At 45.5% G+C, this 72,089-nt stretch overlaps 1 protein-coding gene across 1 annotated transcript; it reads right to left on the reverse strand.

Moving 5' to 3' along the window:
* Positions 1–21,048: 21,048 nt before the first annotated feature.
* LOC126427936 (uncharacterized protein DDB_G0285291-like) lies at positions 21,049–54,774 on the reverse strand. The gene is made up of 2 exons (XM_050089828.1): positions 54,675–54,774; positions 21,049–21,284 (listed from the first exon to the last, which is right to left on the reverse strand). The coding sequence occupies exons 1-2, from the start codon at positions 54,772–54,774 to the stop codon at positions 21,049–21,051; spliced, it is 336 nt and encodes a 111-aa protein (XP_049945785.1).
* Positions 54,775–72,089: the final 17,315 nt, after the last annotated feature.

Genomic DNA, 72,089 nt, shown 5'->3' on the forward strand with positions numbered 1-72,089 from the left:
ATATATAAATCGGAGGTGTTACACCCTTGGCTTACCGTGAAAGGACAGGTGCAATTTTCGGACAAATGATAAAGAACAATAGGTAATTTTACCTTGCTTAACGGGAGAAAATATTTTTCCAATGTTGGATCGAGACAGAGTATAAACTTTAAAATCGCGACAAGAATCAGTGCATTTTTGAACAATATGAAGTAATAACATCTTACAATAGTGACTAAACTTTCTTTTCTTGCCATATTAGATAAGAATAATAGTGTCGATAAACTGTGGTATAATGTGCAAATGCGTAAATCCGCGCGAAAAACTGTGAAAAGAGAACACTAAAGAAAGACACGTGTGAACTTTAAAATACCAAAACGAGCCAAGAATTCGTCACGGAAGCTTTAAAGAAGTGTTTAGTGGTAATATTTTGACTGAAATTGCTTTTTGAATAGTGAAAATCGGACAGCTTCATATGGACCCATAAACTGTTATGCAAGCGACAATTTATGTGGCGACGCAATTGTTGAGTGACGTCACGCAGACCCGTATAGCGGCTGCCCCAAAGAGCTTCGATCTGCGAGGTGATTTCACACGTCATCCCAACTACCTGTGCAAGGAGTAGTTCAAGCACAGACGCACTACACCGACGGTTTGCAGCGCGACTTCGAGACACCGAGCGCCGACCCGGCATCTAGCGGCCGAACTACAAACTACGCCCGCCTGCAGCGCCATGGACCGGCCGACGGAGAACTACGACGACTCGCCACAGATCTTCAGCGCGACTTCACGCAGCTCCAGCGGCAGTACAGCGCCACGCCCACTTCAAACGTCAAAACATCGCGACTCGTGGTAACGTCAGTTGGTGAGTGAAGACGATTGGTTGACATAACGTTAAATTGTAGTGTGCAGTCTTCGCGGTAAATAAACATTTGTAAACTGAGTTCGCGTTAGGAAAAGTGCCCAATTACAGTGATTTCCGGAAAGTTTGCGAAACATACTCTGAAATATAGCATACCTATTTATGCATACTGCGCAGTGTAAATGGTGATTATACAAATATGCTTATTGTTTTTGGGGATTTTACATTTATAGATTTTATGAGTGGTGTGATTTATATTATTTAAAACATTTTACATAAACTGTGTATGTGAAAATTGTTATTTGAAATTATTAGGTTTTGAGGGTTGTTATGTTCGGTACTCATGTATATTGTATCAATTTGGGATTAACTGAAGATACTGCAGGTACTGTCTGATTAGTTTCACGGTAATTAGGAGTGTTTTGGGTTACTAGAGGTTATTTTGTATTACTTGCCTGTACATTAAAAATAAACCAAACATGTCTACTGAAGATAAGCAGATTTGTGAGGCAGTAGTTGAAAGGAAAGGGATAGGACAGGAAGACAGACATGATTCGGGTATCAGTGATTATGGAGTGTCATTAGATAGCCCAGTAGCACATTCAACTAGTTATCCCGAGACACCGGGACAAACGACGAGAAATAAGTCAGTTTCAGAGGATGCAAATAAGTGGTCGATGTTGGTAGACTTGATAAAGGAGACCAAGGCATCATTAGAGAAAGGTTTCAGAGAAATTAACGCATCAATACAGGAAAATTTACGAGAATTCAGAGAATCATTAAAGGAAAATTTCCAAGAAGCTAGAGAAAGGAGAGCAATATTCTACAAATCACTAAAGGAAGATTTACAAAAAAACTATAGTACAAGAGATCAAAACATCGCAAATGAAGATGGAATGTAATCTGAAGAAGGAAATGCAGGAGTTACCAGAACGACTGAGGATGAACATCGACGAGAGAGAGAGAAATGCTATAGCCATGCAATGAGAAGAGGATAACCAGAGGGTTGCAATGGAAGGTGAGGCCTTCACTTGGGGAGTCAAGAAGAAGGAAGGGACTACTAGTTATGATCAGTTAGAAGGAGAATTCTTGAAGAAACACTGGTCCAAAAGTCATCAGTGTGCAGCACTTGAGGACCTATTACATCGCAAGTCGCTTAGTACATGGAGAGGAATGTTGAGAGAGTTTGCCGAACATTTGTGGGAATTGAACGAGACCTTGGAACAACCCCTGAGTGATGACGTAATGATATCAGCGATAAAAAGAAGAATGAGCCGGAGAATGCAAGAAACTGTATCCGGGAGCCTAATTAAAGATAGGGAGGCCTTGATGGAAATACTGGAACAGTTGGAATCTGTTCGATCACAGGAACACAATCAAGCTAATGATCAAAACCGAGAGGGAAGTAATGACCCAAGGAATCATTTTAATCATTCATCTGATTATAGAGGAAGAGGTGGAGGGACCGGAAAACTGAATGACACTCCAGGTGAGGTCCGGTCAAGAGTGAGAGCTACAAGGACCCGAACAAACCTACTAAGATATATTTAGGACATTTAGTTGTTGAACGGACATTTGAAAAGGAAAATGTTTATTTGCATTGCGTTTTCTGATGTATTATAATTAGAATTGCATATTTCATATCGACGATTACCTGAGAATGGGTATAAAACCTGTAACAACTAATTTGTAGTGTAATAATTCATATGTCATGTGTTCAAATAGTAATTTTTGATTGTATGTTGTGTGTTTCATTCAATATTGGACTATAGAGGACTATTGCTGTTTGATATAAAAAATTGTAATTTGGACAATGCCATGTTTATGAGATGTAATAACCTTTTGTAGAATATTATTGTGGAGGCAGCCCACTAGCGGAGTCGAGGGATTATTTGGTGAATTGTAATTTCATTAATTATTTACACTGTGTGTTTTGTTCAGATGTAGCAATGTCTAATTCCCTTGCCGATTCTTTTACGCCAGTGGCTCCAAAGAAGTTTTCGAGGGCGGGGATGTAAGGGGTCCGTAGGCCCTTACTATAAGTTTGCACTCGGCACAAGTCGACAGGGAAAACAATCGATAGTGTCGGGTTGCGAGAGCGAGTGAGAGTTGAGTCAGTAGTTCCCAGGTTGCGGGCCGAGCCGTGTGGAGGCCTGTTGCTATATTCCAAGGGTTTGCCGACAAAGGGAGTGGCCATCGCCGCGGTTTGACCCCTTTGTGTTAGAATAATACGGGAAAGTGAAGAAGTACAAATACTAGAGTGATCACTGATATTTCAGTGCCGATATTTTTGGTTTCGCGCCTACCGCGCCGGCATCGTTTGGACTGCAGTGTTGGATTGCAGTGATTGTATTTAGCGTGTGACGATTATGAATAATGAAGAAGCCTGTGCTGAGATTAGCCGTGATTAACTATGTATGACGAAGGCAGTGGCTGTCTCCTTTTTCTTGTGTTTTTGAAACGAATATAGGTCTCGATTAGTAAAGCTGTGTTGGCGTTCTTCTTGTCACCAGACATTTCATTATTACAGCATTTGAGAAGGAAAAAATGGAATGTAACAACTCCATAGCAGTCAAATCCGATTGCCAGCCCCATTAGGTACACGGTCACATTAATTAATTTTTATTCGAGCTGCTATTCAGATCCCGATCGAGCGGGATACATAAATCGGAGGTGTTACAGTCTCACACGATCGCTGTTTCCGGAACCCATGTTGATTCCTACAGAGTAGATGCTGGGTTTCCATCACTGTCTCATGAGTTCTGTCACTGCAGTGTATGTTGTGTTTAGCAGTTTCAGGCCTGTGTGTACCATCTTTAGACGACATCTATTTGTGATGTGGCACTTTGGTACCGAATTGGCAAAGCCAACGAGTGTGAAAGCAGAAAACGTCTCCAGGGTTGTTTTTAGATCCGCAGAAGTGATTTCACATTTAACCCGCCAGGTTTGCCGAGAGCGCTAATGAGCTGCATCCTGGAATCTGGTAGGCACGCTGGCCCCGGATCGAATCCGCCCGGCGGATTAACGACGAGGGCCGGTGTGCCAGCCAGCCTGGATGAGGTTTTTAGGCGGTTTTCCACATTCCGATAGGTGAATACCGGACTGGTCCCCACGTCCCGCCTCAGTACACCACTCGCAGACATTTGAAATACGTTCGCACTATTTCATGATTTGCACCAGATGCAGACAGCTAGAGTACACTGATTCCGTCCCAGGGTTTCTGGGGTGGCAGCAGGAAGGACTTCAAATTAACCTTGGCATACCTGCTGTAACCACGCCAACCCTGCGAAAACTGCAGGACAAAGGCACGAGCAAAAGAAGAAGAAGAAGAAGAAACTACGCGTTTCATGTCCACGGATATTTAACTCCGTACAACTATCAAAAGCTCCTAGAGATAGACTGCTTATAAAGACAGCAAAGTAGCTGTTCGGCCAACGAGAAAATGTTCTGCTCATGCAAAATTCGTAATGTAATGTAATCGAGAAAATACAGTCGTTCAAGGCTGTCAGCTGTCTTGCATATTACACGATTTTTTTACGCATGACAAGTGTAACGTGATATTGGGGCTACAGTAGGGGCGGTAGCGACGTTTTCACGGTTCCGACTGAGGACGCCTCTGGGCATCCTGCCTGACCGAGATGCAACGAATCGATAAGAGGATCGAGTTAGGCGGTTTTCCACATCCCACTAGGTGAATATCAGGCTGGTCCCCACGTACCCCCTGTTACACGACTCACAGACATTTGAAATAGATTCGCACTAATTCATGATTTACACTAGACAGCTTAAGTACACTGATTCCGTCCCAGGGGGGTCTGGGGTGGCAGCAGGAAGGGTATCCGGCCATCCCTTCAAATTAACCTTGCCAAACCCGCTGTAACCACGCCGACCATGTGAAATCTGCAGGAGAAAGACGTAAGCAATAAAAAGAAGAAGAAGAAGAAGTGACTATATATTTCATGTCTATGGAAATTTAAGTCTGTGCTACTGTCAAAAGCTTCTTAAGACAGAGGCAACTTACAAAGACAGCAAAGTAGCTGTTTGGCCAGGGACCAAATGTTTTCCTCCCGCAAGAATCGGAATGTAATGTAATCGAGAAAATACAGTCATTCAAGGCTGTTAGCTGTCTTGCATATTACGTGATTTTTTACGCATGACAAGTGGAACGTTATACTGTGCCTACGGTACGGGCGGTAGCGACGTTTTCACGGTTCCGTCTCAGGACGCCTCTCGGCGTCCTGCCTGACCGAGATGCAACGAGTCGATAAGAGGATCGAGACGGTGGTCGAGATTATTCGGACGGCGCCGTGGCCGCCAATGGGAAGAGCGGCGCGCGTATTTCACGAGCGGCGGCGCCGGGGTAGCAATTAGGCGCGCCTCGACCGCCGCCAAGTGCAGGGGGGCGGTTCCTCCCCCGGGCAGTGCCCGCGCAGGTTGTTACCCTCTGCCCCGCGATGCCTTGTTTGATCTCCCCGGGAACCGATGCACTCGGCGCTGGACCCGGATGGTGCTTACAAGATTTCGCCGCAGATAAGGACGGCGTTTATCTGCAGCGGCCGCGGCGTGACTGTTCATTGTGGGAGATGCACAATGATCCGTTTGTCCCTCAATGGAAGTGGGTAAACATATTTTGTACTGTGCAAGAAAGTGAGACCGAAACGACTTCATGGGTCTCACACAGCACTGGGATGGTAGTTTGACTCACGAGACATGAAACGGTCCACCTGTGATATTTTCGTCACATAAAATAGAGTTTACTTTCACCTCCCCTAAAAACTCAAAAAAATCCTTGTTCGTAGTATTATATACTCATTAGGAGAACACAGCAAGTGCCGCCTTATCCGTAGTTACTCAACCGTTTCCGAGAAAACAGCGGACGGAGATTTCGACGTAATCTGGATCCCTTTTAGCGCGCATTGGTCTCAGCCGGAATGGTGGCAAAGCAGCTAGCTTCCCAGATTATTATTCTTCTTTTGGTTTTTCATTTATTCACCAATGTCCGTAGAAGATTAGTACTTCAATGTTTTCCTGTATATCATGAATGATGTCATCTTCACAAGTGTACTAATTGCATGTCTCGTGAATGAATTAAGAAATAGAGAAAGGAAAATTTGACGAAACTATTTGAAATTATTTTTCGTTAAATTTCTGTAGTGTATCTTGATTGATCATCAATTCCGAGCACCAGATTTTGCTGAAGTGAATGCATGGTTTGCCGCGAAATTACTTCAGCAATATTAACGGCGTTGTTTCCCGCGTGAGGTTCATAGGAAGAAATGTCACTGAGGCAAAACTGTCTTCGCTCGTGGTATTTGGAGTTTCTATGTTTCGAATGTTTCTACGGTCCGTATCATCCAAGGGAAGGCATCAAATCTTCCTGAAGAATAAGCATAAGAATAAAAAACAAGGATTGATGTAAGAATGAAATACAAGCTTACGAGACTTTAAGAAGATTGGAAATACGCAAACACATACCTTATACAAATAAATGTATGACACTTATTGCGAAACCCAATTATAGTTTTACAGTTAATACAGCGTCCTTGTATGCCTTAACTTGATAATAAATATTCATGTAACTACTTTCTGCGAATATGTGCAAATGAAAAAATAAACAATAAGAAGCCGCGCGGGATTAGCCGAGAGGTCTCAGGCGCTGCAGTCATGGACTGCGCGGCTGGTCCCGGCGGAGGTTCGAGTCCTCCCTCGGGCATGGGTGTGTGTGTTTGTCCTCAGGATAATTTAGGTTAGTCCGCAGCTCGTGGTCGTGCGGTAGCGTTCTCGCTTCTCACGCCCGGGTTCCCGGGTTGGATTGCCGGCGGGGTCAGGGATTTTCTCTGCCTCGTGATGACTGGGTGTTGCGTGATGTCCTTAGGTTAGTTAGGCTTCAGTACTTCTAAGTTCTAGGGGACTGATGACCATAGATGTTAAGTCCCATAGTGCTCAGAGCCATTTGAACCATTTTTTTTATATATATTATTTAGGTTAAGTAGTGTGTAAGCTTAGGGACTGATGACCTTAGCAGTTAAGTCCCATAAAATTTCACACACAGTTTTTTTGAAACATTAGAAATAAAAGTAACCATCGGTTTTCGAGCACGGGGCGCAAAACTGAGAGACGTCGATACGTACCTCTGTGCCACGATTTCGATTCAAATTGTTGTGCTCTGAAAGGTATCTAAGTTACTAAATGTAAACTCCTCCCAGACAGGCCATGAAGGCCCAACGGTACTGACCGACCGCCGTGTCATCCTCACGTCATAGGCGTCACTGGATACGGATACGGAAGGGCATGTGGTCAGCACACCGCTATCCCGGCAGTATATTAGTTTACGAGACCGGAGCCGCTACTTCTCAACCAAGTAGCTCCTCAGTTTGCCTCACAAGGGCTGAGTGCACCCCGCTTGCCAACAGCGCTCGGCGGACCGGATGGTCACCCATCCAAGTGCTGAACTTCGGTGATCTGACGGAAACCGGTGTTACCACTGCAGCAAGGCCATTGGCGGTATCTAAGTTACGGTACGCTGGCAACTTTGACCGTCGTTTACTGAGAAACGATTGAGTACCTACGGATAAGTCGAGCCACGTTGCTCGCTTGTTTTGACTCGTCTGCCGCTTAGGGAAGTTTCTGGGAAATCAGGTTATGATACTTGCCCTGTTCTCCTCATCAGTATAGAAATCACCGAGTGGATAACGTCGAAGATTCCTCGATGAACTTTGCGGATGATGCTGTTGTAGATAGAGATGTTGCGACGCCAAAAAATTGTAGCGAACTACAAGAAGACCTGAAGAAGACTGACACTTTTTGTAGGTATTGGCAATTCGGTCTCATCATAAACAGCTGTACCGCACTACCGTAAATTGACTCGTTATCGTTTTATTATACGAATGCAGAACAATTGCTGGAAGCAGTCGTAGCCATTAAATACGGGGCCATGCCGAAATGTAATGACTCCGAATTTTTTGCGCGAAATTGTTAAAGCTTTTCAAACGATACGCAAACACATCTAACAGCGGTGAACGTGTTCTGTTTGATGCATTTGGCACCTCTTTGCCTTGCTAATACAGTTATGGGTTTATTTTAATGTAGCAAGTGCTGTATGGGTCCGTCTTTGCTGTAACGTAAACATTATTTACTTTTTGACGGTGGAGTCGCCATCTCTTTTTTTATTTCACAATTTACCTCTATGTTTTCAATAGCCAGATGGCAATATGCCACCCGTGGGGCCTTTATAATTCCCGTATCCTGCGGTATCTAAAGCTGAATTAACTTTTTTTGTTTGCCTTTTTTTTTAAATTACGTACAATGATTATAGACCTTGCGACATATTTCTAACATTTACAGCTCCGATGATGGCAGTATAACTATGAGGGATCTAATAATCAGGATAAACATCATTAACATTTTTTTTTTTTATCGTTTCGGCCTGCTATGGACCACGAAGATTTTTCTCTCTTCCCTGATTGTGTTTTCCTCTTTTGCCAGTAGATCTTCATTTTGGCTGCTTCTTTTCTGTATTTTGACCATTTGCAGGCAGCACGTGGAAGTGGCGTAGTAAGCGAAATAAGGTATTTAGTAATTTTGACTTTTTCTCTGAAAAATTCTCGATCCTGAATGTCATCAAATGAAATTTCAGTTTCCTGTAAATCCTTTTTAACTTGGCTTGCCCATTTTGAATACGAGTTTGTTTTTGAAATTGATGAATGTGTGTGATAAGTCTTTGCGGGTTCATTCTTTCAAGATGACCAAAAAACATCATTCTCCGCTTCCTAATGCTGGTAACAGTGTCTTCTCTATGTTCGTGTAATTGACGGTTGTGTCTTCGGCGGAATTCTCCGTTTTCTTTGAGAGGACCAAGGATTTCCCTCAAAATTTCCCGGTCTCTTATTTCAAGTTTTCGTAGTGGTCCTTTCTTCGTCATGTTTAAACATTCCGATGCATACAAAGCTGACGGTTCAATTACGGCGTTATAATGACAAAGTAGGTTTACAGACAGGGTTTTACTTTTGTATAAGTCTTTGCACAAATGAAAAGCACGTTCTAGTTAAGAACACCTACTTTCGAGAGCTGCGTTTTCTGAATCGTCAGGTGTAATTATTTCTTCAAGATACTTAAATTTCTTCGACTGCTTGATTTTGTGTTGTTGTATTTCTATATCAGAAAGAGCGTGTTTGATGTTTCTGATGAATTAAGTTTTGTTAAATGCTTTTGTTAGGCCAGTCTTAGTATCAATTGATTGTAGGCTGAACACTTGAACCTTAGCTTCGTCAATATTATTTGCAATGAGTGCCAGATCATCAGCAAAAGCCAAACAGTTTCCACAGAGGCCATTTCTTTTGTGTCCAATTTGAATCCCGTAACCTGGCGGTACGGTTGTTTGCCACTCAACATTCCACTTAATATTATACATATTTATTCTTCATGTCTACAAACTGACTTCTGAACGTGCCGTGGTGACGAATATAATCTCAATGAGAGACGAGTTAGTTGATAACCGTGGCTGTTGAATGTCTATGCTGATGGAGTCACAACCTCACCTCTGCTTTCACCGCTTCAGCACTATCAAAGTGAAGTCCTCGCAGGTGTTCTTAAAGTTTCGGAAACAGATGAAAATCAGGTGGGGCCGAGTCGGGCTGTGTGGAGGACGACCGAAGACGTTTAACCAGAGGCGTCGGACTGCTGCAGATGCTGCAACGTTCGTGTATAGCGTGGCACTGTCAGGTTCAAATGACTCTGATCACTATGGGACTTAACTGCTGAGGTCATCAGTCCCCTAAACTCAGAACTACTTAAACCTAACTAACCTAAGGACATCACACACATCCATGCCCGAGGCAGAATTCGAGCCTGCGACCGTAGCGGTCGCGCGGTTCCATACTGTAGCGCCTAGAACCGCTCGGCCACTCCGGTCGGCGCACTGTCAGGCTGAAGGAGAGAGTACCCCATGTGTGGATCCCCTCTTCGAATTCGAAATTCGATTACAGCACGCTGTTTCTCAAGTACCGCCATAGATAGCTACAATTCCGAGCCCTCTGGTGGTAGAAGGCTGAAATATGTAGATACGAAAGTTGAGAATGTTAATAACCTTTGTTTTATTTAAAAAAAAAACGGCTGTAAAGTTTTCACGCAAGAAACTGGGAGACACAACTTTTTAGCGCGCCCTCGTGTATGGGACTAGGCGTACATAGTGAGAACGGTCACGTGAAACGAGTCGTGCGTAACGTCGATTCCAGGAAGAAATTCACTGAAAAAATGCTGAGGAAACGTGCTGTCCAACCACGAAGGACGTACCTGGATTACAAAAACCAAGATTCGAGCGATGACTGAATATGCCTACCAGACAGGACAGATAGAAGAACTAGAGGGTATCTTGTCAATGTGGACGGTACTCTTGGTGCTTCGACATCTTCTGCGAAGGGTAAAAAGAACGAAGTAAGGGCAGTAGGTAAAACTACTCAATTTGTTCTTATTCATGGACCTACTTTATTTTGTGGTGCGAAGTTAAATTTTTCTTTAATGAAAGTTTCTTCTTCTTCCAGTTTGGGTGACGGATGGATAACAGTTGCTTTCGTTGGTTGTAACAATGCAGGGAGAGCCGATTTGGAATCCATTGAAACTCGTGAAATCTTGGCTTACCGTACTATACCTGTTACTGAGATTATTATTGTTAGTGAGGGTTCGTACCTTCTTCCGCACGGGAGTTTGTCTTTGTCTTGTCGTAGACGTTGTAAGATAAATTCGGATTGTAGTATTCACTTATGGGTGAAGGTTAGTGGTCCTCCTTCTTTGGAAGATTGTCCCATTGTGGGTGATTGTACTTTATATAATCATTGAAAGCAGTTCTCAAAATCGGCCCTTTTAAGGGCCACAAATACTACACATTGATCTTGCCAAAAGCCGATAAGCGATTCTTCTTGGTGTTTTAGTTCTCTGGGGCACTCTGGGATGCTCTCTGGGGCACTCTGGGATGCTCTCTGGGCTGCTCAATAGATGTCGAGCACAGTCTCTGATTGGTTGTCTTCTTTTTGGCGCGCAATTCAAACTACTGCTGTGTTAGTCGCAGATTTGTTCAGCAAGGTCGAAAACGTCGTGCAGATGCTCATCCAGCTCCAGTGGCGTCTGTCTCGGTTGCTGCACGGTTAGCGCGGCGGATTCTTAACCGAAGGCGCCTGCGTTCGATTCCCGGCCATGTTGTTATGCTCTTCAATCCAGAGACTGGTTTGATGCAGCTCTCCATGCTGCTCTATCCTGTGCAAGCTTCATCATCTCCCAGTACCTACTGCAACCTACATCCTTCTTAATCTGTTTAGTGTATTCATCTCTAGATCTCTCTCTACGATTTTTGCCGTCCACGCTGCCCTCCAATACAAAACTGGTGATCCCTTGATGGCTCAGAATATGTCCTACCAACCGGTCCCTTCTTCTAGTCACGTTGTGCCATAAATTTCTCTTTTCTCCAATTATATTCAATACCTCCTCATTAGCTATGTGATCTACCCATCTAATCTTCAGCATTCTTCTGTAGCACCAAATTGCGAAAGCTTCTATTCTCTTCTTGTCTAAACTATTTATCGTCCACATTTCACTTTCATACGTGGCTACACTGCATACAAATACTTTCAGAAACGACCTCCTGACACTTAAGTCCATACTCGATCTTAACAAATTTCTCTTCTTCAGAAACGCTTTCCTTGCCATTGCCAGCCTACATTTTATATCCTCTCTACTTCGACCATCATCAGTTATTTTGCTTCCCAAATAGCAAAACTCATTTACTACTTTAAGCGTCTCATTTCCTAATCTAATACCCTCAGCACCTCCCGATTTAATTCGACTACATTCCATTATCCTCGTTTTCCTTTTGTTGATGTTCATCTTATATCCTCCTTTCAAGACACTGTCCGTTCCGTTCAACTGCTCTTCCAAGTCCTTTCCTGTCTCTGACAGAATTACAATGTTATCGGCGAACCTCAAAAGTTTTTATTTCTTCTCCATGGATTTTAATTCCTACTCCGAATTTTTCTTTTTGTTTCCTGTACTGCTTGCTCAATATACAGATTGAATAACATCGGGGAGAGACTACAACCCTGTCTCACTCCGTTCCCAACCACTGCTTTCCTTTCATGCCACTCGAGTCTTATAACTATATCGTAGATTTTATTCGGACGGGGCCTGGGTACTGTGTTAACCTCACGTTCATATCGTCACACTTGGCATCCCACTCTTGAGATACCTGTATAAGCGTGCATCGTAAAAAAAAAAAAGATACCTCGTGGAGGAACCGAGAAGGTAAAACAATACCATTCGATTTCACACGGACTTTCCAACAGTCTCCTCCGCAGACCATTCGCATATGAAACACGAAACGAGAAAACTGACAGTCACACACAGCACCCTCCACCACACTCCATATCGTGGATGTCGATACAGCACGCAGTTCTCCTACCCGAAGACCACAGCACGGGTGTCGTCAAGCCAGTAGTGTGATAGTCGTCTGCTGTGGAGGACTTTCGTGTCATGTATTCATACGCGAGTCGATAAACATTTACGTGTCTCACACAACTTACCGTTACTTCGTGTCTACTAGAGTTGCTTTATCTCTGGTAGGGAACTGTAAGACATGTCTTTAGCAGTAGCTTCAACTCTTGGCCCTAGCCAGCCAATTGTGCGGCTTGGCACGGAGAGTTCGGTTAGATAGGCTGGAGTGACTTGGTAAATAATGTCACACGCTCGTCTTCTACCTGACACCGTGAACAACATTCTGCACTAGCTGACGTGGATGTGCTGACTTGTAAAGCAATGACGCTTTTGTCTTGCCATATTGAGATGGGCACGCTCAAGTCACACCGTCCACGAGTTTTTTTGATTAGGTTGATTCCATACATTGCATTTCTGTAGTTACACTACTGGCCATTAAAATTGCTACACCAGGAATATGACGTGCTACAGACGCGAAATTTAACCGACAGGAAGAAGACGCTGTGATATGCGAATGATTAGCTTTTCAGGGCGTTCACACAAGGTTGGCGCCGGCGGCGACACCTACAACGTGCTGACATGAGAAAAGTTTCCAACCGATTTCTCATACACAAGCAGCAGTTGACCTGCGTTGCCTGGTGAAACGTTGTTGTGATGCCTCGTGTATGGAGGAGAAATGCCTACCATCACGTTTCCGACTTTGATAAAGATCGGATTGTAGCCTATCGCCACTGCGGTTTACCGTATCGCGACATTGCTGCGTGCGTTGGTCAAGATCCGATGACTGTTAGCAGAATATGGAATCGGTGGGTTCAGCAGGGTAATACGGAACGCCGTGCTGGATCCCAACGACCTCGTGTCGCTAGCAGTCGAGATGACAGGCATCTTATCCGCATGGCTATAACGGATCGTGCAGCCACGTCTCGATCCATGAGTCAACAGATGGGGACGTTTGCAAGACAAGCATCCTCTGCACGAGCAGTTCCACGACGTTTGCAGCAGCACGGACTATCAGCTCGGAGGCCATGGCTGCGGTTACCCTTGACGCTGCATCACAGACAGGAGCGCCTGCGATGGTGTACTCAACGACGAACCTGGGGGCACGAATGCCAAAACGTCATTTTTTCGAATGAATCCATGTTCTGTTTACAGCATCATGATGGGCGCATGCGTGTTTGGCCACATCGCGCTGAACGCACTTTAGAAGCGTGTTTTCGCCATCGCCATACTGGCGTATCACCCGGCGTGAAGGTATGGGGTGCCACTGGTTACACGTCTCGGTCACCTCTTGTTCGCATTGACGACACTTTGAACAGTGTACGTTACATTTCAGTTGTGTTACGACCCGTGGCTCTACCCTTCAATCGATCCCTGCAAAACCCTACATTTCAGGAGGATAATGCACGACCGCATGTTGCAGGTCCTGTACGGGCCTTTCTGGATACAGAAAATGTTCGACTGCTGCCCAGGCCAAAACATTCTCCAGATCTCTCATCAATTGAAAGCTTCTGGTGAATGGTGGCCGAGCAACTGGCTCGTCACAGTACGCCAGTCACTACTCTTGATGAACTGTGGTATCGTGTTGAAGCTGCATGGGCAGCTGTACCTCTACACGCCATCCAAGCTCTGTTTGACTCAATGCCTAGGCGTATCAAGGCCGTTATTACGTCCAGAGGTGGTTGTTCTGGGTACTGATTTCCCGGGATCTATGCACCCAAATTGCGTGAAAGTGCAATCACATGTCAGTTCTAGAATAATATATTTGTCCAATCAATACCCGTTTATCATCTGCATTTCTTCTTGGTGTAGCAATTTTAATGGCCAGTAGTGTATATGATAGGTCATGTGATTTTCCTAGCCACAATGGTAACACCTGTTTACATCAGACCACCTAAGTTACGCACTTTCGGGATTGGGTAGCACTCCTATGAGTGACCGTCCGGATCTGCCGAGTGTTGTCGGCCAGAGGGGTGGACTCACACCTTGTGAGGCCAGTTGAGGAGCTACCTGATTGAGAAGTAGCGGTTGCGGTCACCAAAACTGACAACAACCGGGAGAGTGGTGTATTGACCACATGCCCCTCCTTGTCTGCGTCCATCGACACCTATCGGCTGAGGATGATGACACGGCGGTGAGTCGGTAACGTTGGTACTTCCGAAGCTTGTCCGGATGGAATAGTAGTTTATTGCGAGGTGTTTTCCGGTTATACAGGGTTTTCGGAAATGCCCATTAAAAACTTCCAGGACTTGTAGGAACATGATATTTTGAATGGGAACCTATGTGCGGAAAGGTACTGTTTCCGTTCTAAGACGGTTTCAATTCAAATGCTTAGCCACTTGTGCTTGACAAATTGAATTAGACGTAGCACAGTATAATTATTAGGTAACATTTCGAAAGGAAACATAACGAAACATCCACGTATTACTTAAGTACATTTGTTGGCATTAACACTTAAACATTACGAACCAAGCATAGTGTACATACGGAACAGTACTGATGCATTAAAACACCGGGTAGATGCGGCGACCACCACCGTTGTTACAGCCATTGGTACCTAAGAAACGCGTTGTGGTACACTCTCTGCATCCCACTTGCTGTGTCCTTAATTTCTAGTGCAGCGGCCAGAACTCGTGCCAGTAGATCTTCATCTGACTCTACAGGAATATCGCGGCAAGGCAGACGTTTTAAGTGACATCAGGTGACCAACTGGCGTAATACATGTCATCCCGTCAATCAAAAATGGTTCAAATGGCTCTGAGCACTATGGGACTCAACTGCTGAGGTCATTAGTCCCCTAGAACTTAGAACTAGTTAAACCTAACGAACCTAAGGACATCACAAACATCCATGCCCGAGGCAGGATTCGAACCTGCGACCGTAGCGGTCTTGCGGTTCCAGACTGCAGCGCCTTTAACCGCACGGCCACTTCGGCCGGCATCCCGTCAATCCTATTCCATACCTGAACAGGCGTGCCGGCCGCGGTGGTCTCGCGGTTCTAGGCGCGCAGTCCGGAACCGCGCGACTGCTACGGTCGCTGGTTCGAATCCTGCCTCGGGCATGGATGTGTGTGATGTCCTTAGGTTAGTTAGGTTTAAGTAGTTCTAAGTTCTAGGGGACTGATGACCTCAGATGTTAAGTCCCATAATGCTCAGAGCCATTAGAACCATTTTTTTGAACAGGCAACTCTGAGACTTTCTCTTTGTCTCAGCAGACGTGGGTGCGTTACATATCTGAATTGAAAGGAACGGAAGCGGTTGTCTGACGTGACTTCCTGTTTAAAATATTACGTACACACTCGCCTCTGTAAGTCCTTCTCCTCTTGGTTACAAGACGCGGCTATTAAACTCTTCGGCCAGCCGAGCGTAGAACTCGCTTAACTCATTATCTTCCCACTCATTAAACAATTTTACAGGAATTCGTATGAATATGCAGTTGTTTTTCTGTCCTTCGTAAATGTGTGGTTGTGTGGTCCGTCAAAAGACATTTGTATGTATTATTCATAAGGTTTTGTATCCATCTGTTTTCAGAAAATTTGTGTTTCTTACGGAATTATTTTTGCCAGTCTGTTCGTTATTCAAAAATCCTCAGATGTGTTCACTTCAACCTCGTTCATGAAAACCGCTTTCGAATGAAATATATTCAAACGTGGGAAATCAAACAGCCTCCAGCAGAGAGTATTTCCTGTTTTAAGCAAGATTTCCAGCTAACAAGGTGATTTTGGACGCAATATGTGTCTTTCGTGGCGACTAGGTTGTGTAGACTTTGCCGGTTGAAGAGTTCTTTTCGGTTTTGTTAGTTTTGTAGAATACAGTGTGCGTGTCTATCAGCATTGCACGAATCACTTGTTATAAGAGGTGGTACAATACATCAGTTGTTCCATTACAACAGTTGTGAAGATTATGGGTTTAGTTTATCTTGGTGCAACTTTTGTTAAATGCCCCTTCAGTACGTCCTTTGAGCTGCGAGAAAGTGCGGTTCACTACAGCATATTCACTAAAATCACTGAGGTTGCGTTCTTATCCGTTTACGGGTCAAACTCCGTACAAAGGGAATGTTTCAGGACATTAAAACTGGATTCATATTGTGTTAGCCGGCCGTTGTTGCCGAGCAGTTCTAGGCGCTTCAGTCCGGAACCGCGCTGCTGCAACGGTCGCAGGTTCGAGTCCTGCCTCGGGCATGGATGTGTGTGATGCCCTTATGTTAGGTTTAAGTAGTTCTAAGTCTAGGGGACTGATGACCTCAGATGTTAAGTACCATGTGCTTAGAGCCATTTGAACATATTGTGTTATGAACTCACAGGATGAAGTTTAGAGGTGGCGACGCTTTCTAGTTTAATTACGGTTCTCACTAAGGCCTTATGACGCTTTGCAGTAAAGATCCCGCTACGCGATTATTATACAATCGAGTTGTCACAGGAGCCTTACGACACGCAGAAACATACAGCAGGCGGCAGTAACCTCGCGTGTGGCGCTTCGCTGCCAACATCCAAATATGTAACTTTTTCAACCGATACTAGAAAGAGGTAAGGCTGTCTGTCCAGAGTTAAAAATAATTTCGGTAACCAGCTTGAAGGAAGACAACATTTCAGCCTAATTCGCACTCGCAAAAAATTTATTTACGCCGACCGATTTCGGTAAAACAGAGTGGTTGCGCTCCTGTATCAGTCATTTACAGTACTCTGCGACTTGTAATATGGGACGGTTGCACTTGGTGAAACATACTGTAAATACTGGTTTTAGCGTTCGATGACAATGCATCTTATATCAACTGTCTGGGTAATTAAGGTATGAACTACGTGCGTTGTTCTAATTGGCCACTTGCATCAGTATTTTCCTAGATCAGATGATGATTAGCCTACTTCGCCGAAACCGGTCATCATAGAGGTTTTACAAATGCAATCGTGAGTGAATTTTCGTCTTCCTTCAAGTTGAACATTCGCATTTCGGCCCTTGTTGCTCAGTACGAGGAAGTTAACCAGTTTTGATACGTTAGCTTCATGTTTTTTGCACTACTGTATGGCCCAAAATAAGCCAAACTTAAACAGATCAGAAAATGCAGCTATGCTTCAAACTTTTCAAAATGTGCACTGTTTTACTTGATTTGGAAGAATAACAGCAATTATGGACAACTGCGAAAAACAATCAGTTTCTTTATCGTGCTGTGATAACAGACTATAAGAAGAAAAAAAGAATTTTTTATGGAATAGTTTCCTCAAAATAGGATTAAAGAGTGCATAGCGGAGAATGTGACCGAATCTCAGAACATTAATATTTATTTTTTTATGCGAAAAGTAAAAGTGTCCCTAAGTAACTCACTACAAAAGCGAATTTTGCATTGCTTCATCTGCGTAAAGCCAGCGGTCTTGCCGCAGTGGTAACACCGGTTTCCGTCAGATCACCGAAGTTAAGCGCTGACGGGCTTGACTAACCCTTGAATGGGTCACTATTATGGGCGCCGAGTGCTGTTGGCAAGCGGGGTGCACTCAGCCCTTGCGAGGCCAGTCGACGAACTACTCGATTGAGAAGTAGTGGCTCCGGTCACGAAAACTGACAACGACTGGGAGAGTGGTGTACTGATCACATGCCCGTCTGTGACCGCGTCCGGTGACGCCTGAGGACGACCCGGCCTCTGGTCGGTACCGTTGGGCCTTCATGGCCCGTTGGGACGGTCTTTGTTCTTTCGTCTCCATAAAAAATTTTTTTTGTGCACGTCAGATGGCCTGAAATTTCCCTCCTGTGTATCATAAAATACAGTTGCATGGGGCAACCAGCTGCCTGCGTTGCACCGGGCGAAGCGACGGAGTTTCGTATCGATGTTGTATCGCTGTCGTCCCAGTGTGAATCGCCAAAGTCAATTCATGTACGAAGGGGAGGGGGGGGGGGGGGGGGTTCAATAAGTAATGCAACACCTTTTTTTTCTGAAATCGGGTGAGTTTTATTAACAGTTCCACTACACAATATTATTCCCCACTCTTTTGACTACGACACTCTATTTTTCAATATTATCTCCGTTCAAGTCCGCCCCATTAGCTGGATGGTCAGCGCGTTGGATTGCCACGCACGGGGGCCCGGGCTCGATTCCCGGTTGGGGCAGGAGATTTTCTGCCCTCAGGGACTGTGTGTTGTGCTGTCCTCGTCATCATTCCATCCCCATTGTCGACGCGCAGGTCGCCCAATGTGGCGTCGCACTCAATAAGACCTGCACTCGGCGGCCGAACTTACCGACTGGGAACTCCCGGCCGCTGACGCTCATTTCCAAATGGATCAAGTGGCTCTGAGCACTATAGGACTTAACATCTGAGGTCATCAGTCCCCTAGAACTTAGAACTACTTAAACCTAACTAACGTAAGGACATCACACACATCCATGCCCGAGGCAGGATTCGAACCTGCGACCGGAGCGGTCTCGCGGTTCCAGACTGAAGCGCCTAGAACCGCTCGGCCCATTCATTTCCATTTCTGTCTCCGTTCAACGAGACGGCGTTACGCCACGTTACTGTGGGGGGCTGTATGGCGTCTTGCTGCGTCAATAACCCCCGAACAGTTCATCTACTGCTTCACGCAGAGTGCATCCTTTATTGGACCAAACATGGTCCCGATCGGGGCACACGTTTTCAGCTGTCCCCATCGAGGCATATCAACACCACCTGTCGGCAGCTGACAGATTCGATTAATTATCATTTATTCTAGAGAAGCTGCACGGTCATCAATGGTATCTGTTCTTTGGAGAACAATTACTATCTTGTAATAAGCGCCTTCTTATCCTGTTTACCTCCGAAGGGAAACAGGCAGGCAAAACTGAACAGCGGTTCCCTCAGGAGTCAGCTTTAGGCCCCGTAGTACTGTGTCAGTGCGTGCTTCTCGTTACTAAAGTTTATCCAGTCGTATTGTGACCGCTGTTTCCATGCTTCAATAAATTTACACTTCGTGACAAAAGAAGTGAAACAGCCGAAATACATTGTCGGATGTCAATGTGACTTTGTATACCAGTTACGTGAATGATTGGAGCTGCAATATATAGGCTACCCGGCCATTGGCCTTCGTCTGTGGGAATGCGCACAGGTTGCCCGATCTCTTACGGGAATCGTCACCTTAGTTGGCGCTAGTAATGGGTGGATGGGCAAACATCTGTTAGAAACATTACATATGTAGATTGTGGACGTTTAGGAATGTGGGTCTCACGGGAAGCGTGCAAGGGATAAGTCCCTGCTGTCGCGCTATTCATGTGTGTCCTCGGTGGCTCAGGTGGACAGAGCGTCTGCCATGTAAGCAGGAGATCCCGCGTTCGAGTCCCGGTCGGTGCACACATTTTCAGCTGTCCCCATCGAGGTATATCAGCAACACATGTAGGCATCTGAGGGTTTCAATTAATTATCATTTAAACAGATTGAAGTCGGAATGTGCAAGAACTGGGACGTACTGTAGACTGGATGAGGAAGAAGAGCCCAATGAAGTTTTCTGAGCTTCCCTCGGCTGCGCAGACTTCTGCGAGGCCTTGGTTTGTCATGGAGAAGGATAAATTCCTTCGCATTTTTTGAGGCGACTAGCACGCTGAATCCGTTTCTTCACTTTCCTTAGGGTAGCACAATATACTTCAGAGCTGGTCGTTGCACGACGGAGGAGGACATCAAACTGAATAACCCCTTCGCAGTCCCAGAGGAGCCCCATACCCCCTGATTTTCTGATTTTACCGGTTGAGGGTGCGTCTTTCAATTTTTCATTCGGAGGACAGGTAGTATGGCTGCACTCCAAGGATCATCGTTTTGTTCCCGGTTCGCAGCGATGAACCCATGTTACATCGCCTGTGATTGTTTTCGACAAAAAAAGGTCACGATCAGCCTGGTAAAGCGCATATAGTCCTTTGTTGCCCTCTGTGGTCTTCTAGTAGGCGGCGAGGAACGCAACGGGAACACACATTTGAGTACCCAACTGGCGAACGAATGTGTCAGCACCACCAACACACGACCTGTTGCGTAGCGAGGTGTTTGTTTGTGATCCGTCGATCACCTCGAATGAGTGTGTTCCAACATTGCAGGAGTCATAGCTGTGCGCGACCGGCCAACACGTGGGAGATCAGACATGTCTGCTCGACCTCGTGCGATGACCATCCGCACCTCGCCCAACGACTCACCGTGCTTTTGTTCGCCAACAGGTCCCCGCAGACACTCCGCAAGCGCCTATGACCATGAATATTGGCAGTGCTCTGGCACCTCTATGCTTCCGACGCACCTCTGTTACAGGCTAAGTATAGAACTGACACCTATCGGAAATTCATACAGGGGCCGAAACGGGAATATTACACGATATCCCACATCAGATTCCTCTGTATTTCAACCGGAATTGGCCGAGGACATACAAACATGTGATTCATTGCTTACTGAACGCCTCTGGTACTTTCCTACGCAATCCACCAATGGGTGGGTGGGTGGGGGGTTGCTTGTGTTCAGTATTGTGAGACGCATCGCGTATCGTGTCGCATATCGAATCGCATCAGTGAGAACCACGCCTAATAGGGCGGAGCGGTGTGGGAGTGTTTCGGACACGTGGTGGACGGCGCGCCTCGCCCCTGGAGTAGTACCGGCCAGCCGGCCAGTCAGCCTTGCAGTCCCTTTCCGCCTCTCCCCGCTGCCGCTGTTCCGCGTCGCCCACGCTGCCGTGCGTGGGCCGCTTGTTTAATTTTCCGCGTCGCAGGCGAGCCATAAAGCAGCGCGGGGCAGCGCGCGCCGTACATTAATCAAAGCGGCCAGTGCTGCGCCGCGCTGTGTACTGTGTGGCCTGCTGTTGCTGCCGTGGTGTGGGTGGGCTCGGTGGTCGCACCCGGGGGACGCGCAGGCCGCGCGCAGCCGTAAACAACAGCTGCTCCAAAAAACTCACCCGCCGCCGCCGCGTCCGCCGTTGGCAGATGCGATGGGCGACGAGTAAATGGCCAAACTTTGTAATAAGCGCCTTCTTGTCCTGTTTATCTCCTAACGGAAACAGACAGGCAAAACTGAAACATGGGTTCCCTCAGGGGTCAGCTTTAGGCCCCATACAACTGTTACTAAAGTTCATCCAGTTGTATTGTGTCCGCTATTTCCATGCTTCGGTAAATTTACAGTTCCTGACAAGAAAAGTGAAACAGCCGAAATACGTGGTCGGATGTCAATGTAACGTTGAATTGTATTGTATTAAATTCAAACGGTTCAAATGGCTCTGAGCACTATGGGAGTTAACTTCTAAGGTCATCAGCCCCCTAGAACTTAGAACTACTTAAACCTAACTAACCTAAGGACATCACACACGTCCATGCCCGAGGCAGGATTCGAACCTGCGACCGTAGCGGTAGTGCGTTTCCAGACTGTAGCGCCTAGAACCGCTCGGCCACCCCGGCCGGCTTATATTGAATTTTATTGTATTGATTTGTATTTTACTGTTCTGTATTGTATTGTATTGTATGTTAACTGTGGACCTAGAAACGACGGAGAGGCTCCGTCCTCGCCTCAGTCACAGTGGTCCAGAACCCTACAACGACTACCGCAGTCCACTGCACCCCTCCGCCGCCCCCACACCGAACCCAGTGCAGTTCGACTCCCCGTGGAACCTCCAGGGAACGTTTCACACCAGACGAGTGTAACCCCTATGTTTGCGTGGTAGAGTAATGGTGGTGTACGCGTACGTGGAAAACTTGTTTGCGCAGCAATCGCCGACTTAATGTAACTGAGGCGGAATAAGAGGAACCAGGCTGAATTCGCCGAGGCAGATGGAAAACCGCCTAAAAACCATCCAAAGACTGGCCGGTTCATCAGACCTCGACAGAAATCCGGCGGTCGGATTCGTGCCGAGGACCAGCCGCTCCTTCCCGCCCGGAAAGCCGTTGACTTTGAATACGTACCCACCTTCAGCAGTTACGTGAATCATCGGAGTTGAAATTCTTTTTGACAGATCGAATGGCCACCGGAGGGGATTTGCATTGTTCGTGTTTAGTGTTGTTACCAAGCCTAGCGCGGTATATAAAGGTCGTGCACAGCATCGGATGTTGAGAGATCGTTGAGAAGGGCACGAGGATGCTGCGTATCCAGAACAGGAACGGGCCTCACTGTGGGACTCCATTTGGCCAGTTGGTCGAATCGTCCAGCATCCAGATCTCAGAGGCATTCTGATGTGACAGTGCCGAGAGTTCTTCCGGGTTGTATGGCCGCTGTCCATGGCACTCTTCTACCCCTGACGTTTTGTCGAAAGCTACGTTGCACATCTTCCGAGGTGCTCCTGGATGTGGCGAGTCTTGTCGGCGAGACTCAGCACAACTAGGAGCACCTCCGAAGATGTCCAACGTAGCTTTGGACGAAACGTCGGGAATAGAAGAGTTCCATGGACCATGGCCATACGACCCGGAAGAGTTCTCGGCAGCTTAAACATCGGGTCGTGAAAGTCTTCACTGTATGATTCTGATGTGACACTGGGCTGATGTTGGGCCGCTCGAGAAGGTGAGGCACAGTCATCGACAAGGTTCCAGTCGAGCACGTCTGATGACCACAACGCATCGCGGTGCTGTGAACCGAGCACATCGTCACCGCTTCAAACCTGGTCCTACCATCCGAGAAGAAATAATGGACTCCCTGCAACATTCTACGTCTGCCTGCTTCATTGGTTGAAGACTATCAACAGTTGGGCTACGGGATTGCCGTCCTACTCATTGGCTGCCGTTAACATCACGAGGCAAATGGCTACCTTAGGAATGGTGGTGTAATTGGGAAGCATGGACAGCTGATGAATGACGTCGTGGGCCTCCACTATTGCGGATGACCATCGGTGGCAAGGATGGTGGAGAGGATCCACTCTTCACGTTATTTTGCAGAGGAACAGCAGTGTTTCTCCTGACCATATGATCCGGGTAGACATGGCATTTGACTTCAGAACATGGTCGGTTGTTTTAATGAAACATTCTCGGGTTTCAAGCCGCGTCAAGTGGTTTACTGCCCACGAGCTTTCGGTGTCAAAATTTCAAAGCGACAAGTCAAAATCTTTCGGAGATTTGCGATTAGTAACATCTACATTTTCTATGTAACTACAAACATCTGAAATCACTGGAAGTTCTCCATGAATTGCTTTGAAATTTTGCATTCGAATACTCGAATGTTTTTATATACCTACTGGAAAGCCATCTGGTGTGTGTGTGTGTGCGCGGAAACTTTAAAAAAAAAGTTGATTTGTTTAAATCTATAACCTCTGAAACTAGTGAAAGTTTTTCGCCGATTGTTTTGAAATTTTAACACAACCTTACACTGGCACACGCGCGAGTATTTATTTACCTATTTTTTTTAAAATATATGTTATACGTTATATATAAATTTAATGAAAGGGAATGTTATAAAGTAGACAATACTGAAACGTTGATTGAAAACAAAAATGTTGTATTTATGGTTTATTGATCTATGATTGGGCAATTACAACAGAATTTGAATTTGCAATAACAATACACATGACTGAAGGTCAGAGAAAGGGGAGAAGGAGAGATTGACAGAGAGAGGGGACAGGAGGAGGTGGAGGGTGGGAGGGGGAGGAGAAATCGAGAGTATATGAGAGAGAGAGAGAGAGAGAGAGAGAGAGAGAGAGAGAGAGAGAGAGTGAGAGAGGAGGGGGGGGGGGAATTGTTCTGACGTAACGCAAAGCGCCGCCTCGAAGATGAAGAACGCCAGAGCAGGCAGGCTGTGAGACGACGTAAGCCGATAGCACGCTGATTAGGAAGTCACCACTTCAGGATTCAGGAGCGGCCTCTACCAGAACAGAGTATAAGCGCCGCTCCTGCCAGTCACGGACGGACAGTGGAAGACGAACACTAGCAGAGAGGTCTAAAAGAGCAGTGATATTAACGATAGCAGTGACTTATGAGCGAGTGTGAATGACTTGCATGACATTGTATATAGCTAGAAACATTAATTATTTGCAAGTCGCCCATTGCTTGCTACAGCTGGTTGTAACCAAAGTAAAGTATTGTCAATCTACTTTATTGTAATAAAAACCATTTCATATGATTTGCTTGAATTGTCGTATAGCTATCAGAGAAAGCAGCATCTTTTAGGTGCATTGTAAGAAATGTTCAAATGTGTGTGAATTGCTAAGGGACCAAACTGCTGAGGTCATCGGTCTCTAGACTTACAAACTAGTTAAAGTAACTTATGCTAAGAACAGCGCACACACACACACACACACACACACACACACACACACACACACACACACACACACACACACGACGGACGATTCGAACCTTCGGCGGTAGGAGCAGCGCAAACCGTGACACGGCACCTCAAACCGCGCGGACATCCGTGCGGCACACGCTATAAGAGACGAGTGGGCAGGACACGACATAGATGAGAAACAGATAAAGGGAGATGATGGACTGAGAGAGGAAGCAGGAAGTTGTAGAGAGAGAGGGGAGAGGAGAAGATGGACAGACGGAGGAGGAGGAGGAGGAGTATGAAGACATCACGATCAGAGAGAGGAGAAAAGGAGAAGCAAGGGACAGAGAAAAGGGGATGGGGAGATGGACAGACTCAGGGGAGAAAAGGAGATAAGGACGTGTATCCAATTCTGATACATCTTTCTTTTCCATTTAAGCAGACTAAGCCGCAACAGAGCTTGGCAGGGTACAGCTAATACTAATAAATTTTTGCGCTCATTAAAAAGAGAGTAATACACAGGGAGCCCCTCCTAAAAGTCGCTTTTTCTCTCATGTTTCGGCAGAGATCTGCAATTTTGTTATATCCCCTGATCTGCCCCTCACACGATATGTGTGAGGACCAGAATTAGTGCGGGCTTCGAGATGAGATGGGATGCTCCGTTATACTGTTAAATGGGCTTACACTGCCGACTTCTTTGTAAATTTGAATCTATTTTATAATCACCAAAATATCAACACATACCATGCCAACCTGTGAAGTTACATTTCGCTTTATGCTTCCATTCTGCGTCCATAACTTTTTGTCAGGCTATGTAAAAAGTAATTTTCCCCCTACGCCAATACGTGAATGGAACAGGAAAGAAGTTCACAATATTGGTACGAACTACCATCTGCCGTGGACAATACCCGCGTTTCTCAACCTTTTTTCCGTTTGGGTCAAAACAAAGTACTTTTCAGACTTACACAACACCTGTCCACACGATTTTTTCCGAAAACACAAAAAAGCAAACACGAAAAATACACAGGTGAGAAACCTGATGCAATAGTCGTATGAGCACGTACAGCTGGCGGCAGTATCGAGTATACAAGGTGTAAAAGGCAGTCATTGGCGGAACTGTCATTTGTGACCAAATGATTCAGATGAACTGGTTTCTCACCTGATTATGGGCGCAGGACGGGAAGTAACAGACTTCGAACGCGGAATGGTAGTTGGAGTTAGGCGCATGGGACATTCCATTTGGGAAATCATTAGGAAATACAATATTCCGAGAACCACAGTGTCAAGAGTTTGCCGAGAATTCCAAGTTTCAGACATTACCGCTAACCACGGACGAGAGAAGTTGCCGACGACCTTCACTTGACGACCGAGAGCAGCGGTGTTTCTGTAGAGTTGTCAGTGCTAACAGACAAGCAATACTGCGTGAAATGACAGCAGAAATCAGTGTTGGATGTACAACGACCGTACCCGTCGGGACAGTGTGGCGAAATCTGCCGTTAATGGGCTACAGCAGGAAGCGACCAACGCGAATGCCTTTGCTAACAGCACGACATCGCCTGCGGCGCCTGTCTTGGGTTTGTAACCATGTCGGTTAGACCCTAGACGACTGGAAAACCATGGTCAGGTCAGATGGTACCCGATTTCAGTTGGTAAGAGCTGACGGTATGGTTCGAATATGGTGCAGACACCACGAAGCCTTGGATCCAAGCTGTCAACAAGACTCTGTGCAAGCTGATGGTGGCTCCATAATGATGTCGGCAGTGTTCACACGGTATGGATTGGGTCCTCTGCTCCCATTGAACCGATCATTGACTATAAAGGTTTATATTCGGCTACTTTTCGACCATTTCCAGCTAGTCATGGACTTCACGTTCCCAAACAAAGATGAAATATTTATGCGCCATTTCACCAGGGCGCTGTTCACTATTGTTTTGAAGAACATTGTAGGCAATTCGAGAGAATGATTTGGGCACCAAGACATCCTGACACGAATAGCATCGATCATTTATGAGACATAATCGCGAGGTCATTTCGTCCACAAAATCCTCCACAGGTAACAGTTTCGCAATTATGGACGGCATCGCTCAATATTTCCGCAGGGGATTTTCAACTACTTGTTGACTCCATGCCAGTGCGTTACGACGGGGAGAACAACTCTGACACTAGAGTGTCTCCCATGACGTCTGTCGCCTCAGTGTACAAACGAAACATTTTTTATTATAGAGCAACTGTGAGATACAAATTTTACAAATATGTTAATTGTTGTTGTTGTTGTTCTTGTTGTGGTCTTCAGTCCAGAGACTGGTTTGATGCAGCTCTCCATGCTACTCCATCTTGTGCAAGCTTCTTCATCTCCCAGTACCTACTGCAACCTACATCCTTCCGAATCTGTTTAGTGTACTCATCCCTTAGTCTCCCTCTACGATTTTTACCCTCCACGCAGCCCTCCAATACTTAATTTGTGATCCCTTGATGCCTCAGAACATGTCCTACCAACCGATCCGTCCTTCTAGTCCAGTTGTGCCACAAATTTCTCTTCTCCCCAATCCTATTCAGTACCTCCTGGTTATTTATGTGATCTACCCATCTAATCTTCAGCATTCTTCTGTAGCACCACATTCCGAAAGCTTCTATTCTCTTCTTATCCAAACTATTTATCGTCCACGTTTCACTTCCATACATGGCTACACTCCATACAAATACTTTCAGAAACGACTTCCTGACACTTAAATCTATACTCGATGTCAACAAATTTCTCTTCTTCAGAAACGCTTTCCTTGCCATTGTCAGTCTACAATTTATAACCTCTACTTCGACCATTATCAGTTATTTTGCTCCCAAACAGCAAAACTCCTTTACTACTTTAAGTGTCTCATTTCTTAATCCAATTCCGGCAGCATCACCCGATTGAATTCGACTACATTCCATTATCCTCGTTTTGCTTTTGTTGATGTTCATCTTATATCCTCCTTTCAAGGAGGACTTAAGTGTCATGAATATAAACATATGAGCATAAACGGAAGTGATGCAACAAAGAAACTTACAAATCTCACGACACACCTGTAAGATGCAGATGTGGTACACGAATGACTTGTATTTACAATTCATCATTTATTTTTTTATATCGTTACGTTCTTCGTTGTTCCTGAGAGAATGGCAAGAATGTAACTGGTAAAAGTGAGAGCAAATTTACTGATATTTACTAATCGTTTATTTTTTATTCTTGAGACCCCTGTTCAACTGTTGTTGAATGAGGGAACCGCTAGTTTTATTGTGTTACTGTATCGCATGGCCTTCTTTTTCTACGGACACCATGGGAGTCCATCACGAGTTCACAACGGGCGAAACATAAACCGATTGATGGTGCTTTCAGTCGCAGCCCCCAGGCCGCAGTAGAGTGATGCTAATGGTTGGGGAAGTCCAGTGGAGTCATAAAGTTAAAACGGCTGGAAATATTAGTGGCACGGGGAAAAAGTGGCGCCTCTCGACTGCCGCGGCGGGAATACGGGTTCTCCACATGCAACTGTGATGCTGCTCTACTTGCATGAAGGGTCTTAAGCGCATTATTATCTACATAATGTACAACTCTGAACATGGCTGACGTTTGCGGCAACTGTATACAGAAATTTGAAAAATATGTATAAATCAGCCAGCCGGTTGCATAGGTTTTCTATATACCTTGACGAGGTTTCGTCACCTCTAAGGGTGACTTTATCAGAAGGTAAGGTAATTTCATGAAGAACATATCGTCAGAGATCACTGTACATCTTTGGCGATGTGTTATTCATGTAATTACCTTACCTTCTGATGAAGTCACCCTTATAGGTGACGAAACCTGGTCAAGGTATCTAGAAAACCTTTGCAACCAGTTGGCTGATTTTTACATATTTTTCAAAAACCTACATAATGGTCAATGCAGAGTAGAGATAAACACCACAACGAGATTCTCACATGTAGTAGAACTAAACATCATAATTTCGAAGGCTGCAAACTTCCGAGGCTGCTGTTACTGAAGAGAAAGTCTTTTACGCTGCTACTTCGCGTCATGTTGCTGTTCAGTTTCTTCTTACACGGTCGAAGTTTCGACCCCTCTACCGGGATCTTCTTCAGGATCTTCTGGTGTTCCCGGGCAGCTAAAAGATCAGTGGGATTTAACATACTTGGTATGCCGCGATCGCATTTAGACACTTTTACTGTTCGAAGATGACTGGTTGCAACAGTCTTACGCTGCCATCATCTGATCTTGTGGAACTTGCTACAAAATTGGCATGTTCTGCATCTACCTCTAGACAGATACTCCACAATTCACTGTACCAGTACTAGTCGTTTACTTTCCTTTCCACTAGCAAATACTGGGTGATCAAAAAGTCAGTATAAATTTGAAAACTGAATAAATCACGGAATAATGTAGCCAGAGAGGTACAAATTGACACACATGCTTGGAATGACATGGGGTTTTATTAGAACCAAAAAATACAAACGTTCAAAAATGTTCGACAGATGGCGCTTCATCTGATCAGAATAGCAATAATTAGCATAACAAAGTAAGACAAAGCAAAGATGAAGATCTTTACAGGAAATGCTCAATATGTGCACCATCATTCCTCAACAATAGCTGTAGTCGAGGAATAATGTTGTGAACACCACTATAAAGCATGTCCGGAGTTACGGTGAGGCATTGGCGCCGGATGTTGTCTTTCAGCATCCCTAGAGATGTCGATCGATCACTCTACACTTGCGACTTCAGGTAACCCCAAAACCAATAATCGCACGGACTGAGGTCTGGAGACCTGGGAGGCCAAGCATGACGAAAGTGGAGGCTGAGCACACGATCATCACCAAACGAAGCGCATCTGTCGGACGTTTTGAGAACTTTTTTTTTTGTTCTAATAAAACCCCATGTCATTCCAAGCATGTGTGTCAATTTTTACCTCTCTATCTACATTATTCCGTGGTTTGCTAAGTTTTCAAATTTATACTGACCTTTTGATCACCCGGTAGATCGAGAGAAAAACGACTGTCTGTATGTTTCCGTGTGAGCCGTAATTTCTCGTATGTTACCTTACGTGCGATCTATGTTGGCGGCATTAGAATCACTCGACAGTTAGCTTCAATTGCCGGTTCTCTAAATTTTCTGAATAGTTGTTTCCCGAAAAGGATATCGCCTTCCTTCCTGGGATCCCCATTTGGATTCCCGAAGCATGTCCGTAACACTTGCGTAAAATTCGAAGTTACCGGTAACATATCTACCAGCGCGCCTCTGAATTGTTTCGACGTCCTAAACGAGCTCTCCTTTACAGCTAAACCACTCTTTCCTAAATTCTCCCATTAAACCGATTTACTTTTCCACATTTAGAGTTAGCTGCCATTGATCGTACCAACTACAAATTTTGCTCATTTATGAACATAAACTTCTCTGTCTCAAGAAAGTTTAGTATATTACGTGAAGTCGAAGCATAAAGGCACTCCCCACGTATACATGTCTTGATAGAATTCCAGCTGATAAACTGCACAAAGTTGATAAAATCCTCCTCTCGCCCACGCATGTTGGCAGCGAACGTGACTGCACAGCACTTCACTGCCGACGGAGTGAAACCGGTCAATTTGAAACAATAAAAGTATCTACACTGTGATCGCGGCTTTCGAAATGTTTTGATTTCCAGTCATACCGATCACGTCACAGCACAGCATGTGTACCTTAAATGAAAAGTCATAGTCTCATTCGTTTATAAAATGGAGATTTCCTGCGCTTTTTCTGCAGATGGGACGTTGCTGGGTGACATTTTTCTGTCTACTATTGTGGGGCTGTCGGCTGTCGTCACTGCGTAGTTAGACAAGCAGGCAGAGAAAGAGAGGGGAAATACAGGGTGGCTCACGAAATGTGTTACCATTTTGTTTTTGAATATAAACTTTATTGTCAATACATTCTGAAAGGAACATATACTATAATGAATAGCCGTCCATGGAGATTTGTTCTAACTCAGCACATGCTCAATATGTCCACCATTTCGTTTCCTAACTTCCTTCAAACGAACACTGAAGTTAGTGATTACCCTACGGCACATGTCTTCAGTAATTTCACTGCAAGCTTGAAGAATGTCTTCTGAGCTCCATTAAATCACATGGACGTTTTGGGAACTTTTTTTTTTCCTTTAGGTACCCCAAAAGAAAAACGTCACGTGGATTGAGGTCTCGACTATTGGGGCGCCAATTTTGACCGTCCTTTAAGCGGCCTGGAAACCTGACTGAAATGATCCGCATGTCGAAATGCTCGTGTAAAATCTCCAACACAGTGTTTGCAGTATGTGGCCTTGCTCCATCTTGCATGAACCACTGCGTGTAGAAGGGCAAGGCAGTAACAAGACGCTGTGGAATGAAGCTATTGCGAAGCACGCTCAAATAACGCTCGCTGTTCACAGTTTCTTCAAATAAAAAGGGTCCAGTAAGTCCGTGACTGGAAATTGCTGCCCACGCTGTAATCCTCGGAGCATAATGTTGTCTTTCATGAAGTACTTGTCGGTTTTCAGTGGCCCAAAAGCGTACATTTTGTTTGTTAACCACACCATCTAAATGAAGATGCGTCTCGTCTGAAAACCAAACGTAGTTGAGAGTTTCTTCCCTATGCTCCGCCGACTGAGCAGTCTCTGCTGCTTGTGTTGTTCAGTGAGCTTCTGTGCACAGGTCATCTTGTATGTGTACATATGGAGGTCACGTTTAAGAATGCGTTGAACGGAGCGTCTGGATATTCCCAGTTGCACTGCTGCCTTTCTTCACGATTTCCCGGGACTTCTTTGTACAGCAACTCGTACCGCTTCAATATTCTCCGGCGAACAAACAGGCTTAGGACGAGGTCGCTTCGCTTCCAATACTGTTCCTTCCTGTACAAATTTATCGTACAACCTGTGGATGGTCTTCTTGCAAGGGACTCATCGTGTTTTAAACTGTTGTCGAAAACGCCTCTGAGTCACAACAAGGCGTTTCGTTTCATGAAAAAGGAACACAATTGCCGATCGTTGCTGTGTCGTCAGTCTTCCATTGTCAGCCATTGCTGCTTACTAGTCTCCTAGCGGCAGTATAGTGAATTACACGTCATTTCGTAACTCATTTGTTTTTCCAAGCTCTGCTGGTACTGCTGTAGAGATCCCAGCGGGATATCTAATGTGCTTCGTAAATTGTGAAAGAAACACTTGATAACACATTTCGTGCGCTATCCTGTATTTCTCAAAATATTAATTACGTGCTGCAGAGATGCCTTTCCGCTAGTTGTTCGTGTTTCTCGCGCACCGTGGCTGGGTGTTTACTTCCTAGACGGCGGGAAGCGAAGAAGCTGGAAGCCCATGTATGTAAAATGTGTGCCGCAAGCCGGTGACTGGGCTATTGGCCTCATAGCACCAAGAGTGCTGCCTTTCGTTCACCGAGCGGCACTAGGAGAGGGAGGGTGGCGGGACCATCGTCCCAGCTGCCTTTGACTTCCCTCCCCTCTTCCCCCTCCCTCCCCCGCTCAGGAAAGATCCCTACTACTCATCTGATAGCAGGCTGAGTGGAAAAGAGGCCGTCGTGGCAGGAATGGAACGAGGAAAACTAACTGCTAAAAATAAAATAAAAACGGTCTCGATCACGTTTCCAGATTTTTCATTTGTTAGCAACCAGTTTCGGCTCATTCCTCAAGACAATCATCAGGCTTTTCACCGCTGTTATGGCCGCCGGTAGCAGCATTTTATAGCGATCGCTGTGCTCCACTCACAGAATGCTTTCAAATATAAAAATATCAACGCGCCTCTGCGGTACTGAACGCATGACCTCCATAGATAGTCAAGCACTCCACTCGCTATTTTCGGGAATGGGAAAAACCGACCAGTTAGAATCACTACCGGTTTTTCAGTTTTGAATAACGTGTATTTTTTCGGCATTTGTTTGTTCTCGGTTACAAAAGATGCTTTTTTTTAGCTTTTATTAACAAACTGGGTAAAAAAACCGAAATATCCGTCAGCCATAGCACCAGTTAGTTTTTATTCGTAAAATTTCCATTACTTTGAAGTACTGCGTTATTATAGAAAATGGGGAAAGCGACCAGTGCAGTTTCAATAACAACTACGACAGAGAAGAGCTACAAACATACGGCATAAGAACTGGTGCAAAATTACTGAGACAATAGCGTGCCTGTTACCCTGTGACGTGGCCTGTTGGTTGGTACGCGCGAATATGCAGTGTGCGAGTGTTTCCGCTCTCGTCTATATGTTACTTTCTGACTTGGGCCTTGTTTTGGATTGGATTGTTTGGGGGAAGAGACCAGACAGCGAGGTCATCGGTCTCATCAGATCAGGGAAGGATGGGGAAGGAAGTCGGCCGTGCCCTTTCAAAGGAACCATCCCAGCATTTGCCTGGAGCGATTTAGGGAAATCACGGAAAACCTAAATCAGGATGGCCGGACGCGGGATTGAACCGTCGTCCTCCCGAATGCTAGTCCAGTGTGCTACCACTGCGCCACCTCGCTTGGTAGTTTCTCACTGTCGTCGGCGTACACCAGTTGTGTTACAGAAGGGCATAATCTCTAATCTGTAAGCATTTTGCGAGGTGGGGTATCAGTGAAGTACCATGCCGCATTTCCTTTACAGAATTAAGAACGGGAGGAGCGACAATAGACTTGTGACACCATATAAGGAGAAAATTTATAATTTAACAATTCATTCATAGTTTACAATAAAAATTGAAGAAGTAGCTGATCTCCAGAATGAGATTTTCACTCTGCAGCGCAGTGTGCGCTGATGTGAATCTTCCTGAGAGATTAAAACTGTTTGCCGGACCGAGACTCGAACTCGGGACCTTTGCCTTTCGCGGGCAAGTGCTCTGCCAACTGAGCTACCACAGAAGCTCTTCTGCGAAGAGCTTCTATGAAGTATGGAAGGTAGGAGGTGAGGTACTTGCAGAATTGAAGCTGTGACGACGGGTCGTAAGTCGTGCTGGGGTAGCTCAGTTGGTAGAGCACTTGCCCGCGAAAGGCAAATGTCGCGAGTTCGAGTCTCGGTCCGGCGCACAGTTTTAATCTGTCAGGAAGTTTCAGTAGCTGATCTGTTGCCTTTGTCTACGTAATAGGCCTTTATCTGCTTGTAGCCCTTGAAAACAGACAAATTAACACAGGAAAATTGAGTCCTTCAATTTCAGTTTTCACCATTTAGCGCTGACCATTTCCTAATGCCCAAATAGTGTTACGATCCTCAAGTACGACATGATTTTTGAGCAGAGTTTCAAACACTTGGCATCAGTAGCAGAGTACTGCTGATTCTCTTGTAGTACACAACCACTAATCACTCTCCCAGAAAAGCAGCGAACGGTGGACGGAATAGGTTTCCTTCTATATGCCTGTTTTTTTAGTAGTATGATTCCATGTATCTTGAAACAGAGGTATTCAAACTTTTTAAATCTTCGTTCAATTTCTGTGTTGATTGCAGGAAATAACAGGAGTAAAAAAGCAAAAATAATTTATTTTAGAAACCAGATCTTTTGAGCAGTTTTAACACTCAGGTTAAACTGTCATTGAAAATAACCGATATAACCGAAAACTAGTCGTTTCAGCGATAACCACCAGCCCTACAACCGCCGTGCCGCCACTGAAATCACTTCCGTTGTTACAAACCTCAACTCCTTCTCGAACTATCCTTCCGTAATGTACTATTTCTTGGTTAACACTGGTTTGGTCGCAGTTCTTCTGATGTGCCGCAGATTTCACGTTTCGTTTTAAACGCGTGTGGCGTTCGTGCTTCTTAATACTTTCTCATACTGACCTCTCAGTTTCGCCTGCAAACACTTTGCCACAACCCCTTGTCACTTCACAGACTCCCGCAATGCGAAGGTGATCAAGTTCGTCTGATGTTGGTCGGGAAAATTGTTTTCTTTTTTTCTGAGTAAAAATGTAAGTCTTCATACAATTCATCCGAAGAATTCTGTTTACGCTGGCAGTAGCTCTAGATGGATGGAGACTTCGCTCCTGCTAGTCAAACTGTACACTGAAGAAGCAATGGGCCGGCCGTTGTGACCGAGCAGTTCTAGGCGCTTCAGTCTGGAACCGCGCGACCGCTACGGTCGCAGGTTCGGATCCTGCCTCGGGCATGGATGTGTGTGATGTCCTTTAGTTAGTTAGGTTTAAGTAATTCCAAGTTCTAGGGGACTGATGACCTCAGATGTTTAGTCCCATAGTGCTCAGAGCCATTTTGAAGAAGCAATGACGGGAGTTAAAAAGAAGTCTAAAAGTGGGATTGCAATTCAGGGTGAAAGGATAGCAGTTATAAGATTCGCTGTTGACATTGCTATCGTCAGTGAAGAGGAAGAAGAATTGCAGGATCTGTTTAATAGAATGAACAATCTAAGAGTGTAGAATATGGACTGAGAGTAAATCGCAGAAAGACGACAGTAATGAGAAGTTGGAGTAATGAGAATACCGAGAAACTTAACATCAAAGCTGATGATCACGAAGTAGATGAAGGTACGGAATTGTGCTACCTTGGAACCAAAACAACCCATGACGGACGTGAAAACCTGGCTACCACAGGTAAAGACGGCATTCCTGGCCAAGAGAAGTATATCAGTATCAAACATAGCTCTTAATTTGAGGAAGAAATTTCTGAGAATGTACATTTGGAGCTTCGTGAAAACCGGAACAGAAGAGAATCGAAGCATTTGAGGTGTGGTGCTACAGAAGAATAATGAAAATTAGGTAGATTGATAAGGTATGGAATGACAAGATTCTGGTCAGAACTGGCAAAGGAAGGAGCACAGGGAAAACACTGACAAGAGGAAGGGACAGGATGGCAAGACATGTCGGAAGACGTCTGGGAGTACCTTCCACGGTACTACAGGGAGCTGTAGAGGCTAAAAGCTGTAGAGGGAGACAGAGATTGGTGTACATCCAATAAATGATGGAGGACGTAGGTTGCAAGTGTTTACTCTGAGAGGAAGTAGTTGACACAAGTTTGGAACTCTTGGGCGGCCGCTTCAAACCTGTAGCAAGTCTGATGACACGAGACAAACTCTAGGAAAGAAAACTATCCGTACAGACTGAGAAGGTATCCCTCGTACATCTTATTAGCATAATTAATACTATTTCGTCCGCAGCTCGTGGTCGTGCGGTAGCGTTCTCGCTTCCCATGCCCGGGTTCCCGGGTTCGATTCCCGGCGGGGTCAGGGATTTTCTCTGCCTCGTGATGACTGGGTGTTGTGTGATGTCCTTAGGTTAGTTAGGTTTAAGTAGTTCTAAGTTCTAGGGAACTGATGACCATAGCTGTTAAGTCCCATAGTGTTCAGAGCCATTAATACTATTTCACTTGACAGCCCTGTCCATGGCCAGTGCACCATAGAAGTCGACGTTCAGTGTCCGACACAATCCATAAGTTTTTGCCTTGCATAAACTTCATATTACGTGAAGATCCTGTTTAACATATGAGAGAAGTAATAATTTAAAGAAAAGTTTTTTTTTTATGAACGTAAGTATCAAGATCGCTTTATATATTGCAACGTTGCTTTTTCTACTAATAACAATTTGAAAAAAAAAACTTCATTCATAATGTACATTCCATGCGTTCCCCTTTAGAAAATTCTGGTGTCTACAAAATTGTCTGCGTTACTTGCTCCTCTTATTATATAGGACAAACAGGACGTGCCTTCACTACCAAATATAAAGGAACACTGGCTAAGAAAAAATGGCACTAGCCCTCCAAAATTCGTCTTTTGCTGACCATCTTCTAATTACAGATTATTCACCCAAAAGCCATCTACGATAGCAATATTTTGCACACCGAAAAGAAAGGGTGCAGACTAGATATTCTAGAAGAATTAGAGATTTTCAAGCATTTTGCTCGAAAGGATATTTTTTTTTTTTTTTTTTTTTTTTTTTTTTTTTTCACTTGCCGCCCTGATTTTACGACCCACCACCTAAGTGCTTAAGGTGGGTCTATTTTGACCACTTGGCCGCTACGACCGGTGTGCGGACTCTGATGTAGTTGATGAAACTCACACCAGTTCCCGCATCCGGTCGCACCGTTGCCCGTGTCCCGCCACGTGGAGGCGGGTCTGTGCTTTTTTTTTTTTTTTTTTCTTTTCTTTTTTCTTTACTTTGGCAGCTTTCCCAAAACCGATTTAACAAAAATTTTACAAAAATTAATTTTGAATTGGAAGAAGGAAATACAAGGAATAGTTTAGTCTGAAGAGGAGAAAAGACGATAGGAAAGGAAGAGATGATAGTCCCACCACCGTAGGGGACTGAGGATGAGCGTCTTGGGATTTATCTTCAAGCCTCTGATCCTCAGTCCCCTAACCTTAGCCTAGGAAGTTCTATTCTATTCTAGTTGTGGCGTTTGATATCTCTATTTATGTTCTATCTGGTTACTTGTATACAGGTTTAGAGTGCCGTGGTAGCTGATGGCAATTGCGACGGTGCGCCGACACTGTTTATGTCTAATTTTATACATTAATCTATTATCAGTTTTAGGTCTACTTATGTAAGTCTATTGCATGTCAGTTGTTTTATATTGAGACTTAGTTTAGTTCTTCCACACTATGGTGTCTGTCTGGGTGCTGCATATAGGTTTATTGTCTGTGTGGTCTTCTGTTCCTGTATTCTTTGTGGCATTCGTCAGAAATTTTGTCTGTTAGTGCGTTCAGTATGTCCCAAAGTTCAGGTGTTCTGATCGCGTCGTATATGTGTTCCTCTGTCTGTAAGTGTTGTATCCCAGGTGTGTTCCTGTGCTGTCTGTATTTCCCGCAGAATAGGATTGTGTGTTCGGGGGTTCCCATACCTCCACATGTACACGTTGATGTGTCTCTAAGACTCACGCGATTTAAGTGCGTGGGATAAGGTCCGTGGCCAGTCAAGAAATGCACCATGCCGCGGCTAGGATCGGCATGTTTCATTCTTAATCTTTCCGTTATGTTCGGAAAAAATGTATAGACTCTCCGTCCCTTATCACTTGTGCCCCATTCCTGTTGCCATGTGTCGATTTTCCATTTTTTGAGGTCCCGCTTATTGTTCAGCGGGGAACCAGTCAATATGTTGACCTGGTCTAGTCTACCCATCTTTAACCAGTACAGAGCGGCCCGATATTTGATTGTGATATCTATCGGGAAAATTCCTAGCACGACACACAGTGCTTCAACTGATGTAGTGCCGAAGGCTCCCGATAGTCGCAGAAGGACGCTTCTCTGCCCTCGCCTAACCGCTGTTCTGTTTGTGACGAGGTTGAGTCTGTGCGCCCATGTACTGGCCGCAAAGCTTAGCACTGATTCGAAGAGTGCGCAGTGGTAAGTTCGTGTGACTGACAGAGGAAGTCTGTATTGTCCTGAATTAATCCTTGCCAGTTTATGTAGTAATTTTTCTGCCTTGTTTGTTGTTATTCTGATATGTTCATGGAAGTTCAGCTTCTCATCTATGTATACGTCCAAGTAGCGGGTTACCGTCATTCTCTTTATGTTGTTGTTCTGTATTTTAATAGATGGATTGCGTCTGAGTTGCCCTTTGAGCAGTGTGTATGTTGTTTTGTTGCCCGCTATCTTGAGTTTGTTTGTGTTGCACCATTGTGTTATTGTCTGCAGTGTGCCACTCGCCTTCTCCTCTAGCTGGGCTCTTGTATTTGCTGAGATGACCACCAGTAGGTCATCTGCATAGGCGACAGCACCGTCTGTCCTCATATCCTCCTCCAGCAGTTGCAGGAGAGGTTCAAAAATTATGTCCCAGAAGATGGGTCCACAGATCGATCCCTGCGGGCATCCCTTGGTAATTTTCCTTATTACCTTCCGGTTGCCCACGCGCCATTCCACTATTCTGTCTCTGCAGTAGTCTAAAAGACTGTTGTATAGGGCTGCGGGTACTTCCATCTGGCGTAACCTCATAAACAGTGCTGGCCACCACAGGTTGTCAAATGCTCCTGCGATGTCTATCATGATTGCCAAAGAGTATGTTTTATCTGTGTTTTGTGTGATTTCTAAAGCTCTGTTTATTGCATCATCGATGCTTTTCCCTTTCCGAAATCCAAACTGGTGGGGATTCATTCCAAGTAGGGTTCTGTGAGCCTGCAAGCGGTCACACAGTAGCCTCTCTTGGATTTTTGCCATGGTGTTTATGAGGCATATTGGTCTGTAGGATTTCGGATCTGATTGGTCTCTGTCTGATGATTTTCGTATGATGACTGCATTTGAGGTTTTCCAGACTGTCGGTACACGGCCTAGCCTTAAGGCGTCGTTTAGTAGTTCTGTTAAGTATGGGGTGATCTGTGGTGCTAGCCTCTTAAGCACTTCTGCATGGATCCTGTCGGGTCCAGGTGCTTTTTTATTCTTTAGCTCTCTTATCGCTACCGCAACTTCCTCGTGCGCAAAGGGACAGGTGACGGCGTCGGTGTTATACTGTTCATGAAGTTCTTGTCTGAGTGTGATCTGTTCCTGTGTGTCTGAGTCTGTGGCATCTTCCGGGAGGAGTTTGTTCAGCAGATATTGTGCTGTGTTTCTCCATCCCACTGTCATTGTGCCGTCTTCCTGCCGTAGCGTGCTTAATGCCAATGGGGTCTTTATTTTTTCTGTCAGGATCTTGTATTGTTCCCCCCAGATATTCTGTTGTGTGTGTGTGGTCAAGTAGCTCTCCCAATGTTGTTTCCTGGTCTGAAATAATGTCTTTTTGAAGAGTTCTTTGGCTTCCCTATATGCAGCTAGTCTCAGTAGTTTGTCTCTTTGTATCCATGTCCTCTGGTATAGTTTTCGTTTCCTTGTCATGTCACGTTTGAGTCTGGTTAATTCGTCTGACCATGGTGTTTCCCGTTGTTTGCTGTGTGTGTGCGTAGGTATTGCTGTTTCTTGTGCTGTTTGGATGATTTGTGTCAGTTTGTGTGCTCTGTAGTCCACGCTTCCCTGTATGTTGTATATATTCTCATTTTGAACAATTTGTTGTAGTCTGTCCCAATTCGCTCTTTTAAAGTTGAAGTGTGTTGTATTGTGTGTGGTGCGATAATTGTTTGTTGTGAGACTTATTTCTATTATGTTGTGATCACTTGTGGTCAGAGAGTCGTGTATGGTCCATCTTTGCAGTCGTCCTAGTGTTCTGTCATTCGCCAGAGTAATATCGATTTTGGTGGCAGATCCGCCTGGACCTCTGTATGTAGGTGTAGGTCCGTCTTCATTTATAATATGTAGTTGTGTCTCCTGTATGACGTCGTTGACTTTCCGTCCTCTGTCGTCCGTTCTGTCCGAGTGCCATAGTGTGGATTTAGCGTTGATATCTGCACATATAATTAGGTTCTTATTTCTAGAGTATTCAGCAATGTCTTGTATCATATGTAGGTATGGCTCTATGTCGTCACTGTACTGTGCGTATAGTGATGAGACCACCCATGTGTCTCGACCCTTAGTTATTTCTGCTGTTGCCAGATGACTATTACATAGCTGCGTAATCTTAGTGATATTTAAAGTTTTGTTGAGGACAACTATGGCAGCCTTGTAGTTTCGTCTGTCTGAGATTGTGACAGCGTCCCAGGGTAGGTTAGTTAAGTTTCCCTGGGTTGTCACATAAGGTTCTTGCAGGCAAAGAATATCCGCCTGCAAGTCCAGAGCTACTCGCGGCAGTTCTGCACTAACGAGTGTGCTTCTATTAGCATTAAGTTGTATTATTTTCATGGGTGTTTCACATGAAGGTAGAATTTGTGTCCTGTTTGCGAGTAGTCAAAGTCAGTTCTGCCATGTGCCCTCACTTGGTCCTTGTACACTTGGTGTGGGTTATATGTTTCCCCCCTCCGACTACACGCTAGTATGACTAATTTTTCTAGCTCTGCTGGGTCTGTAGGTATGTTTGCGGTCTTTAAAGTCATTCTGTCAGATTGTTCAGTGGTCGGGAAGCATACATAGCTGCCTAATGGGTGAAGTAGTCTGGTTAGCAGTCTTTGTGCTGTGATGAAAATATCCTTATATTCTAGCCTACTTAGTCTTAAGTTTAGTTCTACATTGTTGTAGTCAGCATGCCATGGTGTTTGGCCGACTTTTCTCTTCTGCTCTTTTTCTACATATGGGATGATTCCGCTATATTTATCTCGAAGTGCAGATGTCACCGGTGTGGTGTCTTGTTCCGTCTTCAATGGTGGTGAGGCTGATGAGCTGTTACCTGCGGCTCTTCTTCTTTCACCTTTACTTTTTCTTATGTTTACACTACCTATTGCACTGTCGTCACCTTTCTTTTTGCTATCACTATCTGTACACTCATCGTCACTATCGTGATTACCCGTAAGTAGGTTTGTGTCAAGGACTACTACCTTTTTCTTATATGTCTCGTTACATCCGGTCATCTGTTGTGTTTCATTATGTTGTTGAGGTGTTATGCGTTGCTGCGAAAGGTGGATATACACTGTACTAGTGCCGACATTGTGCATGCTCTGTTGCCTGTGTCTATGTCCCTGTGGTACTGTCAGTGTGATCATGTGATGTATCTGACCCCAGGAATGTGTCAATAAAGTTTCCCCTTCCTGGGACAATGAATTCACGGTGTTCTTATTTCAATTTCCAGGAGTGTATTTATTTATTATATCGTTTTGGCATCTGCCACCATCAGATCAAAACTTAGAACATCGTACTTAATAAAGAAATAAATAAAGCGATGTGATGGTTTTTCACTAAATATTTACAATGATCGTGCACTCACGCACAAATTTGATTGGTTCATTAATTTAACAGAAGTGCCAACTGAAGATGGGTAAAGGTGTCGAAACGTGTTTGGGTAACTCATAATAAAAGAAAGAATGTACTGTTTTGCAGAAGACGGTAAGCTGATACGTAAGGGCAGTGAGAGAGGAGCTCTCCATTCTGTGAGGAGGCGGAGGGTGGAGGGTGGTTGATTACGCGGGGAGGGGCAGCGGCGCCGCACGCAATGGCGTGAAGCTGCGTGTACGCAGGCGGCGGCCTCAGGATGCGTGCGGTTGCGTCTGGGGCCGGGGAGAGGCGGGGTTGCCAGACTGCGCTGCGTGAGTGAGTGCGTGCCACGACGCAGTGCGCAGTCCCTCAACGTACGCACGTATGTCGGAAGGCAAGTGGATGCGGTGCCAACTGGGGCACTCCTGTAAGCGATTTATATAAGCAGGCGACGCATTTGTGTGAAGGAAAATGACATTGCAAGAAACTCGTTACGGAATCAAGAGAGACATTCAGCTGTTAAGAGCCCAAGAGCGGGGCCAGGGTTCGTACCTGCGGAGGGGGGGATAGGGGAGGAGCTGGCGAGGGGGACACAGCTTTTTACTGTCTCTCCTCCGCCCCCCAGATATAGCATACCATAACGTCCAACCGTAACGCGACACAGAATTTTAATAATAAAATAAATAAATTATATGAAAAGTTTTAATACAGGTATAATAAGTGTAGAGTGCTTTTGCTCTTTTCTTAGGACGGGGGGTGTCATGACTCCACGACCCCCACCTTCGATCTGCACAATACCTGGCATGGAGACTGTCAACTGACCCTCAACATAAACAAATAATGAGCTCCATACCTAAATCAGACTAATATTAATGATTAATGTGTCTCTTCCACTTACTGCTCGCCATGTTTCAGTCAGGTGATCGGCAGAACGCTTATTTGATAGCCATTTACAGATTTTTTGCTCTAACGCTGCATAAGGCAACTAGACGTCTTGAATCTTGATATTGGCACAGCTCTGCGTGGAATTTGCATAAGTAGATCCTCGATTTCCATGCGAATGCTTAGGGCATGCATGTTGTATGCATTCTCGCACGTTTTGGCTATTTGGAAAGCAAATGCGTCGATATAACTGATTTGGTCAAGATAACTGGACGAATTTAGATATTTATAATGTATAATATATAATTTTCTGGTGTCGGTGCCTATATTGCAATAACTTACATGATACCACATTTTATTTGTTTCTTTTTTTCGTATGAGTTACGCGGAAAGTGGAGAACATCAGTAATTTCGCGATTTTTGTTAGCGTCTGTTAACTTCATAGTGAGCTCATACGTGCTACTTTGCCCCGGTAGACGCCGGTAGAAGTCAGTATACTTCGTCTGAACAACATTAAATAAAAAAGGGCCCTACTGCGCCTAAGCGATGTTGCCCCATATACAGCGAAGGCGTGAAAAGCAGTTACTATTTTCTACTGTAATCTGAAGTACGTTACATGTTTAGCCCACGTGCTACGTTGTATAGCTGAAACAGTACTTCTGAAATAAGACAGTCTGAACACGTTGATATTCTCCACTTTAAAATATGACAATATGAATGCCCTGATATCTTCCACATTAAGGTAAATAAACGCACAAAATACGATGATTTGATAATAATTCTTATAGCATTAATTAAGCCATACTATGGCTGGTTTCCCTATTGATAGTGATTTTGAAAACACCTGCCACGCGGGATTAGCCGAGCGGTCTGGGGCGCTGCAGTCATGGACTGTGCGGCTGGTCCCGCCGGAGGTTCGAGTCCTCCCTCGGGCATGGGTGTGTGTGTTTGTCCTTGGGATAATTTAGGTTCAAATGGCTCTGAGCACTATGGGACTTAACTTCTGTGGTCATCAGTCCCCTAGAACTTAGAACTACGTAAACCTAACTAACCTAAGGACATCACACACATCCATGCCCGAGGCAGGATTCGAACCTGCGACCGTAGCAGTCGCGCGGTTCCGGACTGAGCGCCTAGAACCGCGAGACCACCGCGGCCGGCGATAATTTAGGTTAAGTAGTGTGTAAGCTTTGGGACTGATGACCTTAGCAGTTAAGTCCCATAAGATTTCACACACATTTGAACATTTTTTGAAAACACCTACCAGTGACGTCGATTTAGAGATATATTGCTAGATTTAGCTTAACCACCACAACGTATTTTAAACAGATGCGGTATACACTGCCGTCATAGACTGTGATAATTTTGATGAAGTCGGTAGGAGTCCGCAAATTCTCTCAGCTTGATCTGACTTTGCCTAAAGTTTCTTGTCTTTAAGTATGCAGCTGTTATTTATTGTCACGTAGAAATGGCTGTCTCTACGTAGCGAAGTGTTCTATCTGATAAACGTTCGAGCCTAAGTGAAGAGAATTTGGAGACATTGGTTGTTGTGCACTTCTTCAAAAGAAAATAGAAACATCGAACTGAGTTTTGATACCGCTTATTTTAATTGTTTTGCCGTCTCATTGTGCATGTTTAATGATGTGACACTGAGCGGATAGAAGCATGGTTCAAATGGCTCTGAGCACACCTGAGGTCATCAGTCCCCTAGAAGTTAAAACTACTTAAACCTATCCAACCTAAGGACATCACACACATCCATGCCTCTAGCGGTCGCGCGATTCCAGACTGAAGCGCCTAGAACCGCTCGGCCAAACCAGCCGGCCATCGGAAGACAGTCCCAACGTAATCCACAGCCACACTTCGACGGGCAATACAGGGACGCCTGTATTGCCCGTCGAAGTGCAACACGCATCGAACTCCACCGCACAAACTGACAGCGGCACTTGTGCAAGACAATGCACGCACGTTTGCGTGCTTGCAAGCTGCACCGTAACACCGGTTATTAATGTACTGACATTTCACATTTGCAATGGCTTACTTCCTGGTTACATTAACCTGTGGTCTTGCAGTGTTAGTCACTGAAATCTGTTATCTAGACAAATGTATTCTCGAAAATTTCATTACTCTACATTAATTATTTTCTCATGCTCCAATTCTTTTTCCCGTGTGTGTATTTTGCTAGCATTGGGAGCATTCAGTTCTCCCGTGACAGAGAAAACGGGGTGTCGAAGGTTCGTATCGCTTCACCGACTTTACATGCCGTCCTTGGGTTACGTTAGGTTCCAGCAGTTGTGGCTGCACCGCCAGTCTGGACCCCTGTTACACACACACACACGCGCGCTCGACGTCTGGTAGGTACGTAGAGGTGCAGTTGCGTGGGTGTAAGCGGACTCGGACCGCCTCGCTCTGACCCGGGGCCATCAGTCAATGGCTCCCGCGGTATGAGTTGTGTCCGCCAGCGGTGCGGCCGGCCGCCGCCAAATAAGGACATAAATCTGGAAGCGGCCCGCGCTCCGCATGCACAACACAGTGGCCGGGGTCCGCGCACGCGCCCAGCGGCTCTCGCTGGCATTGTGTGTGTGTGTGTGTGTGTGTGTGTGTGTGTGTGTGTGTAGATTGGGCGGAGGGGGGGGGGGGGGGCGCACGTGCTGCGGCAGCCCGGCCGATATGTGTTGTGCTGTGAGCCCGGGAGAGCTCAGTCAACTACCGCGACATCAGTGTAAGTCACTTAGGAATTAAACACGTACGAAGGTCACTTCAAAGGAAATGCAATTTTTTTTTAAAAAATCCATCTTTTATTCTACATGTTTGAAAGTTTTACAGTGTGTAGATGCATCCTTTAGGAACAATATTTTCATTTCTCCACATAATTCCCATCCCTCTCAACTGCCTTACGCCATCTTGGAACCAGCGCCTGTATACCCGCACGGTAAAATTCTGGACCAACCTGTTGGAGCCGCTGTTTGGCAGCGTGCACGAGGGAGTCATCGTCTTCAAACCTTGTTCCACCAAGAGAGTCTTTCAGTTTCCCAAAGAGATGATAGTCACACGAAGCCAGTTCAGGACTGTATGGCGGGTGTTTCAGTGTTGTCCATCCGAGTTTTGTGATTGCTTCCATGACATGTGGCCGTGCATTGTTGTGCAACAGGAAAACATCCTGCTTTTGCCGATGTGGTCGAACACGACTCAGTCGAGCTTGAAGTTTCTTCGGTGTCGTCACATATGCATCAGAATTTATGATAGTTCCACTTGGCATGATGTTCACAAGCAAGAGTCCTTCGGAATCGAAAAATACCGTAGCCATAACTTATCCAGTAGAAGGTGTGGTTTTGAATTTCTTTTTCTTGGGTGAATTACCATGATGCCACTCCATTGACTTCGTCTTCGTCTCTGGTGAAAAATGATGGAGCCATGTTTTATTACCTGTCACAGTTCTTCCAAGAAATTCATCTCCACCATTCTGGTACTGTTCCAAAAGTTTGCTGCAAACCGTTTTTCTTGTTTCTTTGTGAGCCACTGTCAACACCCTGGGAACCCACCTGGCACAAACCTTTCTTAACGCCAACACTTTCAGTATTCTGCAAACACTTCCATCCCCTATCCCAACGTAGCGCGATAATTCGTTCACTGTGATGCGTCTGTCAGCAGTCACCAATTCGTTAAGTCTCTGCACATTGTCTGGAGTGTGTGCATTACGAGGCCTGCCGCTGCGAGGACAATCGTCAATATTGTTGTGCTCGCTCTCATCATGTAACCTGCTTGCCCACCGACTAACTGTACTGCGATCGACAGCAGCATCTCCATACACCTTTTTCAACCTCTTGTGGACGTTTCCCACTGTCTCGTTTTCCCAGCACTGGAATTCTATGACAGCACGTTGCTTCTGACGAAAGTCAAGTGTAGCAGCCATCTCGAAGACATGCTGTGACGGCGCCACTCACGGGAAGAGTTTGAACTAAGTTTGAAAACAAGCGGGAAGGATGTATCTACACACTGTAAAACTTTCACACATGCAGAATGAAAACTGTATTTTTACCAAAATAGTGTGCATTTCTTTTGGAGTGACCCCCTCAGAAGTAAAGAGAAGCCAAGGCGAAATGGGAGCAGGGAAAACATGAAGAGACCGAAAAAGAAATGGTCGCCCGGAAGAAGTGATTCGACATATACACTGCCGAAAAAAGAAAAAATAGTACGCCCTTTGACAGATTTCCAATTCACTCAAGATTTATTTTTGCAACGGCGCATATGGAGTATATGAAATGATTAGATTTACAGATAAATAGCACAAGTGGTTCTGAGGTATCAGGTGTCGACCGATGCTGAAACACCCATTCTAGTACATGATGTTGCCTCCAAGGGCGGCAATGAAGGCTCTGACTCGGGCATCCAGTCGATTGTACAGATGGCGAATAGTGCCCTCGGATACGTTATGGCACGCCTGCTCGACATGTTTGCGTAGTTCTGTAAGAGTTGTTGGTTCACGAGTGAGCCGGCCGGGGTGGCCGAGCGGTTCTAGTCGCTACAGTCTGGAACCGCGCGACCGCTACGGTCGCAGGTTCGAATCCTGCCCCGGGCATGGATGGGTGTGATGTCCTTAGGTTTAAGTAGTTCTAAGTTCTAGGGGGCTGATGACCTCAGAAGCTAAGTCCCATAGTGCTCAGAGCCATTTGAACCATTTTTTCACGAGTGATTTCTCGTCTCATCGTATCCCACACGTGCTTGACTGGAGAGAAGTCCGGAGACTGCGCTGGCCAAGGTAGTTGCTGCACGTCTTGCAGAGCACGTTGTTTCACAGGCAGTGTGTGGCCGGGTGTTATCCTGTTGGAAAAACACATCACCTTGCTGTTGCAAGAACAGCAAAATAAGAGGTTGTAAGGGACACCTGATCCCTCGACCATAGATGCTAGTATCCGACACCCAGATCGATACAAGACAGAAGTCGATTGTCGAGCGCTACAGGAGACATTGAGACTAGTGTCGAGTGAGCAGTAGTACTGGAGAGACGGGCAAGCATGGTGGTCGAGTGAGTAATAAACGGTAAATTAACCGGAGTATGACAGATGAGCGCGTCCCCCTGATCGTCGTCGGGTGGACCCTCATCGATACCGATTCGCGAGTGATATGAAACCAAAAGTGACAAGTTCAAATGGCTCTGAGCACTATGGGACTCAACTGCTGTGGTCATAAGTCCCCTAGAACTTAGAACTACTTAAACCTAACTAACCTAAGGACATCACACACATCCATGTCCGAGGCAGGATTCGAACCTGCGACCGTAGCGGTCGTGCGGTTCCAGACTGAAGCGCCTTTAACCGCGCGGCCACTCCGGCCGGCCAAAAGTGACAAGTGCCGAGTTACGTGTTTCGCGTCAACCGCGTCGGCCAGCAACAACCATGGATTGCAGTGAGGATTGTCGTGAATGTTAACCGTCATCATTACGTGTGACGAAGTATTTAAAATCAGCAACCAGTAAAATATATAAAAAAAAGCACTCCGCCTTCAGGCCACGAGTGGCCTACCGGGACCATCCGACCGCCGTGTCATCCTCGATGGAGGATGTGGATAGGAGGGGTGTGGAGTCAGCACACCACTCTGCCGGTCGTGAGGTGGTATTCATGACCGAAGCCGCTACTATTCGGTCGAGTAGCTCCTCAATTGGCATCATGAGGCTGAGTGCACCCCGAAAAATAGCAACAGCGCGTGGCGGCCTGGATGGTCCCCCGCCCAAGCGCCGACCACGCCCGACAGCGCTTAACTTCGGCGATCTCACGGGAACCGGTGTATCCACTGCGGATAGGCCGCTGCCAACCAGTGAAAGATATAACCGTAACTAAACGTGTACGGCGAAGGTAGCAACTGCCTCAGAATTTGTGTGTTAGTAGAACATCGCAACCTTTGTGGTCCTTAATAATAGACAGACTTTCAATCATACCACTATTCAATCTCAAAACAGCCGCACTCGGTTGAAATACCCCCGAAACCACAGCAGAAAAACCGATAGCCTTTCTTCCATTAAGCACACGGTCATATAATCGTAATAATTGTTTGGCGGCTTCGGTAAATCACGCAAAATCCAATAAAGGGACGAAACGGGGGTGTTTCAAGGTCTAACAACATAATGTAAGCACCGAGCGCTGGTTAGCATCCACTTCAGAAACCCGGAAGGTGGGCGAGAGTTGTAGCTTGTTCCCGGGTTCGATTCCCGGCGGGGTCAGGGATTTTCTCTGCCTCGTGATGGCTGGGTGTTGTGTGCTGTCCTTAGGTTAGTTAGGTTTAAGTAGTTCTAAGTTCTAGGGGACTTATGACCACAGCAGTTGAGTCCCATAGTGCTCAGAGCCAAGTTGTAGCTTACTACACCCCGGACCATAAGGCCTGGGTTGGGGCCATTGCGTGCTGGACGAATGCAACAGAAGTGTAGCACTGTGTTTACATCGTACGAGAAAACAAGTCACTGGCATGAAGGCAGAACTGCTTTCACAGCTGTAGACGACGGCGCGCCGTTCCATTTTCCAAGTGATGCGACCCTCTGACGGCACCTGTCGAGCCGTGCGCGTTGATTCTGTGACGTCAGTGGAAGACTGGCTAGAGATGCGCGTGCCCGTAGTCCCGCCGCTAATAATCGGCTCGAAACAGCTCGTGTTGACACGTCTGGGCTCACAAACCTCTTATCTGTTCTGCGGCTGCTGTACTATCTGACAGTGCTGCATTTAGAATACGAAAGTCCTGGCAGGTGTCTGGTTGCGTTGACATCCAGAGCCTCGTCTAGAGGTATGAGACTGTTCACATGACTACGGATGCCAGAATCGTTGCAGGAACTGATGCAGTACGTCCAACTTGTGTGGCAGTTCTCCGAAAGGACCATCGCGTCACTCGGAAGGTCACAATTTGATCCTTTTCAGACTCGCTCAGTTGGGTGTTGGGAGAAACAGTCTGTCTCTGTGGTATGATTGTCCGCTTGCTTCACACGTTTGCACCACACGGAGCCTTCTGGCTGCGAGCTTTTGTATTGACGGATGAACACAGAGCCGCTGTGGTAGCTACTCCACTACGCTAGCTGTTGACGGATGAGGATGAAACCATTATCAGTACCTCTACTGTACCCCAGGCGGCATATGCCGTCATCGGACCAAAATCGACGTCGTCTTTCCAAGCGTACAAACATTTTTCCGATCGTGTAGGAAATTGAAAAGAATCTATGATGAAATTAGAAGCAGGGACGTCAGCATAAAGAGTGCCAAGGGAATTCTACTTTTAAGCGCAGACGAGAGAGCAAAAACTGGCTCTGAGCACTATCGGATTTGACATCTGAGGTCATCAGTCCCCTAGACTTAGAACTACTTCAACCTAATTAACCTAAGGACATCACACACATTCAAGTCCGAGGCAGAATTCGAGCCTGCGACCGTAGCAGCACCGCGGTTTGGGACTCAAGCGCCTAAAACTGCTCGGCCACAGCGGCCGGCTTGGATAATACCTTCGTGTTGTGTCGCTCTTCTCTTTTTTTTAATTTTAATATTTTTTGTCTTGGAGTGTGTAGTGAATGGGTATATTAGATTGTTAGCGGTATAAGCGCATATTTTGTGAGTGCTGGTACCTTAATATGTACCCACTTCAATGAGTTGGTTATTTTTTGTCTGGATGTAACAGTCGTCCCGCAACGTGTAACATAATGTGCAATATGATGTTTTCCGCATGGTCATAATTGCATGAGTGAGGGTTCTAACCTTGTCATTATAGACTAACCGTTTTGCGTACACTTCAGTACCTGACCTAGTTCAAATGGTTCAAATGGCTCTTAGCACTATACGAATTAACTTCTGAGGTCATCAGTCGCCTAGAACTTACAACTACTTAAACCTAACTAACCTAAGGACAGCACACAACACCCAGTCATCACGAGGCAGAGAAAATCCCTGACCCCGCCGGGAATGGAACCCGGGAACCCGGGCGTTGGAAGCGAAAATGCTACCGCACGACTACGAGCTGCGGACGGATGTCTCCATTTTATGCAAAGTGCTTCGATGACCGCCCCACACGTCGTCTTTTGGTGCTGCGAGTTGTATTGTTCTCTGCTTTCTCCCTGGACTCCACCCACTGTGGTTATGTCGATTTGCTTGAAATTAGCGTGCGTAATATTCTGTGATGAGAGTGAGCACTCCAGATGCTCGAAGGAAGTAACTGATGGCGAAAAACTGGCAACAGCCTATGCGGTACTCTGTATTACCAGTACTCTCTCTCTCTCTCTCTCTCTCTCTCTCTCTCTCTCTCTCTCCACACACACACCAACTGTTCTGACGAGATACAATTAGGTCGAAGGGCATCGGCGTAACAGTTTCCTGCCAGACGACCGGATGTGTCGGGAGATTAATTATCGGCTTGTAGATTACGTACTGACGAGCCTTCTTGTAACAATCTAAAAACGTGCCAAATATTTCCCTAGACAGGCGTAATGGGACTTTACAAGTATGTTTCACACATTCTAATTACGAAGTTGCGGGCGTGGTAACTGATAGAGATGACAGACGAACGCATTGAGTAAATAAAAACACACACGCACACACACACACACACACACACACACACACACACACACACTCGGCCTCAATATTTTTTGATCTGGATGTATTCCCCTGGAACCTGTATTGATCTCATATACAGGGTGAGTCACCTAACATTACCGCTGAATATATTTCGTAAACCACATCAAATACTGACGAATCGATTCCACAGACCGAACGTGAGGAGAGGGGCTAGTGTAATTGGTTAATACAAACCATACAAAAATGCACGGAAGTATGCTTTTTAACACAAACCTACGGTTTTTTAAATGGAACCCCGTTGGTTTTGTTAGCACATCCGAACATATAAACAAATACGTAATCAGTGCCGTTTGTTGCATTGTAATATGTTAATTACGTCGCGAGATATTGTAACCTAAAGTTGACGCTTGAGTACCACTCCTCCGCTATTCGATCGTGTGTATCGGAGAACACCGAATTACGTAGGGATCCAAAGGGAACGGTGATGGACCTTAGGTACAGGAGAGACTGGAACAGCACATTACGTCCACATGATAACACCTTTTTATTGGTCTTTTTGACTGACGCTCATGTACATTATCATGAGGGGTGAGGTACACGTTCGACGGGCGTTTCATAGGACGTGGAGGACGCATAAATTGGCCAGCCCGTTCTCCTGATCTTACACCTCTGGACTTCTTTCTATGGGGTACGTTAAAGGAGAATGCTTACCGTGATGTGCCTACAACCCCAGAGGATATGAAACAACGTATTGTGGCAGCCTGCGGCGACATTACACCAGATGTACTGCGGCGTGTACGACATTCATTACGCCAGAGATTGCAATTGTGTGCAACAAATGATGGCCACCACATTGAACATGTATTGGCATGACATGTCGGGACACACTCCATTCCACTCCGTAATTGAAAACGGAAACCACGTGTGTACGTGTACCTCACCCCTCATGGTAATGTACATGTGCGTCAGTGAAAAAGACCAATAAAAAGGTGTTAGCATGTGGACGTAATATGCTGTTCCAGTCTCTTCTGTACCTAAGGTCCATCACCGTTCCCTTTGGATCCCTACGTAATTCGGTGCTCTCCGATACACACGATTGAACAGCGGAGGAGTGGTACTTAAGCGTCAACTTTAGGTTACAGTATCTCGGGATGTAATTAACATTTTACAATGCAACAAACGACACTGATTACGTATTTTTTTATATGTTCGGATGTGCTAACAAAACTAACGGGGTTCCATTTTAAAAAACGTAGGTTTGTGTTAGAAAACATACTTCAGTGAATTTTTTTATGGTTTGTACACTCCTGGAAATTGAAATAAGAACACCGTGAATTCATTGTCCCAGGAAGGGGAAACTTTATTGACACATCCCTGGGGTCAGATACATCACATGATCACACTGACAGAACCACAGGCACATACACACAGGCAACAGAGCATGCACAATGTCGGCACTAGTACAGTGTATATCCACCTTTCGCAGCAATGCAGGCTGCTATTCTCCCATGGAGACGATCGTAGAGATGCTGGATGTAGTCCTGTGGAACGGCTTGCCATGCCATTTCCACCTGGCGCCTCAGTAGGACCAGCGTTCGTGCTGGACGTGCAGACCGCGTGAGACGACGCTTCATCCAGTCCCAAACATGCTCAATGGGGGACAGATCCGGAGATCTTGCTGGACAGGGTAGTTGACTTACACCTTCTAGAGCACGTTGGGTGGCACGAGATACATGCGGACGTGCATTGTCCTGTTGGAACAGCAAGTTCCCTTGCCGGTCTAGGAATGGTAGAACGATGGGTTCGATGACGGTTTGGATGTACCGTGCACTATTCAGTGTCCCCTCGACGATCACCAGTGGTGTACCGCCAGTGTAGGAGATCGCTCCCCACACCATGATGCCGGGTGTTGGCCCTGTGTGCCTCGGTCGTATGCAGTCCTGATTGTGGCGCTCACCTGCACGGCGCCAAACACGCATACGACCATCATTGGCACCAAGGCAGAAGCGACTCTCATCGCTGAAGACGACACGTCTCCATTCGTCCCTCCATTCACGCCTGTCGCGACACCACTGGAGGCGGGCTGCACGATGTTGGGGCGTGAGCGGAAGACGGCCTAACGGTGTGCGGGACCGTAGCCCAGCTTCATGGAGACGGTTGCGAATGGTCCTCGCCGATACCCCAGGAGCAACAGTGTCCCTAATTTGCTGGGAAGTGGCGGTGCGGTCCCCTACGGCACTGCGTAGGGTCCTACGGTCTTGGCGTGCATCCGTGCGTCGCTGCGGTCCGGTCCCAGGTCGACGGGCACGTGCACCTTCCGCCGACCACTGGCGACAACATCGATGTACTGTGGAGACCTCACGCCCCACGTGTTGAGCAATTCGGCGGTACGTCCACCCGGCCTCCCGCATGCCCACTATACGCCCTCGCTCAAAGTCCGTCAACTGCACATACGGTTCACGTCCACGCTGTCGCGGCATGCTACCAGTGTTAAAGACTGCGATGGAGCTCCGTATGCCACGGCAAACTGGCTGACACTGACGGCGGCGGTGCACAAATGCTGCGCAGCTAGCGCCATTCGACGGCCAACACCGCGGTTCCTGGTGTGTCCGCTGTGCCGTGCGTGTGATCATTGCTTGTACAGCCCTCTCGCAGTGTCCGGAGCAAGTATGGTGGGTCTGACACACCGGTGTCAATGTGTTCTTTTTTCCATTTCCAGGAGTGTATTAACCAAGTACACTAGCCCCTCTCCTCACGTTCGGTCTGTGGATTCGTCAGTATTTGATGTGGTTTACGAAATATATCCAGCGGTAACGTTAGGTGACTCACTCTGTATACTCCGCAAGCAGCCGCCAGTGCGTCGTGGAGGGTGCCCTTTACCACTTCTATTCGTTTCCTTTCCTTTTCCACTCGAAAATAGAAAGATGGAAAGACGACTGTCTATACGCTTCCGTATGAACCCAAATTTTATTTTCGTATCTTCGGAGTCCTTATGTGAAGTTTATGTTGGCGGCAGTAGAATCGTTCTGTAGTCAGCTTTAAATGCGTTTCTCTAAATTTTCTCAAAAGTGTTCTTCGAAAATAACCTCGGTTTCCCTCTAGGGATTCCCATTTCAGTTCTCCGAAGCATCTCCTTAACACTTGCAGTTTGTTCGAACCTATCAGTAACAAATGTAGCCCACCTCTGAACTGCTTCGCCGTCTTCCTTTAATCCGATATGGTGTGAATCCCAAACAACCCACCAGCATTCAAGAACACGTAGCACTGGCGTCTTACATACGGTCTACTTTACAGACGAGTCACAGTGTAGCAGAATTTTTCCAATAAAACGAAGTCGACGATTCGCCTTCTCTGCCACAATCTCACACTCCCGTTCCATTTCATATCGCTCTGCAAAGTTACGCAGAGATATTTAAACAACGTGGCTGCGTCAAGTAGGACACTATCAGTTCTGTATCCGAACTTCATGGGTTTGTTTCTCCTACTCATCCGCATTAACTTTTCTACAGTTACAGCTCGGAAGGACGACGGTTCAATCCCGCGTCCGGCCATCCTGATTTAGGTTTTCCGTGATTTCCCTAAATCACTCCAGGCAAATGCCGGGATAGTTCCTCTGAAAGGGCACGGCCGACTTCCTTCCCCATCCTTCCCTAATCCGATGAGACCGATGACCACGCTCCTTCCCCAAACCAACCAACCAACAGTTACAGCTAGCTGCCATTCATCAGAACAACTGGAAATTTTGTCTAAGTCATCCAGTAAACTCTTCGAACGATGACATACGCAGTGCTGCCCATCCGTTCCGCTAGATCATCTATGTATATGGAAAATAATAGCAGTCCTATGACACTTCCCTGGGGCATTCCTGACGACACCCTTGTCTCAGTCGAACTGTCGTCGTCGAGGATAACGTACTGGGTTCTATTACTTCGTAAGTCTTCCAGCCACTCAAATATCTGGGCACGTATCCTCAAGTTCCCGACCAAGGTTGTTGTGACGTTGCCTTTGGTTTGCAAGACAATAGTCGGAACATGTCCTTTCCCACGCATTCCCAATCGAGAATCCGTGTGCCTCTCCACCAGCTCGTTCAGATTTGAATGGAAATAACCCAGCTCCAACATGCGCTGAATCTCTGACAATGAACCCTGATCTTCAGGTTGTTGTTGTTGTTGTTGTTGTTGTTGTTGTTGTTGTCCAGAGACTGGTTTGATGCAGCTGTCCATGCTAATCTATCCTGTGCGAGCTCCTTCATCTGCCAGTACCTACTGCAGCCTACATCCTTCTGAATCTGCTTAGTGTATTCATCTCTTGGTCTCCCTCTACGATTTTTACTCTCCGCGCTGTCCTCCAATATTAAATTGGTGATCCCTTGATGCCTCAGAACATGTTCTGCCAGCCGATCCCTTCTTCTAGTCAAGTTGTGCCACAAATTTCTCTTCTCCCCAATTCTATTTTATATCTCCTCATCAGTTACGTTATCTAACGATCTAATTTTTAGCATTCTTCTGTAGCACCACATTTCGAAAGCTTCTATTCTCTTCTTGTCCAAACTATTTATCGTCCATGTTTCACTTCCATTCATGGCTACACTCCATACAAATACTTTCAGAATCGACTGCCTGACACTTAAATCTATGCTCGATGTTTACAAATTTCTCTTCTTCATAAATGCGTTCCTTGCCATTGCCAGTCTACATTTTATAACCTCTCTACTTCGACCATTGTGAGTTATTTTGCCCCCAAAGTAGCAAAACTCGTCGACTACTTTAAGTGTCGCATTTCCTAATCTAATTCCCTCAGCATCACCCTATCTTCAGGATAGATCGCGAAATGTAAAAAAGATAATTTCCTTAGTTTTAAGTCCTCTGTATGCTCTCTGGTATAAATTATCCGCCGGCCGCGGTGGTCTAGCGGTTCTGGCGCTGCAGTCCGGAACCGCGGGACTGCTACGGTCGCAGGTTCGAATCCTGCCTCGGGCATGGGTGTGTGTGATGTCCTTAGGTTAGTTAGGTTTAAGTAGTTCTAAGTTCTAGGGGACTTATGACCTAAGATGTTGAGTCCCATAGTGCTCAGAGCCATTTGAACCATAAATTATCCAGAACGCTATGTAAAACTTACCGAGCGGCGGATCAGGCAGTAAAAAATTGAAGCGGGTAGTATTTTATTGTCAATAGACAAGCGGTAATAGCGGAATGAATCGATCTGAAGGTCTCGGTAACTTCGAACCGGGGCTAGTCATGTGAACTGTGTAATAAATCCATTAGGGGCATTCCATCCTTCATTCAGTGCTCAAGTCGACTGTTGGTGATATGATTGTGAAATGAAATGGAAACGCGAACCAACAACCACAGCAAAAGCAATACCAGAGGCAGACTTCATGTACTGACGAACACGGAGCGTCGAAAATTGCTGAAACCTGGTTGTACAAAACAGCAGGAAATCCGAGGGGGGGGGGGGGTGTAAATCACTCACGAGTTCCAAAGGGCTACCAACAGTCGAGTTGGCACAATGATTGCGCGTAGGGAACTAGAAATAATGGGGGAAATCGGTCCAGCAGCTCCTGATAAGCCACACATTTCTACAGTCAGCGCTAAGCTAGCCTTCAGGTGAAGAGCAACGAGTGAATTGGAGTGATCAGTCACGCTGTACGCTGTGGAAATCAGACTGGAGGGTTTGGGTTCGAAGAATGTCTGGGGAACGGCACCTGTCATAATTTGTAGTGCCAATAGAGAAATAGGAAGCAGATGGTGTTGCGATGTCGAAATATTTCTCTGTACTTATTGCGGTTGAGGAAACGCTACATGCTGAAGGTTACGAACACGTTTTAGAGCACAGTGTACTGCTTGTAGCAGAGGAACAGTTCGGAGACAAACATAATTTTGATCACCATGACAACACACCTTGTCCTAACGCAGCAACGTTGGGGCAATGGTTTGTGGACAGTAACATTGCCGAATTTGGACTTCAATGCACTGAACGCAATGGGCCATCTTTGGCGTGAACTAGAACGTCGACTTCCCTTTTTGATCCCAGTCTCCAACATCAGTACCTTCCCTGGTTTCGGCTTCTGAGGCTGAATGTGCGTTCCTCCACAGACTGTCAGACACGTCACTGACAGGCTTCAAGCCGTCATAAATGCAAAGGGCGCACACACCATATACTATTGTCCACCTACTGCACCCTCAACTGGGGGAAGGGGGGGGGGGCAAGGGCGGAGTTGGCCCCCCTCCCTAGCTCTAAGAAAAGAAGTGTAGTGAGGCATTAGGTATTTTTCTTACAAGAAAATGATGTAGAAGTCGGTTCTATGCTCATTTTCAGCAGGGTCGGAACTGTACTTTTTTAAGGATACAGGCAAAATACACTGATGAGAAAAAATTGCAACACCACGGAGGAGTTTTGTAGCATAAACGAAAGTTGGGAGGCGTGTTACTACATCTCAAAGATTAGCTCAAAGCCGGCCGCGGTGGCCGTGCGGTTCTAGGCGCTTCAGTCCGGAACCACGCAACCGCTACGGTCGCAGGTTCGAATCCTCTACATCTACATTTATACTCCGCAAGCCACCCAACGGTGTGCGGTGGAGGGCGCTTTACGTGCCACTGTCATTACCTCCCTTTCCTGTTCCAGTCGCGTATGGTTCGCGGGAAGAACGACTGTCTGAAAGCCTCTGTGCGCGCTCTAATCTCTCTAATTTTACATTCGTGATCCCGGACGTATATGTAGGGGGAAGTAATATATTCAATACCTCATCCAGAAACGCATCCTCTCGAAACCTGGCGAGCAAGCTACACCGCGATGCAGAGCGCCTCTCTTGCAGAGTCTACCACTTGAGTTTGTTAAACATCTCCGTAACGCTATCACGGTTACCAAATAACCCTGTGACGAAACGCGCCGCTCTTCTTTGGATCTTCTCTATCTCCTCCGTCAACCCGATCTGGTACGGATCCCACACTGATGAGCAATACTCAAGTATAGGTCGAACGAGTGTTTTGTAAGCCACCTCCTTTGTTGATGGACTACATTTTCTAAGGACTCTCCCAATGAATCTCAACTTGGTAGCCGCCTTACCAACAATTAATTTTATATGATCATTCCACTTCAAATCGTTCCGCACGCATACTCCCAGATATTTTACAGAAGTAACTGCTACCAGTGTTTGTTACGCTAGCATATAATCATACAATAAAGGATCCTTCTTGCTATGTATTCGCAATACATTACATTTGTCTCCCTCGGGCATGGATATGTGTGATGTGCTTAGGTTAGTTAGGTTTAAGTAGTTCTAAGTTGTAGGGGACTGATGACCTAAGATGTTAAGTCTCATAGTGCTCAGAGCATTTTTGATTAGTTCAAATGCCCGAGGCAGGATTCGAACCTGCGACCGTAGCGGTCGCGCGGTTCCAGACTGTAGCGCCTAGAACCGCTCGGCCAGCTCGGCCCGGCCATCTGAGAGATGATTTATTTACAAATTTCTCGCCAGTAGTGTCACAGTAGTACTAGTAGCGTTACAATGTGGACTCAAATGAGGTTTGGTTTAAATACATGCTGTAACGGTCGTGATCGTTGACTACCCTTGACATCTGACGCGATGAGTTGGTCACGAAGGCGACGAAGACACCATTATCAACATCTCACTGAGTTGTAACTAGGCCGTGCAGTAGTGTTAAGGGAAGCTGGATACTCTTCTGAGCTACCGTGGAAAGGCTAGGCAGGTATGTAGCCACTCTACATTATTACTGGCACCGGTGGTCACAGGAATATACTGTTGTAAGAAGACCGGGCTCCGTACGGCCATGTGGCAGTACCGAGAGGGTACCTCTCGCACATCGTACTACATCGGCCGCAGCATTTCGAGTGGCAATTGGCACCACACTGCTGAAACGAACTGTTACTAGAGGACAGCTATGAGGCAGACGCCCTGTAACGTCCATTTTACTGACCTCAAACAACCGCCATTTGTGACTCCAGTGACGTGAAGGGAGCGCTCATTGTAGGGCAACGTGAAGGCCTGTTGTGTTTTCTGATGAAAGCTGGTTCTGCCTCGGTGTCAGTGATGGCCGTGTGTTGGTTAAAAGGAGGTGAGATGAGGACTTGCAACCGACCTACCTGGACCGTAGACACTCTGGACCTACAGCTGGAGTTACGGTCTGGGGTGCTCTTTTGTATGACAGCAGGAGCACTCCTCGTGGTCATCCCACGCATCCTGACTGCAAAATTGTACGTCAGACTAGTTATTTGACCTACAGTGCTGCCATTCATGAACAGCATTCCAGGGGGTGTTTTCCAACAGGACAACGCTCGCCCACCTACCGACGTTGCAACTGGATACGTTCTGCAGTGTGTCGAAGCCTAGACGTGCTCGCTCACCAAATCTCTCTGCAATCGAGTACATATGGGATATCATCAGACGATAATTCCAGCGTGATCCACAAGCATCATTAACCGTTGCTGTATTGCTCGATCAAGTGCAGAAGGCACAGAGTTCCAACCTACAAAGTAATATACGGCATCTGTAGAACGCAATTCATGGATACTTGCATGTTTGCATTCAACGTTTTAGCGGGTTCACCTGTTATTAATGAACCAGCATTTCACGTATGGAAAGGCTTATCTCGCACTTACATTAACCTGTGATCTAGCAGTGTTACTCATACAGTTCCAATCTGCCACGAGGTTTCATATCAGAGCACCGCGCTGCAGAGTGAAATATTCATCCAGATGGTTTTGTTACGAGTGGAACAGGGAATTGTATCTATGCTTTATAGATCTAGAAAAGGCATATGACCGGGTTCCTATGAGGGAGTTATTGCCTGTTCTACGAGATTATGGAATAGGAGGCAAACTTTTGCAAGCAATTAAAGGTCTTTACATACCTAGTCAGGCAGCAGAGTTGACGGTAAATTGAGTTCATGGTTCAGAGTAGTTTCAGGAGTAAGACAAGGCTGCAACCTGTCTCCACTGTTGTTCATATTATTTATGGGTCATATGTTGAAAACAATAGACTGGCTGGGAGAGATTAAGATATGTGAACACAAAATAAGCAGTCTTGCATATGCGGATGACTTAGTTGTGATGGCAGATTCGATTGAAAGTTTGCAGAGTAAAATTTCGGAGCTAGATCAGAAATGTAAGGACTATGGTATGAAGATAAGCATCTCCAAAACGAAAGTAATGTCAGTGTGAAAGAAATATAAACGGATTGAGTGCGAAATAGGAGGAACAAAGTTAGAACAGGTGGACGGTTTCAAGTACTCAGGATGCATATTCTCACAGGATGGCAACATAGTGAAAGAACTGGAAGCGAGGTGTAGCAAAGCTAATGCAGTGAGCGCTCAGCTACGATCTACTCTCTTCTGCAAGAAGGAAGTCAGTACTAAGACTAAGTTATCTGTGCACCGTTCAATCTTTCGACCAACTTTGTTGTATGGGAGCGAAAGCTGGGTGGATTCAGGTTACCTTATCAACAAGGTTGAGGTTACGGATATGAAAGTAGCTAGGATGATTGCAGGTACTAGTAGATGGGAACAATGGCAGGAGGGTGTCCACAATGAGGAAATCAAAGAAAAACTGGGAATGAACTCTATAGATGCAGCAGTCAGGGCGAACAGGCTTAGATGGTGGGGTCATGTTACACGCATGGGAGAAGCAAGGTTACCCAAGAGACTCATGGGTTCAGCAGTAGAGGGTAGGAGGAGTCGGGGTAGACCAAGGAGAAGGTACCTGGATTCGGTTAAGAAGAATTTTGAAGTAATAGGCTTAACATCAGAAGAGGCACCAATGTTAGCACTGAATAGGTGATCATGGAGGAATTTTATAAGGGGGACTATGCTCCAGACTGAACGCTGAAAGGCATAATCAATGATGATGATGGTTCTGATACTAGACCAAGGAGAAGGTACCTGGATTCGGTTAAGAATGATTTTGAAGTAATAAGCTTAACATCAGAAGAGGCACCAATATTAGCACTGAATAGGGGATCATGGAGGAATTTTATAAGGGGACTATGCTCCAGACTGAACGCTGAAAGGCATAATCAATGATGATGATGGTTCTGATACTTGTCTTGGATTGCTGTTAATACCCGACGAATGCTGAACGGATACTCGGCGCCTACTGATTGAGTGGAGAGTGGATGGTCTTATATCCGTGTCTGGAGGATTGGTGTCCACTTGGAAACTATATGAGTGACGTATGGCTGAAGCGCAACATTGTCCGTGTCGTATGTTGTCTGACCATAGCTGTGTTTCGCTTCTGTCACTGCTGAACCGGCCCTCTCTGTGTACAGCTATATATCTTACGTCCGGAGGACACAGGAGATACGAAAGCAGAGACTGCATTTTTGTATGGATACTCCTTGCCGTAAACCGAGTAGAAAGGACTACGGCGAGAGGACGGAGATTGATACAGGTAAACAGTGTTCGGTTGCATACGGAGTACTGATATCGTTCTACATTTAAAAAATACATTTCTTTCATTAATGTTACTTCATTACCAAGCTCGTTACGGAGTAGACCGGTGAGTGAACACATTCATTAATACAGTTTAAGAAAAGAATGATACACCACGAAGGAATTATCCGAATGAGACGGAAATCGATAGATCTGGCGTACATGTTATCATCATCATCATCAGTGTTCTGCCAGAAGGCAGGTTTTTTTCACATGGTAGTTCTCCAGGCTGTCCGGTCTTCTGCCATACTCTTCAGGTCTGCATAATTTCCTCTTCCCTTTATGTCATCTATCATCTTGCATCTCCCTCTTCCTCTCAGTATTCTGACACAAACCAATCCTTCCAAAGCATCTGCTAGCGAGCACTCCCTTCTCAATGAATGTCCCAACCAGTGCTTTTTTCCTTTCTCTTACAACCTTCAGCAGACATCTTCTCTCACCAACCCATTACAATACTCTTACATTGCTCACTCTTTCCATCCAGATTATTCTCCTCCACATCCACATCTCAAATGCTTCTAGCCTTTTTTCATCCTCTCGTCTCAGCGTCCATGTTTCTGGCCCATACAGTGCCACACTTCAGACAAAACATTTTCCAAGCCTTTCCCTTAGTCCTTTACCTAATTTGCCACATAAGAGTCTCATGTACATGTACACACAGGCAAATGATTACAGTTACAGAAAAATTGGTGGATTCATTCAAGAGACAGAGCTACACAAGTTGAGCAACTCAGTAACGCATTCGTATGCCTCTGGCCCTTACGCAAGCAGCTATTCGGCCTGGCAATCATTGTTAGAGTAGTTGCATGTTCCCCTGAGGGATATCGCACAAGACTGTGTGCAATTGTCGCGTTAGATCGCCAAACTCTCGAGATGGTTGGAGGGCCTTGTCCATAATTCTCCAAACGGTGTGGGTTGGCGAGGCACCTGGTAAACTTGCTAGCGAAGGTAGCATTTGGGAAGCAAGAAGAATAATAGTAGAAACTGGCCGTCTATGGGCAGACGTTATCTTGCTTAAATGTACGCCCAGAATGGCTTACCATGAAGGGCAACAAAACGAGGCGTAGAATATTCGACGTACTGCTGTGCTGTAAGAGTGCCTCGGACGATATTCAAACGAGTTGTTCTACGAAAAGCAATGCATTTCAGACCATCACTTGCGGTTGTTGGATCGCGTTGTGTCGGCTACTGTGGAAGTCAGCACGGACAAAAACAAGGAAGAAGAGAAGTAGCGATGATCCGTGGCCGGAATCCAAAATCATCTGTACAAAACACTTTCAAACTGATAGAAAACTTTATTTCTGTTAAGGAAAGAAACAATTATTAACTTTCTGTATTACTACTCGCAGAACGCAGGCTAAGTAACCTCTTCCTATTACTCAGTACTCATCCTCTCGAAGTCTGCGAACGAACTGGGGCCGATGACGATGGGCGACTGGTTAAATCAGCGTTGACGGGGGGCGCTGAAGTCTCTCTGGGAGTGTGGTGCTGCCCGCTCTTCACACTAACGCGTGGGTCAGCGCATTCTTGATGCCATTTCCCGGCGCTGCCTTGGCCGGTGTGCAGTCGATGGTTTATGATTGCATAGTTCGTATAACGGGAGACAGTCTTGTCGGTACCCCACCGCTGCCCGAAATGTCTTCAGACACGTCTTTGATGGTCATCAAGCGGGACTTATCACTGAAGACAATTCTACTCCAGGCAGTAAGATTCCAGACCGAAGACGTTTCTGGAGACGCCCCAGACGACGGTGGGATAGCAGCCTGACTGCCCCTACCATACGGCCTGACAATCAGGACTGAAGGTCTAGGGTGACATTCCATTTCATGGCAGGATCAATTAGGTTGTCATCCGCGGACCTTTATAGCACAGTGGCACGTCGACAGTATTATACGCTGCGTTTCGTGGCCACTCGTGGCAGGGCATCCTGGGCTTACATTTCAGCAAGATAACGTCGGACCGCACACGGCGAGAGTTTTAAACGCGTGGTTGCCAAACCGTACCTTTCCCAGTTGAGGGCGTTTGTGGACAGGGTCCTTCACCCATTCCGCCATTTAGACGATCTGACGCAACTATTGGGCAGAATTTGTCACTATATCTCTCGGGAAGACACCCAACAAATCTATCAGTCAATGCCAAGCGAACAAGTCCTTGCCTGAGGACGACGGTTCAATCCCGCGTCCGGCCATCCTGATTTAGGTTTTCCGTGATTTCTCTAAATCGCTCCAGGCAAATGCCGGGATGCTTCCATTGAAAGAGCACGGCCGACTTCCTTCCCTAATCCGATGAGACCGGTGACCTCGATGTTTGGTCTCTAACCCCCAAACAACCCAACCCAACCTTGCTGGAGATCGATCCCCACCTTACTGACCTGCTCAGTTCTTTTAAAAAAGTAATCATTAGCTTTTCTGTACATTTACATCACATCTACCAATTTCCACCCCATTCGGATAATTCTTTCGTGGCGCGTCGTTCCTTTTTGTCTGAGAGTGTATGTGCCGCGATTGGAGTGTTTGACTATGTTTACCGAAGACGGCTGTACCGCGTACATTTCTCGCAAGAATGTGACGCGTGACATACCGAAATGGGGTGTGTGTGAGATAAGGCAATGGGAGGGCGGTCGAGTTAAAGAGAAAATCCTCCGGAGGGCGGGTGGCCTGTAATTACGGGGCTCGGGGCCGGGCGGGTCCACGCTGAATATTCAGCAGCCCGGCTCGTTCCTTATTCCCGCAGTTAGGCGGGTATTTACAAACAACGGGCGCGCCGCTCTGTTTACCCTGCCCCATCGACAGGTGGACGCCGACCTCACTGCCACCGAGCGAGGTGGTGGGCTGTGTCTCGTTTACCCAGCCGCCTTCAAGTTACACGGTGTCTGTGATGCAAAGGATAGAGGCGTATGGCACTCTTGGATTGGGACACACTGAGGGGTAGTTTCAACCCGCTAATTGGAATGATTTTCATTCTCCCCACACATGTGCTGGGTGATTCCGTGATGATGATACAAAGTGTCACAGATTATGCAGAAGAATAAATGTGTCATTTTGTGTTGAGGAACCATGGTCCAGAAGGGACCACTTGGCCGGCCGCTGTGGCCGAGCGGTTCTAGGCGCTTCAGTCCGGAACCGCGCTGCTGCTACCGTCGCCGGTTCTGATCCTGCCTCGAGCATGGATGTGTGTCATGTCCTTAGGTTAGTTAGGTTTGAGTAGTTCTAAGTCTAGAGGACTGATGACCTCAGATGTTAAGTTCCATAGTGCTTAAAGCCATTTCAGCCATTTTGAAGCGACCACTTGGAAGTTACATGCGAAAATCGTTCTGATACTCTGGCGGTGTGTCTCTACTCTTCCAAGCTCTTTGCTTTCTGTATTTTCGGAAAAGACGGCTGTGTCGTCCGAACAAGACAAAGCCAAGGGAAAAGCAACACAGGCACAAAGGTGCCAGCTGGTGGCAGTGCAATAGAGATTCGCCACTTGGGCGTGTTCCACCAGCGCCACAGGCGGCGCCGAGGATGAAGGATCGACCTCGCCTCGGCCAACTGCCGACCAAGTACAATCCGCCAATGACCGGATGGCAACTGGTAGAAGCCTACCCAGAAGATAGAAGAGCAGCTCTCACCCACTTGGTTATAGGTCATCGTCCAGGGCTGACTTTGATAGGGAACATCGCTTAGTCAACTCTTAGAAGTGAATAGACAATTGCTGTTAATTGCATTTGCTATGTACTGTGAGGTCTAAAAATGGTTCAAATGGCTCTGAGCACTATGGGACTTGACATCTATGGTCATCAGTCCCCTAGAACTTGGAACTACTTAAACCTAACTGACCTAAGGACAGCACACAACACCCAGTCATCACGAGGCAGAGAAAATCCCTGACCCCGCCGGGAATCGAACCCGGGAACCCGGGCGTGGGAAGCGAGAACGCTACCGCACGACCACGAGTTGCGGACTGTGAGGTCTACATACGATCATTTGCACTTAGTAGTTGAGGATCTTTCTTGTGTTATGTTACAAGCAGTGTTGCAGGCTTAATCTTATTTCAGTTAGTCACAAAGATAAGTAAACCTTTTAACTTATTTGTGTGACTCTGTTACTAATTTGTTGGAGTATTGTGGAACCATCGTTCTCCTATCCTGTTACCTGACCCTGGGGCATAGCTGTGTGACAGTGGCTCGGAGAAATTGTCTTAGCGGTGTACTGCTCCACGAACTCACAAGCTCCGCCTACCTTAACAACTCGGCCTTCACATCAGTGGCGAGGAGATCTTTACAAAACTAGCGACAAGGGCTTAAGAAAAAGATACTATGGAGCAAAACAACGAAAAAATGTCCAGTAAACATGGCTTCTAGCCGTTCCGAGAGGCATTAAAAATTTGATCATGGTATTGATTTAAATTACCCCTTTTTACGCCCATGTTGCAGTTCTGCAACATACCATTGAAGTCTCCGTAAGTAATTTTTCTCGAACTTTAGAGCTTAAAATACTCATTGTTTCAGCGATCCATTATACATCTTTCTTTCTAAGTTCTCAGAGATTCCGCCCAACTTTTTTCCAAGACATATATACCTGATGTCAGCTGTTTTTGAAGCGCGAAAAATCGGAAAGAAGTGCTACGCAAGAGCGAACTGACAATTTATTTAACAGGTGTGCTTCCATTTTAAACATTCTGATTGCCAGGTTTGAGAAAATACCGACTATTTCATGCAAGACGCTCAAATGAGAAAGCTGATGCCTTTCGGTTTACTTCTTGCTACAGACCTTGAATTTGATGCAATGTTCAGAATAAGACCTCTGCGAAACTGGCTCAATGAAGTATATGGTAAAGTGTCCATTGAGCAATACCTGGCTGTTCAAGAACAGATGTGTTCAACCAACACCTCGTAATAACATGAACCAATACGTGCCGAACAAGCTACACTAGTGTTGTTATAAAGGGAGTTTCTTGCAAAGTCTTGAACCAGCGTTTGCTTAGAATTTTGTGGTCGAAACAGGCAAAGAAAACCTTGTGAGAGATGCAGACTTAATTACGGGAGCTTCTTCAAATATAGTTTTACGACTGGTAAGGGATATTCCAAGATATCAGAATTATCGTATGTTTCTTTATGTTTATTTCGCATCAATTCCTTTTTTGAAGTACCTACACTAACAGGAGTACTACTAGAAGAAACCAAATTCCGAACTGTATTATACCAGCTGTGAACTAAATGCAGAAAAAGGACATCAGCGGCACAGCAGTTTCGGTGATTAGTTACAGGGATAGTAAGATAGCAAATATAGTATCAACATTGGCAGGGGAAATGCCTAAATCACAGGTGCAACGCTACGAAAAATCTCGGGAAGTGTATATTTTCACTTACAGGCCATTGATGGTTGGTGAATATAATCGTTACATGGGAGAGGTGAATCTGGTTGACAGTATTATGGGGAAACATGAGATACTACTGAGGAGGAAGAGATGGCATTTACGTACGTTTTACAGTTTTCTTGAAATGATTGTGGAAAATTCTTGGTTGCTATACAAATGAGTGCTAAAAGACGGAGATTTTTCAGGAGAGGAATGAATTAAGCAGAATATCGTCGTTATTTGTAGAATTATTGTGCAATCTAAACACAGGACCCCTTGGACATAGAAAATCAAGGGGTTCAGTTGAAGCGAGTATTCTAGCCTAACACAGCATGTGCCACCAAAACCTGTACATCAGACCAACTTCATCATTGACCTATATAGACTATCAAAAGAATTAGTTGCAAATTCCCGAAATGTTCAGATTATGCACAAACCATACGGGGAAAGTGTCATCAGAAAATTCAACAATTGTTTCAAGAGTTTTCTTAGTACATCTGAAATGCTATATTTCATATGCCGAAGTTATGCCTTTATGTCGCAGTGTTGCATAACTACAACACACACGTTTTTCAGTAAAACTGTATTCATTGAAAGAAATGAGTTTCTTTTATTATTTTTCCCTTGTACCATGGCTACTGAAGAACACATTTTTAATTACGTTGCTTAAATTTAAATTCTTGAGATACGAAGGATTAAAAATTTAAAGTACTGTCATGATCTGTGGTGTCACCGCCAGACACCACACTTGCTAGGTGGTAGCCTTTAAATCGGCCGCGGTCCGTTAGTATACGTCGGACCCGCGTGTCGCCACTATCAGTGATTGCAGACGGAGCGCCGCCACACGGCAGGTCTAGAGAGACTTCCTAGCACTCGCCCCAGTTGTACAGCCTACTTTGCTAGTGATGGTTCACCGACAAATTACGCTCTCATTTGCCGAGACGATAGTTAGCATAGCCTTCAGCTACGTCATTCGCTACGACCTAGCAAGGCGCCATTATCATTTGCTATTTATCTTGTGATGCATGTACCGTCAGACCGATGTTCACCAATTATGGATTAAAGTTAAGTATTCCAGAACCTACTTACCTTTTTTGCTAGTCTCAATTCCTTGTCATTTTCCAGACCTCACGCCAGCCTGCGTGAGCTGAAACGCGTGCCTTTCGGCTTCCTCATAGTGGCTGGGCTGTCTTGCCAAGCCACAACATGATCTACTCGTTCCGATGAATAATCGTAAGTGAAAGATTTAATAACACAGTAAGGCGGGTGTTACGGTCAGAAAATGTGTGTGTGTGTGTGTGTGTGTGTGTGTGTGTGTGTGTGTTGGGGCAGCGCAACTCACGGCGCAGTAATTACCCAGACTGTACTATTTCAGAATAAGAGCACTTACGCCGAACTTCAAACATTATTTGAAACTTTCTTCCTCGCTGACAATTCCCCCCCCCCGCCACCCGCCCCCTCCGCCCACAAAATAATAAGAGGGAACTATTTTATTGCTGACTGCTTTTTCGCTGTTCATGCAGCAGAACTTCAGAATCAGTCATGAAGTTTTAATCTATTACTTCCTTACTGTTAATTCTACTGGCAACAGCTTTTACAGACCTCATCCACACACAACACTGAATGCATTGCAAAATTACACGGACCGGTAACATTGATGTGGCCAATGCAACCACCGCGTATGTCCGACGTCAACGTGCAGTAACCACTCACAGACGCCAGGTGGTTGAACTAGCAGTGGAGGGTATATAAAGCGTTTCTGGGGGACGGAGACAACAGTGCTGTCGTTGTCGTACTGCGGAAAATGGGCGATTCTTCTGCACGAGGACATGACCAATGGCTTTCAGGCCAGGGATGTAAGAAATCGTGAAACAGCTAAGTTTGTAAACTGTTCGCATTCCGCCCTGGTTAAGGTACACCGTGGATGGCAAAATGGTTCTGTCCAAAACCGGTGCTGAGGCGACTTGTAAGTAGGCTGTTTAGGTTTTTATGTTGGTAACGTCACGTGGCGCTCTTTATGAAAATCGCTGACTGTGCTGTGTGCAGTCTGTGGCTAGTTGGCCTCATTGTTGGAGTATTCGCTTATGCAGTGTTGGGTAGAGTTGGGCAACACGATTCTTTTTCCCGATTCGATTCCTACGATTCAATCTCACATTGCGAATCGATTCCTACGATTCGTTCACGATTCTTTCACGATTCATTCTAGTGTGCAGTGGCACGATTCTTACGGAATGCAAAAAGTTCTACATCTTACTCACAGATGGCAGGACATGTCTGAAATAGTCAATGGGGTTAGAATCGAACTGTGTCATGACGAGATATGCCAGAAATAGTGTATTTATAGGTAAACATGCATATGACGTTACAAGTGTGATTCTCGATTTATACGTGTAATGCCTTAATTGATGAAAGGACACCATGTCTAACCTAAAACATATCTAGGATGATTGTTACTATTGGATGTACGGTAAGTCCAACGTGTTCGTATTCGGATAATGTTATACCGCCATCTGACAAAATTTTGATACACCTCTACTGTAACATCCAATAGTAACAAAGATTTACGAAATTGCGATATAAAATACTTATTGTGTAAAATCGAGTTTTTCAGGAAACACGCCAATATAGACAAACTTAAAAATCAAAATCCGTATCTAAATATAAAATTTCATCCAAACTGTTAAAGCCGTTCCCAAGAAACACGAAATTCGCGTTTTTATTTAAAAAACTCTTTTGTGTAAAATCGCATGCTGTAAGGAAAGACACTTATATACAGATAAACATGAAAACCAAAACCTTAACTACATTCGATACGTACTAACAAAGTTTTACTAGATGGCGTTATAAAAACATGTGAGATAGCGTTTTTATAATACAAAATTGCGTTTTTACGAATGGAACTATGTAGGATATATATATTGTAAAATTGACTTTTTACGAAAGAATCGAACTATGTAGGTGAACTCAAAAAGCAAAAACCAGTCTAAATACAAAATTTCATCCAAATCGTTAGGGCCGTTTTCGAGATACGCGATATATAATACATAATCCAAGTGCTATTGCTCGTGTGGAAAGAAGGTGTGTGTGTGTTTTGCATTGCATCTGCAACAAATAAGAGGTACGTATTTATTCATCATACTTTGATTTCTTGGTTTTAATCGTGTGTATTGGAATCTGTGTACTCGCTGTATATCGTTTCTGTCATCACTAGATCGTATACTACTCGCGCAAACTAAGCTGACGTCGGCGCGGTGGCTGATGGTAGCGATGGTAAATGGGAAATGCCTTTACTCTCGTTCCCGTCAGCCACCGCCAAGTGTCAGCTTGGTTTGTTCGTTCCGAGCTTCCTCTGTTCACACACATCCTCCACTTGACTGCCATCTGGCGGTCGTAATCATTCGGCACGACTCGGCATGATTCGAAAGTTCCCTTCGAAGCATAGCGTACCAAGAATCGATGAATCGTTGGAACTTGGAATCGTCACAACTCGGAAACACGCAATCGTTCTTACGATTCTTTTGAACGACAATTCGTCCGTGTGACGATTCGATTCTTACGATTCTTTATTTAGAGTCGTTCAAATGAACGACTCATTCACGAATCGCCACAACTCTAGTGTTGGGCAGTTGGATGTGAACAGCCCGTAGTAGTTTGAGTGAGCCGCCAGCAGTGGTGGATGTGGGGGAGAGATGGCAGAGTTCTGAGATGTTAATATGAGCTGACGATCTGGACGTGTGTCCGTCAGAAAAAGGAAATTTGTAAGACTGGATATATATATATATATATATATATATATATATATATATATATATATATATATATATATATCCAGTCTTACAAATTTATTTAATTATATATATATATATATATATATATATATATATATATATATAATGACTTTTGAACACTATTGAGGTAAATACATTGTTTGTTCTCTATCAAAATCTTTCATTTGCTAACTATGCCTATCAGTAGTTAGGCCGGCCGGAGTGGCCGTGCGGTTCTAGGCGCTACAGTCTGGAGCCGCGAGACCGCTACCGTCGCAGGTTCGAATCCTACCTCGGGCATGGATGTGTGTGATGTCCTTAGGTTAGTTAGGTTTAAGTAGTTCTACGTTCTAGGGGCCTGATGACCTCAGATGTTAAGTCCCATAGTGCTCAGAGCCATATAAGTAGTTAGTGCCTTCAGCACTTAGAATCCTTTATTTAGCTGGCAGTATTGGTACTCGCTGTATTGCAGTAGTTCTAGTAACGAATATTTTTGTGAGCTAAGTGATTCCTGAAAGGTGTAGGTTATTGTTTCTTCTTCTTCTATAGTGGTCAATCCAAGGATTGGTTTGCAACAGCGGCAATGGGAGATTGTCTCCATTCTGTGCGTCTTTCAACTTTTCTCTTCATTTCTGTGTAAGAGTTACATCCTACATCTTTCACGATTTGATCCATGTACCTCAGCTGTGGTCTTCCACTTGGTCTTTTTGCCGGCCAGAGTGGCCGAGCGGTTCTAGGCGCTACAGTCTCGAACCGCGCGACCGCTACGGTCGCAGGTTCGAATCCTGCCTCGGGCATGGATGTGTGTGATGTCCTTAGATTAGTTAGGTTTAAGTAGTTCTGAGTTCTAGGGGACTGATGACCTCAGAAGTTAAGCCCCATAGTGCTCAGAGCCATTTGAACCATTCGGTCTTCTTCCCTGGACATATCCCTCTATGATTGTGTTCAGGAGTCCTTTATGTCTCAATAGATGGCCTGTAAATTGCACTCTTCTTTTAACAATGAAACTCCAGGAGCTTCTCTTCTCACCTGCTCTTTCCACAACCACTTCGTTTGTGACCCTGTCGATACATTTTATTTTGAGCATGCGTCTACAGCACCGCATTTCAAAAGAATTTAGCTTCTAGTCTTCCTCTGTTGCCGTCCGCGGTGGTCTCGCGGTACTAGGCGCGTAGTCCGGAACCGCGCGACTGCTACGGTCGCAGGTTCGAATCCTGCCTCGGGCGTGGATGTGTGTGATGTCCTTAGGTTAGTTAGGTTTAAGTAGTTCTAAGTTCTAGGGGACTGATGACCACAGCTGTTAAGTCCCATAGTGCTCAGAGCCATTTGAACCTTCCTTTGTTATTGTTAGTCGGGGGCTTTCTTTTGTAGGGGTTATTGAAAGTCAGACTGCGTTGCGCTAAAAATATTGTTTGTCAGTTTAGTGACGATCAGAATAAGTCTAGAGAGAACTGTCTGAGTACGTTCAGTTCTGTTCAGCTGTTTGAAAATCATATAACCTAAGAGTTTTTACAGCTGTGTCATTCTTTACATACAAGTGGGAGGTTTCAAACTGTGGTGCACCACGGGCCATACATGACTGTGGTTAACGACGGCTGCAGCGATGTGTACGGGAGAACAGATGAGCAAGTGTTATGCAACTGGTCAGGAACCAAGGTGCTACGAGCAGTATCTCCGCAACGGACTTAAATGCAATCTAGAATCTGTGGGACCACCTCGATAGGGCTGTTCGTTCCGTGGATCCACAACCGATAAACCTAACGCAGCTGGCCAAGGCACTGGAACCAACTTGGCTCCATGTCCCTGTCGGTACGTTCCAGGAGCTCAGTGACAGTCTTTCTGTGGTCTGTGGTGCAAAAGGTGGTTCTTCAGCCTTTTGGTAGGTTAACATATTAATATAACTGGACAGCGTGTATAACTGTACGACATATACTTCAGTACGCATGGCGTCATGAACATGAGATGCGTAAAAAATTACAATGTCTT

The sequence above is a fragment of the Schistocerca serialis genome, chromosome 12, assembly GCF_023864345.2.
Source record: "Schistocerca serialis cubense isolate TAMUIC-IGC-003099 chromosome 12, iqSchSeri2.2, whole genome shotgun sequence".
In the NCBI taxonomy this organism is placed as follows: Eukaryota; Metazoa; Arthropoda; class Insecta; order Orthoptera; family Acrididae; genus Schistocerca; species Schistocerca serialis.

Bases quoted from the DNA above. Each gene is read 5' to 3' on its own strand.
- LOC126427936 (XM_050089828.1), bottom strand. From the start codon at position 54,774: ATGGACAGCTGCATCAAACCAGTCTCTGGACAACAACAACAACAACAA. The intron at 21,285-54,674 runs GCATGTTGGAGC...TGTTTCCGTTAG, and splicing joins TTCATTGTCAGAGATTCAGC to GAGATAAACAGGACAAGAAG.